Here is a 72,089-nt window from a genome sequence, read left to right as displayed (position 1 = left end):
TGGGTTTGTAAACACCAGTGGATGTCTGCATTTTGTCAAGCCAGTCCTCCTTCTGGTTTCCATCACCCTCCATTAGCCCAGCTACGGCCATAGGGTATCGGATTCCATTACGCAGACAGCAGACCAAAGAGGCAGAGTCCCAATCATCCCTGTCCATTCCCATTGGATGGGATTGTTATTTTCTGCGTCATTTACCTTTGGTTCAATTCAAGTTTATTTTAACACAGATTAAGCAGCCTTTAAATGGAGACCCTGGGGTTCCTCCAAGCCTAGGCTGCCTCTAAGCGTGGGAGCGGGTCAGTTTGGAACAAAAGCAGCTGAGGGTGAGAACAGGAGATTGGGATAAGCCTCTGACACATGACAGTTGAGGAAGAAAGGAGATAAGCACAAAGCACTTTGTATTAGTCCATTTTCACTGCTGCTGATAAAGACATACCTGAGACCAGGTAATTTATAAAGAAAAAGAGGTTTAATGGACTCAGAGTTTCACATGGCTGGGGAGGCCTCACAATCATGGTGGAAGGCGAAAGGCACATCTTACATGGTGGCAAGCAAGAGAGAATGAGAGTCAAGTGAAAAGGGAAGCTTCTTATAAAACCATCAGATCACGTGAGACTTATTCACGACCATGGATGGGAACACTATGGGGGAAACCATCCCCATGATTTACCTCCCACTGGGTCCCTCCCACAACACATGGGAATTATGGGAGCTACAATTCAAGATGAGACTGGGGTGGGGACACAGCCAAACCATATCACACTCTCATATACAATATTTTACTTAATCCTCACAATAGCTATCTGTATATCCACTGCACAGATGAGGAGACTGAAGCCCAAAAAGGCCAAGTGATCTGCTCAGGTTACCTAGCTAGTAAGTGGCACAGCTGAACAGGTCCAAGGTTCCTGAATAGAGGATTTCTCCTTCAGGCAGGTGGTTTCCGCTGCCCTCTGATTACTCTGTGGTGAGTGGTGGCCTAGTCCAAATAATGAGCTTTCTTCCTAGGGCTGGGGATCTGAGCAGAAATCTTTGCAGCTGAGTGCTGCCTTCTCACTGGCTGGCTGGGAGCTGCAGGAGCAACACATCTGAGTATGGGCTGCAAAACCAGAGCGGCCTCCGTGCCTGAGGCACTTGATAAGGAATTACTCAGGGAATCCCAGGGAAGGGACGCGCTCCTGGCAGCATCTGGTGAAAATTCTTTTTCCATTCAAAAGCTGAAGAGTCAAATAGAGACTGTTTCTGGAAATGAGAGTTACGCAGGGAGCGCTTGAAAGCATTCTGCAGAAATGTGAACTGTTGCAAACAGAAACGGGAGTAGTGAGACCTCCAAAAATCAATTTATTAATTCATCCCATTGTATTTTCTGCTGTCAAGGTTATTTAGTTTTATTTTTATTGTCATCATTTCCTTTCTTAAGACTGATTTTTTTTGTTTTTCGAGATGGAGTTTCACTCTCATAGCCCAGGCTAGAGTGCAGTGGCATGATCTCAGCTCATTGCAACCTCTGCCTCCTGGGTTCAAGTCATTCTCCTGCCTCAGCCTCTGGAATAGCTGGGATTACAGGTGGCTGCCACCATGCCCAGCTAATTTTTGTATTTTTAGTAGAGTCAGAGTTTCACCATGTTGGTCAGGCTTGTCTTGGAACCCTGACCTCAGATGACCCACCTGCCTCAGCCTCCCAAAGTGCTGGGATTACAGGCATGAGCCACCTCGCCCGGCCAAGACTCAATTTTTTAAAATGAATATTGAGATGAATAGGTAGGCCCTTTGTTTTCTGAATTATTACTTTTGTTAGCAGTTTTGTAGAGGTGTAATTCACGGGTCCAATTCATTCATTTCAAGGGAATAATTCAATCGTTTTTGCTCTTTTCACAGAGTTGTGCATTCCTTATCCCTATCGCTTTTAGAATATTTTCATCATCCTCAGAGGATGCAGCCTGGGGTGTGTGCACAGTCACCCTGGGATGACTGGCTTCAGCAGGGCTCTCTTGGACTATCTCTTTTCCTGATCTCTCCTTAGGGTGCCTGCTTCATTTGAGAATATACCCATCCCATTAGATCCCACTAATTACTTGATGATTGCTCTATCTCTATTGTGGTTTTTTTTTGTTTTTGTTTTTGTTTTTGTTTTTTTTTTGAGACAGAGTCTTGCTCTGTTGCCCAGGCTGGAGTGCAGTGGCATGATTTCGGATCACCGCAGCCTCCGCCTCCTCAGTTCAAGCAATTCTCCCTGCCTCAGCTTCCTGAGTAGCTGGGACTACAGGTGCATGCCACCACGCCTGGCTAATTTTTGTATTTTTAGTAGAGACAGGGTTTCACCGTGTTGCCCAGGCTGGTCTTGAACTCCTGGCCTCAAGTAATCTGCCTGCCTTGGCCTCCCAAAGTGCTGGGATTACAGGCGTGAGCCACTGTGCCCAGCCACTCTATTGTTTTTGAAAATGTCCCAGGGTATAAATTGCTCCAGAGTCTGATTCAAGTAAATCCAGGCAGAAGTAGATTTTGAGGCCAGTCTTTGAGGTTTGTTAGGACCTCAGGAGGGCTCTTCTTGGCTGTCTGTGTCCCTTGTTCTTTCTGGTGAATTAGCTGGTCTTTGGTTTAGCTTGCTCTTAATTAAGAGGAGATGTTGTTTTCAAGAGTGCCCTCAGGCTTGAACTTTACCACAGCCTGTTTCAAATAAAGTCAGTTCCTTTGGGGAAAGCTTCAGAGCTCCCTTTTTTCTTACGGATTAACTTTTCCTCTGGGTAAACTCCCTGAGCTATAACTCTGGGCACTGAGTGGATGGTGGCCTCTGATAATATAATCAAGTATCCAAAAAGATAACTTCTTTAAATTACAAAAAGCAGAAATTGTGCGAGATCTTCTCAGCTTGCTTCTACCCCATAACCTCTGTCCATGAGCAAACTGGAGTGAGGGTGGTTGGGATCTCAGTGTTCTTGGACTGCCATGTCTTTGTTCTATGGGTAGTGTCTGAGAAAAAGGTAGCTCCAGTTTCCCAGCTACACTCACCTGGAACTTAGCCTTTGCAACTTGGAGTTGGAGGGGATGAGAGATGATGGTGGCCTGGCTCTCCTAGTGAGATATGCTGAGCTTTAATTGGGAGATGAGGGCCAGGCATGGTGGCCCCCACCTGTAATCCCAGTACTTTGGGAGGCCAAGGTGGGTGGATCACTTGAGGTCAGGAGTTTGAGACCAGCCTGGCGATCATGAGGAAACCCCATCTTTACTAAAAATACGAAAATCAGCCAGGCATAGTGGCACACGTCTGTAATCCCAGCTACTCGGAAGGCTGAGGCATGAGAATTGCTTGAACCTGGGAGGGGGAGGTTGCAGTGAGCTGAGATTGCGCCATTGCACTCCAGCCTGGGCAACAAAGTGAGGCTCTGTCTCAAAATAAAACAAAAATTGGGAGATGAGGGGAGAGGGAACCCTGATTTCTTGGCCACACCCACCTGGAATGACGCTTCTATCAAACAGAAGTGGAGAGAGTGGGTTACAGCTGAGATACGGCAGATTCTCACTGTTCTTACCAAGTTTTAGTAGCTGTTCTTGAATAAGTGCTTCTTTATTCATTGTATGCCCTTAGTTTCCAGTCTCCAGAGATTTTTAAATGGTTGGTTGTTTTTTTAAAGGTAGTTTTTAAAGGTAGTTTCTGCCAGCCTTGTTTGTTTCACTGGAAAGTGGTTCGTGGAGGTACTCAGGCTGTCATCCTGGAAGTGAAAACTGTTTTGTTTTATTTTAACAATGAAGGCATCTTAATATTACAAATTTACCTCCTAATACAGCTTTGGTAGTATGCAGTAAGCTTTGACAAGTCATATTTTAATTTTCTGTTGTATTTTTTATTCATTTTCTGAAGCCAATGTAAAGAATATTTTAGTTTCCAAATGAATTGTCTATTTTTGGTTCTTCAGACTTTCAGCATTCTAGCCTAGCTTTGTTGCATTTTGTGGTTTGGAGAATGGCTTGCACAGTTTCTGCTTTTTGTAATTTAAAGAAGTTATTTTTTGTATAAGTATTTGGTAAGTGTTTTGCAAATTTCCACTGATAATTTGAGAAAAAGGTGTATTCTCTGCTTGGGGGCACAAAATTCAGAATCTACCAGTTATTTTAACTTGATTATATTGTTATGATTCTCTAGGTCTGTGGTAAACAGTACTCCAATAGATAGAAACAGGTAGAAGGAGCAAAGCAATTTGCAAGGCAAATTTGCAAAGCAATTTCAGCGAGCTCGTGGTGATTTCATGGGAAACACTACCTAGTACATTTTTCTCAGAGGCTTATCTAGGTAGCAGGGCGTACAGATTAATACAACTTTTGGCCTTGGAGGGACCTTGGAGGTTTTCCTGTGCCACTTCCTTGTTTTACAAATGAGAAAACGACTTGTCCAAGTTGGCACAGCTGTCAAGCTCTGAGTCCAGAAGCTGAATCCAGGTCTCCTGGAGTCTGATGAGGGCATGAAGTCTGTGTTTTTGCCCTGCTTTTGGTGTGTTGTATTTTGTTTTAGTGTTCAACATTGTCTCTGAGACAGCTGGTGCCTTAGGACTGGGTAGAGATATGTTTCCTCTGAAAACAATGGCCTTATATATTTAGTTGTAGTTACTTTATAATTTGCAAAGCACCTTACAGTTTGCAAAACACTCATATGTCTCACCTGATCTGATCATCGCAGCCAAGTGCTATTAAAGGCAGTGCTGTGGAGGAGGAAACCAAGGCTGAGAGATGGGTAGTGCTGGGTCTTCTGTCCCCAGAGGCCATGTGCCCCAGTCCCACCTTGGTCTGGAGCCAATGTTCGGACTCTTTTACTTCCTGAGTGATTCTTTTGGGGTAAAATTATAATATCCTGCAGAACTTTTCCTTCCTCCATTGGAACAATGCCCTAGACAGCTGGCTGGGTTTTGCAAACACAGTGAGAGGTCTGGGGAATTCTTATTTTTAAATGCTATTCTACCTTGCACCTGCTAGAGTGGAGTATAATCGGCTGGGTGTGCACTCACAGCACGCCTCTACTTGTCTTCTGGGACTGTCTTGGCCCATTCCCTGCCTTTGCTTTCCTTCCTGGGCAGTTCAGTGGCCCCGGCTCAGCTGCGCTCTCCATCTGTGCTGCTGTTCAGCCAGCCTTCTCATGGGGGTTTGATGCCCTGAAATTGGCCGTGGAGTGATCAGACGCTCCTCACTCCCTGTCCTCACACAATCACTGTTATGTAGGGCTGCACTAGTTATCTGTTACTGGTAGCAGATTACCCCATATTTAGTGCCTTAAAACAAGAATATACACTTACTAACACACACAGGTCCTGCAGTCAGGAATTTGGGAGTGGTAAGTGGTCTAGCTTGCGGTCTCTCATGAGGCTGTAGTCTGATATTGATGGGGCTGCCATCGTTGAAGGTTGGTCTGGGGTTAGAGACTCTCCTCCCCAGGTGGCTCCGCATGTGGCTGGCATGTATGTGCAGCTGTGGGCAGGAGGCCTCAGTTCCTTGCCATGTGCACCTCTCCAGAGGGCTTCTTGAGTGTCTTCACGACATGGTCATTGGTTTCCTGCAGACACCAAGGATGATGATAGCAATGATCCCACAGCACTTGCCTTAGGGGGCGCTATTTACAATTTATATACCTTAGCCAATATTGAGGAACACGAAAGAGCAGATCTCATACTAATAAAATACCTACTCTTTTGGGACCTGAGCGGGTCACTGTTGTGAAATTGGCAAGCAAAAATAACAGTAGTGCTGACGGGCTAACAGCACAGGGTGCTGGGTTCCCAAGTCCTCTGAGCTGTCCCTGTGTCCTTGTCTCCAGGAGTTCTAGGAAGGTTTGCTCAGCTGTCATAGAGGGCGGGCTGGCTTCTGACCAGATACCAGCCATCCTGGCTGGGCTTGCATTTCCAAGGTTGAAGACAGGGAGGAGGATTTTTCAGGTGGTTTCATCTCTGTCCTGCTGGAATTGCTGGTGCCTACTCTTCCCCACAAGCAAGGTCTACACCACTGTAGCTCTCGAGGCCTCTCCAGCAGGTCAGTGATGTGTCTGCTGTATCCACCACAAGGTGAGCCAAGTTTAGATTCATAAACATGTCCCTTCAAGACTTTTCAGATCCTTTCCTTTTTTTTTTTCTCTTTAAAACGGAAGAAAACCATGGTAAGCCTGCTGTAAAGAACAAAACAAGACACAACAAACCACCAGCCACCACTGTGAAGGGTGTAGGAAGTTGTATGAAAGAATTTCAGGGCTTAAGAAGTTCTCAGGAACTTGGAGTTCCTAAGATCACCTCAGTTAATATCTGACGACAATGTCAACGACAGGTGGAAACCACCTGTCCCTGCCTGGGAGGTTAATCGGGATAGGGATGGATGGCAGGAAATGGCTGAGGCTGACTGTGGCTGGACAACCCCTGGCCAGTGTTCCGCCCAAAACCTCAGGGAACTCGCCACCCCATCTCTGCACCTATGCCCCCAGGTCACACACTGCTGCATAAGTTCTGCCAAGCCCCAGGATACCCTGAGCCAGCTGTCCACTCTGATCGGGGTGGGGGTCATGGCTGTCATTTCCACCAAACCCTCACTTAAAATCAGTGGGGGAAAATCAACTACCAATGAAGCATATTAGAGTCACAGTGCACCAAAAACGTGGGCGAGAGGGACGTGGACACTTCAGGATGCTCCTGGCGGAGTTTCTGAGCCAGGGCTTTTCAGGTGACATGGTGTTTTATCAGGTGCCAAAACCTGGGTGTTTTGATATCTCAGCCCTTGGTGAGGCTTGCGGGGGTGGCAGCCAACACCCCCAGGCTGGGAGTGTCCAGCATAAGCAGCCTCAGTGTACCTGAGTGTGCTGCAGAAATAGCCATTTTCTATGTAAGGTGTTGCATTATTTTACCAGGGCTGTGGCAACAAATCACCATAAAGTTGGTGGCTAAAAACAATAGGAATCCATTCTCTCACAGTTCCGGAGGCCGGAAGTTCAAACTCCAGGTGTCGGTGGGGTCACGCCCCGCTGGAGGCTGCAGGGAGAACCCCTTCTAGCCTCTTCACCTTGGGGTGGCTGCGGGCAGTCACCCTTCCCTGCTTGTGGCCACCTCACTCCTGTCTCTGCCTCTGTCTTCCCCTGGCCCTCCCCTCTGTGTATCTTCTGTGTCTCACAAGGACGTGTGTCACTGGATTTAGGGTCCATCCTAAAGCAGGATGATCTCATCTTGAGGTCCTTAAACTACATTTGCAAAGAAAAAAAAAATTCCCAATAAGGTCACAATCACAGGTTCTGCTATCACATGGACGTGTCTTTTTGGAGATCACCCTTCAACCCACTCCAGTGGTGTTGTGAAAGGCTGAGGGATGTCCAGGTCGCCTGGTGACCCTGGCCAGCATCTAGTGTCAGGGGCCCACTTGGCCATGGAGGGATTCCTGGCTCTACTGTGTGCATGACCTTGAACAAGCTGCTCAGCCTCCGTCCACCTCACTCTCCCTATCTGTGAGATGGCAAGTCCTGGGCGTGTTGTGGGATGACCTGAGGCTGTGTGTCAAAGGGCATGGCACACACAGGGAGAGGACTTGCCCAGTGTCCCTGGGGAGCAGGCATTTGATGTGGATGTGAGGACCCAGTCCCTAGTCCAGCACGCATGCCAGGAAGCTGTGCTGCACCTGAGCTGAAGGCCTGGCGTGTCTATAGAGGAATCCAGTCTGTGGTCCCACCGCCCATCCATCCGTCCATCTGTCGGTTTGCCCGCTCACTCCTCTCTCTCTCACCCACTCACTGCCTGCGCAGGGCATGGAGAGCTGTCCTTCCTTACTGGAAGGAACCCACACTTGGAGTGACAGACACATCCAGCAAGAAAGCTGTCTCCTTTCTACCCCTCTGGGCCCTGCCCTGGGGACTCTTACTGACCATGGTGACGGGGCATGCTGGCTTGGGTGGGAGGCTGGGTGTGCGCTGGTATGATCTTTGAAATCATTGTCACCTCCTCTGGGGCAGATGTAAGGACTGGGCCCAAGCTCGAGCTGGCCAGCCTGTGGACTCCAGGTGGAGCACACCAGGCAGCCTCCTGGAGCCAGAAGGGAAGTGTGCAAGATGGTGGCCTGTAGGGTGGCGGCTGCTGTGTAAGTCACTTATTCTTTGACTAAACAATGACTGAGGTCCTGCTGACTGACTGACTGACAGGCTCTGTGCTTGGCCTGGATGACCAAGACCCTGTCCCTACCCTTCAGGAGATCAAGGCCTCATGGTGGGAGCAGGCTTGTCTTGTAAACTGAAATGACAGAACAGCGTGAGAACTGATCATGGGATAAGTACAAGTACAAAGTACTTTGAAAGGCTTCATGGAGGAGGGGGCATTTCACCTGGGTCTTGACCAATGAGTAGGAGTTTGCTGAGTGTGTTAGGTGTCTATAGCCGCATACCAAATTACCGCAAAACTTAGGTGCACATTTATTTGCACACATTTATTTCACTATTCTGTGGGTCAGGAATCTAGGGGCAGCTTACCGAAGAAGTTCAGGTTTAGGGTTTCTTATGATGATTTAGTCAAGGGGTTGCTGGGGCTTCAGCCTTCTCAAGGTTTGGTTGGGGAGGTCATTCACATACACATCCCCATAGGGCTGGCTCATGACATGGCAGATGGCTTCCCCCAATGTGGGCCATCCAAGAGAGGGCAAGACGGAAGCTGCAGTCTTTTTATAACCTAATCCCAAAGTGATGTTCTGGTACTTCTGCTGGGTCCTACACATGAGAAGTAAGTCACTAAGACAAGTCCACTTTCAAGGACATAAATGCCAGGGGGTGGGGATCACGGGGGGGCACTTCAGAAGCTGCTGGCCCCTGCAGTGGAGGAGTGCATGGTGGAGAGCTGGCACAGTGACCACAGTGACCTGTCTCCTGTTGTCTCCCACTGCAAGGGCCAGCATGAGGGTGAGTGAGAAGAGGAATGAGAAGTTTCCAGTTTGGGAACTAAGGAGATAATAAGGTAATCATCATAATGGAAGTATCTAGGTTTTTTTTTTTTTTTTATGTGTTTTTGAGATGGAATCTCATTCTGTCACCCAGGCTGAAGTGCAGTGGCACAATCTCAGCTAACTGCAACCTCCGCCTCCCGGGCTCAAGTGATTATCCTGCCTCAGCCTCCAGAGTAGCTGGAATTACAGGTGCACACCACCACATCCAGCTAATATTTTGTATTTTTAGTAGAGATGGGGTTTCACTGTCTTGGCCAGGCTGGTCTCAAACTCCTGACCTTAAGTGATCTGCCTGCCTCAACCTCCCAAAGTGTTGGGATTACAGGTGTGGGCCACCTTGCCCGGTCTTGGTTTTTTTTTTTTTTTTTTTTTTTTTTTTTAAGTGTGTACTATGCCAGACACTGTTCTAATCATTAACATAAAAAGCTCTCATTCAATCAATCCTCCCATGGTTCTCTATGAGGAAGGTCCTATTCAGAGCCCCATTTTACAGATGAGGAAACTGAGGCATGAAGGTGTTAGGCAGGTGATGGAGTGGGCTCTCAGCCTCCAAGATCCGGTCCCTCAACCTCGGGCTGCACTTGGCACTGGCCTCAGAGCCGGGGCTCCCTGAGGTCCGGCGGGAGGGTCGGAGGACTTGGGGACAGCCCCACTCAGTGCATCTGCAGGCACAGCATGGCTGAATGCAGACCTCTCCAAGATCACTCCAGGTTGGACAGAAGGTGGATTTATCTGCTGTTTTTCTGTTGTGACGAGTCAGTGACATTCCCAGCAGTGAGGGGCACACATCCTGCATCAGCAAACACAGGAAGCCATCCTGTTTGGCCTGAGGACGTGCTCTTCGGCCTGGAAACATCCTCTGGTCCTAGTTCTGCAGCTGAGGTGCCTTCCTGGGCAGTGACCATCAGGCGCACATCCCCTGGCTTGGCTGAGGGGAGGAAGTTTGTCTGGGAAGGCTCTTGGCGCTGCCATTGGTACAGCCTGGAGCTCAGCCTGTGCTTCCTGCAGAAGCCCCTGCAACCCCCAGCATCCTCCTGCAGTCCCTGCATCTGTCCATCCTCTGGCTCTGAGAGCAGCCAATGGCAGAGGGAGGAGGCCCCACACTGTTGGCTGTGTCCTTTTTTTTTTTGAGACAGAGTTTCACTCTTGTTGCCCAGGCTGGAGTGCAATGGAGCAATCTCGGCTCACCACAACCTCTGCCTCCCGGATTCAAGTGATTCTCCTGCCTTAGCCTCCAGAGTAGCTGGGATTACAGGCTTACACCACCACGCCCAGCTAATTTTGTATTTTTAGTAGAGATGGTATTTCTCCATGTTGGTCAGGCTGGTCTCGAACTCCTGACCTCAGGTGATCTGCCCCCCTCAGCCTCCCCAAGTGCTGAGATTACAGGCGTGAGCCACCGCGCCCAGCCCGGCTGTGTCTTTTCCACTTTAGGGAGGCAATCGGCAGGGAGCCTCCCTGGTCACCCGGCCTGTGCAGCACTGTCCTTCCCTGGGCCCACCATCTACCTGCTCTCCCCAGCTCCCAAGTAGATCAGAGAAGGTCCTGATGAGGAAGAGAAGACCGCTGGCTGGGCAGGGCAGCTTCCTGTTTGTATTCTGGGGTCACCTTCCTGTTTGTATTCTGGGGTCACCTTCCTCAAAGGTGCAGTGCACTTGGAGCCTGAAGACCAGGTTTCTGGCTCCAGCTAGCAACATTCTGCTGGATGACCTTGGCAGGTTCCCTTCTCCGAGACCCTACTAGCTCAGGGACCGCATGTCCTGATGGGAAGCCCTCCTTCCCATCCAGCAACAGAGCTTCTCCAATTCGAGCCTGCCTGGGAGTCGCCAGGCTCTTCTTGAAGTGCAGATTCTGATTCCGCTCGTCTGGGTGGGGCTGAGATTCCATGTCTCTGCTAAGCTCTGAGGTGGGGCCTCTGGACTCACCTTTGGAGTGTTAAGGGATAACAGGATGAGCGCTGGCACGGTGGGACATGGGGACATCCAAGCCTGACCCCTGCCTGTTCCTTCATTCACCATTTCCAAAGCACTTCCTGTGTGCCTGTTGCTCTACCAAGCTCCAGGGGTCCAGGCAGGGGGCTCCCCACTGCTGGTGGGGGTCTCTGGTCAACTGTCCAGGACAGCCTGGGTGGTGAGTGCCGAGATGCAGGGGCCTGCGGGAGCTCCATGGGGTCACCTAGCTACAGCGGGGAAAGGGGACAGGAGATGGGTGGGGGCTGGCGGGCAGTGAGGCCAAGCATCACAGGGTGGGCACGCGCCCTGGCGTGTTAGCAGAAAAGCAAGCCCTTGCCCAGGGCAGATGTGTGGGTGTGAGCCGGGCATAGAGGTGGCGGGGCCACATCCTGGGGGTCTTTGTAAACCACACTAGATGCTTAGACTCTGCCCTGCAGAAGGCCGGAGCTCCAGGAGTGCTGGAGACCAGCAAGGACATTCACCTTGCCTTCTAGACAAGCAGTGGGGCTGCCCGGCCCACCCTCCCCGGGCAGAGCCGGACCTGAATCCAGATCCCCTTCCACCGAGTTCCCAGCAAGCGCTGCTCAGTCACGGTCAAATGGACGATGGCTGCATAATGAGAAATAACTCAGCCCATCCCGGGAGGGGACCCCACGATGCCAGAGGCGTGTGAAGATGGTGGAGGACATGGAGGAGACTGTCACTTGGCAGGGCCTGGGAGTAAAGAAGATCGGCTGGGGCTTTGGGCTGTGTCCTGGGTCAACTGGGTGGTAGAGGTGGGTACGATTCCAGGCCGGGTGGTGAGGTGTGAACGGAGCAGAAGAGCTGAAGCTCCTCCCCAGCCTGTCTGTGGAGCAGCTGCCCTACTCTGAGCCCCACTGTTTCAGCCCCGCCAGTCACAGTCACAACCTTCCTGCGCTCCGCTGTTCCGAGGATGCGCCTCTGTCTCTCTTTGGTCTGAGGGGTCCTCTCGGGCCAGGGCTTGCCTGACTTATCACCGGGGTACAGTGAGAGGCCCAGCCCACACTAGCGCTCCTGTAGTTAATCATAATGATAACGCCAGTGCCCTGCGTCAGCTTCCTATCATGCGAGGAACAAATTACCACAAATGTAATGGCTTAAAACAACATGATTTTGTTATCTTGCAGTCCTGGAGGCCAGAAGCCCCAAATTGGTCCATTAGGCTACAGTCAAGGTGTCAGCAGAGCTGGTTCTTTCTAGGGGCTGCAGGGAAGAATCCGATTCCTGGTGTTCCCAGCTGTTAGAGGTGGCCCTCCTTGGCTCGTGAGCCTGCCTTGCTTGGACCTCTGCTTGTCCTCACTTCTCCTTATCTGACGCTTCTGCCTCCCTCTTGTAAGGACCCATGGGATTACATTGCACTGGGCCCACTGGCTAGTCCAGGATAACTGCCCCCTCCCCCCACCCCGGTCTCTAGATCATTGATTTAATCACATCTCTAAAGTCCCTTTTGCCATGTAAGGGAACATCTTCACAGGACCTGGAATTAGGACGTGGATGTCTTTCAGGTCCAGCATTCTGTCCACCCATGTGCTGTGTCAGGCGTGGTCCTAACTAACTCAGTCCTTCTAACAATGCTGTGAGGTCGGTACTCTTAGGATGTTCTTTTTACAGATGAAGAAACTGAGGCACAGTGGGATCAGGAGATTTGGCCAGGTATGCACAGAGCCCCACGACTGGTCACATGTCTCCAGAGCCTTAACGTCTACCCTTTGAGTGTTTCCCTGACCTTAGATGAAGGGAGGCCGTGAGGATCGGTCCTGAGAGAACTGAGAGAGCCCCGCCTCACTGCTCTTCTGGGTCAGTGGGGGGGTGGTGTCTGAGTGCTTTCACTGTCCGGGCTTGAGTTCCAGCCTACCTGCAAGTGGTTGTGGAAAGGCCACCTACCCTCTGTGAACCTCAAGTTCTTCATCTGTGAAATGGGCCCGCCTGTTTCTCCCTCCTCAGAATTATTATGAAGGTTCAGCACGATGATGCAGGTCAAGTGCTTTAGAACAGAGTGAGGTCGGTAGTAAGTATCAGTAAGTAAAGGCAAGGGGTCACTACTATGAATGCGCTCTCACCAATATGAGGCCTTTGGACTTTCACCATGCAGGCAAGGAAGCCACTGCTGACCCTGAGTGAGGATGAGGGTCCTGGGCTCTTGGCTCAGCTATGAAAGGAGCCCCTCCGGGTCTCAGCCCCGGCTTGCTGGGTGGCCTTGGGCAAGTCCCTTCCCCCTCTGTTTCCCCTGTGGCAAAACGGCATCTTTGATCTGCACGAGGGCTTGCATCCTTCTCAGCCCTGCTCTCTATGGGGCTATAAAGCAGGGAGGCCCCAAGGCACCCCTTGCCCCCGCCCCCTATGGCTTGGCTGCTAAATGATCAGAGAGGGAAGGAAAGTGGTTGCCGTCAGGCACTGGGGGACTTGTTGGCTGATACTTGGCAACAGATTGGCTGGCACCTGGAGGGCACAAATAGGGTATTGAAGAATGACCTCCAGCTGCACTGGGGCAACATGGCCCCGGGCCCTCTACCTTTCAGGAGGGCTCCTGAACCACTATGGATAAGATGCATCTCCAGCAAAAGAAACTACCATCAGAGTGAACAGGCAACCTACAGAATGGGAGAAAATTTTTACAATCTACCCATGTGACAAAGGACTAATATCCAGAATCTACAAAGAACTTACACAAATTTACAAGAAAAAATCAAACAATCCCATCAAAAAGTGGGTGAAGGATATGAACAGACACTTCTCAAAAGAAGACATTTATGCAGCCAACAGACACATGAAAAAATGCTCATCATCACTGGCCATCAGAGAAATGCAAATCAAAACCACAGTGAGATACCATCTCACACCAGTTAGAATGGCGATCATTAAAAAGTCAGGAAATAACAGGTGCTGGAGAGGATGTGGAGAAATAGGAATGCTTTTACACTGTTGGTGGGACTGTAAACTAGTTCAACCATTGTGGAAGACAGTGTGGCAATTCCTCAAGGATCTGGAACTAGAAATACCATTTGACCCAGCCATCCCATTACTGGGTATATACCCAAAGGATTATAAATCATGCTGCTATAAAGACACATGCACACATATGTTTATTGTGGAACTATTCACAAGAGCAAAGACTTGGAACCAACCCAAATGTCCATCAATGATAGACTGGATTAAGAAAATGTGGCACATGTACGCCATGGAATACTATGCAGCCATAAAAAAGGATGAGCTCATGTTCTTTGCAGGGACATGGATGAAGCTGGAAACCATCATTCTGAGCAAACTATCGCAAGGACAGAAAACCAAACACTGCATGTTCTCACTCATAGGTGGGAATTGAACAATGAGAACACTCGGACGCAGGGTGGGGAGCACGTTGTGCACATGTACCCTAGAACTTAAAAAGTATATATAAAAAAAAAGTTCAGTTTGAGCAACAACGCAGAATAGTGACCAAAAAAAAAAATGTGCCTCCCAAGCCCATTCCAGGTTCTAACCAGCTGCCCAATGGGCCTCTGAGGGTCAGGCCAGGCCTCTTTCCTCCTCATCTTCTCCATGTCTCTCTCTCTGTAAGGTAATTTTGGGACAGACGCTGTCCTTAAGTAAACCTTCTATTATTCTTTTAAAAATGCAGTTGTTTCCCGACAGGAACATTGCCCCCAGCTTCTCCTACTGAGGCACACAAAAGAGATGCACCACAGGGCGCCTCTCTCCATCCCTCCCTGAAACGGATCAGGAATGAAACATCCTTTAGAGGAAGAGCATCCGGGCCAGCAGCTGGCCCGGCCTGGATCAGCTCTTCCCCACTGTGGCCAGAGAAGGCCTGGGGCCTGCAGACCCCTGGCCCCCGCCTGAGTCCCCCATCTGCCGTTCAGCCCGCGGGCAGCCCCGGGGCAGCTGCTGTCCTCACTCGTCCATTCTGCTGGGACTGCACATTTTCCTTCCAAGTTCAGCCTCCGTGGTAAACGGGAGACGCCAGATTTCTTTCCGTCCTCCGTCCCCACCCGTGTCAACTCACCAGGCAGATGTTTCCCACTGGTCTTTCCTCCCACCAGGCCAGCAAGGTTTTGAATCAGAGGATGGAAAATGTAATTGCAGAGAGAAGTCAAACATCTTTAACCTTTAAAGGGGACATGTCCTTCATTTATTCAGTGAGCACTTGCTGAGTGAGGCACTGGGATTTGATGAAGCCTGAGGGCCCTGCCCTCAAGGCACTCACAGTCTGCTGGAAAGGATAAGAACATGGATGGCGGGTGCTGTTGAGTGGCCTCCTGGGGGTGCCAAAATTGGGGGGTGGGCACTGAGGTAAAGGGGGGCAGGAGCTAAGGAGAAGAGCTCCCAGGCAGGGTCTGGGAGGGGAATCACACGTTCCCCAGCAGCAGCAGGAGATTGGGGATGGGAAGGGTTTCCAGGTGGGGGACACGTGCCCCAAGCCGCAGAAGAGCAAGGAAGTGGGTCATGCGGGGAAAAGGGAGGAGCTGGACTCGGCGCACAGGGCAAAGGAGGCCAGGTGGAGCTGGAGCCGGATGCAGGCCTTGAGTGCAGGCTACCGTGGCCCCTGAGGACTTTTTTTTTTTTTTGATACACAGTCTCACTCTGTCACCCAGGCTGGAATGCAGTGGTGTGATCTCGGCTCACTGCAGCCTCCACCTCCCAGGTTCAAGTGATTCCCCTGCCTCAGCTACAGGCGGACACCACCACACCTGGCAAATTTTTGTATTTTTAGTAGAGATGGAGTTTCACCATGTTGGCCAGGCTGGTCTTGAACTCCTGACCTCAAGTGATCCGCCCGCCTCGGCCTCCGAAAGTGCTGGGATTATAGGCATGAGCCATTGCTTCCGGCCCCCTGAAGGATGTTGAGCAGGGGTGTGATGTGGTCAGACTCAGGACTCAGAAAGAAGGTAGCTGGCGGCAGGAGACCGGCAGCAGGGGTAGTAGCGGGAGGTGATAACGATAGTGGAGGTGAGAGATGAGTAGGCCCGGATGGAAGCAGGTCAGGAAGACACAGGGTCGGGAAGGGGACAAGATCAGAGCCACGTGTCCCAGTGAGGACACTGTGTATTCTGGTGGGCGGCGATGTGGGAGCAGGGACTCCACTGGGAGCTCAGGCCAGGGCTCCGGGCTGCAGTCAGCTGGCTGGGACAAGCCGCATCTTGGCCCTGAGAGTGGGGTCCTGTGCAGGTACCGGGGCAAGGACCTGGGAAGTAAAAATACACACATGTGCTCACGTACACACACACACACCCACACACGCACACACGAGTGCGCAGATGCAAGTGCACACACACTCTTCTTTTTCCCTTTCCTCTTTCCTTCCTCTCTCCCTCCCTCCCTCCCTCTCTCCCTCCCTTCCCCCTCTCTCTCCCTCCCTTCCCCCTTGCTCCTTCCTTCCTCCCTCCCTCCCTCCCTCCCTCCCTTCCTTCCTTCTCTTCTTTTTTCCTTTCCTTCCTTTCTCCCTCCCCTCCCCTCCCTCTCTCCTTTCTTCCCTCCCTCCCTCCCTCCTTCTCTCCCTCCCTCCCTCTGTTTATTTCACTCTAATGAGCACCAATGAGTGTTCATCCTGCAAGAGGGCTGGAGCACTGACAGTGCCTGAGCACGCGGTCTTGCCTCACCCAAGGGAACAGACTCCTGTTGATGGTTTCCTTGCCATCCATTTGATCACATCTCAATGCAGTCCTGAAAAAGACTGTTACTTTTCATCATTTTTAACTTTGAAAAAGGGCATTATGCTATAAAGTTTTTAAAAATAAGTTTTTAAAAGAACAATATTAGGTTTACAGAAAAATTGAGAAGATAGTACAGAGTTTGTATAATCTTTTTGGATTTTTTGTCTCAAAATTTTATTGCTATTTTGGAAAACAGTTTGGCATGGCTTGCAAATTTGTGCCTTCACAAGCCCTGCTGGGAGGAAACCCGGCAATTCCTGTCCTAGGTGTGTATGAGGCTGTTCCTAGCAGTGTTGTTCCTAGAATCAAAACATTGAAAATAGCTCAAATCTCATCAACAGAAAGAAATAGATGAATACATTGTGATATGTTTATACATTGGGATGTTATAGAGCAGTAAAACTGAATAACAGCAGACAATAAAGATAGAGATGAATCTTACCAATTTAATTTTGAATGAAAATGAAGGAATGTCTGAGATCTTTTCCCTCTTCAGTGTATAGGGAACTTGAAAAAGCTGTCCTGGAATTTGGAGCTGATTCAGCTAAATGCCATCACATTTTGGGAACAGAATGACGAAGGTCAACACAACAGAGCGAGTCTCTGCAGGAGGACTACCTGAAGGGATGACTCGGAGCTGGAGGAAGGGCCAAGCCTGACTAATGAGTCAAGGTGGCCAGAGCTGACTACCTGTAGAAAGGCAAGGTGTGTCCCAGCTGAGGCCAGAAGGGCCTTGGCCGGAGAAGCTGGCTCCCCTGGGATAGGCCGGCGAGAGAAAGACGCCGATGTTGGCTGCACAAGGACTGCAGTCACCAGAGAGTAGGTCCAAAGCAGGGCAGGGAAGGTTCTCCAAATGCTGCCCCAGCTGTACAAACTGTCCCTCAACCCATCCAATTTCCATGCTCACCTAGCAACACTCATATTTTTCTAAAATAATTTTTATTACAAAACAGTACATGCTTATAAAATAAAAAATAAAAAATGCATAAAGTAGAAAAAAGGAATAAAAATCATCCATGCCTTCACCACTCATGATTACATTTGGGAGTATTTTATTTCAGCCTTTTTCATATACTAATAATCAGATGGTACCCATTACTTTAACTGATGTCTTTTATCCAAGCACATTTTCCCTTTATAAACCCTTTGCAATCACCATATTTTTGGAATGTATAACAGTCATTGAGTAAAATCCACCCATCCATCCATCCGTCCATTCATCCATCCATCCATCCACCCATCCATCCATCCACCCATCTGTCCATCCATCCATCCATCTATGTCACTTCCCCTTCATAGACTATATTCTACACAGAAAATAAAAATATGTCAATGGCTGTCCTCCAAGGGTTGGCTATTTTGGCTGTTTCTAGGCTTTCACTATTATAAATAATCTTGCCAGAAATAACTTGGTACATAAAGCTTTTTCAATATTCAAATTATTTCCTTAGAAGACAGTCTTAGACGTGACATTATTAGATCAAAGGGTTTGCATATATTTAAGTCTCACGATAAGGCCAGGATGCTTTCCAAATGTATGGCAATGATGTACCCTACAGCAGGCGGCCTGTGATCAAGCCCATTTCTATGCATCCTTACAAGCATTGAGTAGTCTAATTTTAAAATAGCTCTGCTAATTTTCAATGATCAGTTGAAGGCAATCAGTGGTATCTTAAATAGGAAAGGATCCATCCTGGGGTATTAGGTCCTGGGACAGCTCTATCCTTCAGTTTGAGTGGTTATGCTGCTATCTGGTTGATTACTAGCCTGTTATCATTTTACTGTGTGTTAGCCAGGCCCCTGGGCAAGAGGATGATATGCAGTTCCAGGGTCAGCTGTGCTGAGGCCCAGACCCAGACATTTAAAGGCCAAATAATCCAGCCAGGCATCACTTTGATTTCTCTTAATTGCAATCCTTTCTGGAGAAACAGATTTGATAGAAGGAAGGAAGAATATGAAGGTGCCAGCCACTGGGGAGGGCCATTGTCAACCACACAACATCTATTCTACTCCTGTCTTCTTCCCACTAGCAGAGCTGCAGTTTGTTTAGGCAATTGCATGGATTCACTGATCTCAGGGAAGGAAAGCCCCAACCCCAGTCCTAGGGGACGAATCACGATTGGACTAAAGCAAGCATAATAATATAATCCCCGCTGGCCATTCATTGGTGACTGCGGTCTTGGCCAAAGCAGTGTCAGAAAAAATTGGCTGTGTGGGACAGACTCAGCTGGCCTCCTGCCTGGGATGCAAATGGAATGCCAGGGGTATAGCAGCCACCTTGTGACTATGTGTTGATGAACGTTAGGACAAAAGCCAACACACTAAGAACGGCTGAACAGAAAAACAGATAGAGCCTGTGTCCCTGAACAGCTGATTCACTCCTCAACTGCCTCTTCTCAGACTTCTTGTTACGTAGAAAAATAAACCTTATATTTGTTTGTACCACTTTGGTTGCCTTTTTGTTTACTTGCATTTTAATGGATTCCTGGTATTTGTCAGGACAGGTGATGCTAGCTTCTATAACAAACGCTTTCCAATCTCAATTGCTAAACACAGTAAAGTTTTAAGTCTCACACGCATCACAGTCTGAGGAGGGTCCAGGCAATGACTCAGGGATCTAGGCGCCTTACATCTTATGACTTTATCTTTTTCAACACAGGGTCTCTGGGGTTGCCATGGACAACCATGCACATGATTTTATGGCCAATCCTGTAAATAGTATGCATCACTTCTGTTGACATCTCTTTGGCCAAGACCCAGGCATATGGCCTCCAGCTCACTGCAAGGGAGGCTGGAAGAGGTAGTCTTCTTGTGTGCTCAGGAAGAAGAAATGGGATTAGTGAGCTGGTAGCCAGTCTCTACTACACACTCATTGAAAGGGAAAAATCCCAAAGATGAACATGTTTACAGGAAAATTTGCCAAAGACCCATCTGGGAATGGTGTTCCTGATCTGGTGAGCCAGTCTGGCTTAATGTATAGTGGCTGAGCTGGGCCTGATGATCGTCAGTCTGTCGTCTGCATCTGAGGTTCACCTTGCCAATTTTTAATCCTGTGAAAAGTGATACTGACATTTCCCAAGAGTGTGTTTTAAAGAATAGTAAGACTTTTTTTTAAAGTTTGTACATCTTTAAGAGATGCATTCCCTGTAGCTTGGTTTGAAATGCATAGGCCTGGTCGAAATTGCCTTGGTCAGGTTGTCTTCTCTTAGATTTTTTTTCATAAACCCACTCATTAACAGCCATGAGCACAGGTTTTGTTCATAACTCTGGGCTGCGCTTGGGACCCAGGTACAGGTGTGTTGTGTTGCTGCCCTCCAGGAACTTGCCAACTGGCCAGCATGTGTGTCTACACATAAGGGAGAAAGGGCAGGAGGGGGCCAGGTAGGTTGCTGTGGCAGAGAACCCAAGGTGTGTTGAACCACACACGTTCACATGGGAAAGCTTGCTGTGCAGGGCAGTGCTGACCTAAGGGGTGGCCTCTCAGAAATTCTGATGCCATCATCTGTTCATTTCATCGGTTGTGTGGGCAAAATGCTGAGAATGGTGTCTGGCATATGGCACTTTATTTTTATTGGTCCATTTGTTCATTCAGCAAACAGGAAAGGGGCACCTGTTATGTGCGAGGCCCTGGCTAGCTCTGAGGACAGGGAGAGAGCCCTCTGTACGGCTGTAAATCTGGCAATCATGTCCAGCCGCAAAGCTGACCAGATTGACAATTTCAGCACAGGGGTGAGGATAGTGTTATTGATTATGGAAGCATGCAGGAAGGGCATTTAATGCTTCATTGGGGTTAGGGTGGCCTTCCTGGAGGAGGTGGCATCTAAGTAGAGCCTTGAAGGATGAATAGGAGTTGGCCAGGCAGAAACGGTAGATAATTTGCAGAGCTCAGTGCAAAGCAGGAAAAAAGTGCCTCTGAAGATACTAAAATATAAAGCTTTTCCTTTCTTCCGGTCTCTTTCTAGACTTATCGTGGTATTTTAAATTTGCTATTTAATGATGTTCTAAATAAAGAAAATTAAAAATTTAAATTGTTAGCATGAATTTTACCATTCATTCTTTACATTGCATAATGTCAGTTTTGAATAGAAATGTAAGAGCATTTAACTCATACACAGAGTCCCTGAAATGGCACAACTTGCATTCTGTATTTCTTGCATTCACGTGTATTTCATTCTTACCAGGATAGTGGAGACCCTCAACTGTTTTTATTTTGCTGTTTGATATAATCACATTCTGCCAACACTCACTGCCTTCGCCTCACTGACGAGTGAGGAAGAATTGAAGGGAAGAAACTAGGGCTGCCCTGCCTTTCCCTTCCCTCTGAGTTGTCATTTTCAGCCTGAGTGGTTGGCTAACGTGGGGAAGCGACAGTATGAAAGGATAAGATAAAGTCTCCTCGGTTATTCGCGTTTCTAAGAACGCCACTGTTTTTCTTCTAAGATGGAAGCGCTTTCTGGTTTGAAGGGAAAGTGTGGCCTCTTGGGTCCGTCAATGTCCTGCTCACGCAGCGTGTCCTTGTGTTCAGGGCAAGTCTCACTGAACTCCCGTCCTGGGCTCACCAGAATTTGATGCTTACCGAGTGACAAGGAACAGAGGACACAAGTTCAAAGACGAAATTAAGAATTTCAAGATGGTGACAGCAGAATAGTAAACCAAGCCTGGGCCCCTCCTGAGCCCAGGGCCCCACGTGCAAGGTGCATGTGTTGTGGAAGCCCCGTGGTGAGCCTGAGACAGCAGAAACTGAGGCCGACACGCATCTCAAACGTGCCTCCTCTGCTCCCACATGTGCTTGACCCATCTGGACTTCACTTACAAAATGCAAGTTTGAATATAAAATTATTAAGAATTGCAAGATGACAACAGGGGAGTATGAAACCAAGAACACAGCCCTTCTGAGTGAGGTCCCGTGTGACTGCACAGGTCACCCACGGCCGGGTAACAAGATACACCGTGGAGAAACTGCAAGAAGTCCCAACACCTGCCCGTGTGCTGCCTCTGTCATTTATAGGGTATGGGTCTCCCTGTACACTACTCTTTCCTATCCCTCTCCTCTTGCCCCCACCCACTCTGTCACTGTGCTTCCATAGCTCCAGGTCCCCCAGAGCTAAGTGCTTGGCTTTGGGGGTGCTGGGCCCCCCGCAAATGGGCCTGGCAGTGGGCCTGCCTCAGGAGCGCTGCAGTAGGCAGGGCCACCTGCCTTGTGGCTGCCACCCACCCAGGGCTGCGGAAAGGCCTGGTGGACAGAGGGCTGGGGGAGCGTGCCTGGAGCGGGGGGCCTCTCCTGTGACTGACACCTAGGCTGTCCAGAGTGGCCGTGGGAGCCCAGCATGGCCCTGCCACACCCCATGCAGCCTCCGGCTTGGCCCCTGCCTCTCACCTTCCACCCCAAACCCCTCCCCTCTGCAGCCAGGGAAGTCTTTCAGAAGCACACGTTGCGTGGTTTGGGCCATCAGCTTTGGCTGGTGTGACAGGGTCTCAGTGGCCAGCCCCTGTTCACCTCTCCAGCCTCATCGCTGGAGTCTCTTTCCAACTGTCTGACCTGGGCCGGTCCCTCCGGAGGGAGCGTCGTGGTGTGTGCTACCAGGATCGGCAGGTCCCGTGGTGGGATGCTGTAAACAGGGGCTTCAAGGGAGCACAGAACGGCTCAGGTATTGGGCAGCCAGACTCTGACTCTCAGTACTGCTGAAGCCACGGGAAGCCTGGGGCGCTGAGGTGGACCTGGTGCAAAGACACAGAGTGCCAGCATGTCTGGAGGGGAAGCAGGGATGGGAGAGATATCGGGGACAGAAACTCATTTCTGGCCAAGCGCCTGGCTCATCTCATCCTCTGCCTTTTGTCTGAGCTGACCATAATTAGTCGTCTTAGTTCCCTGTGGGTGAGCCAGGCTGTGCAGGGGTTCAGAAGGCTTGAAGCACGTCTTGTCACCCTGGTCCAAGCCGGTCTATTTCTGGCAGTTTAATTGTGGATGCTGTGTTCCTGGCGTGGGAAGGAAGGCAGGAAGGACCTGGAGGAAGTCGGAGCAGGAGAGAAGCTCTGGTCGTGTGACTTTTCCAACCATGGCCCCTTAGGAACAGGCTGCTCCTGGCAACTCAGCTATTCTGCTCCCACCTATTTCTAGCTCGGGGCAGGAAGCTGGTTTAGCAGGGAGGGGAAGCTTCTTGTTAGACTCAAGAGACCAAAGTGCATTTGGAGAAGAGCCATCGAGGTCTGTGTAACTGTCAAGTTCTGGGTAGACATTGAGTTCTGTGTAAAGATGGGGATAGGCTTGGGGTCCAACAGACCCAGACCAACAGCACCTCTGTCCCTCCCAGGGTGGTGTGACAATCCTTGGAAATAACTACACGGCCAGGGCCAAGTCGGTGCTGGGCACACAACACGCGATCCATCAATGGTGGTGGGCATCCCGTCTCTTCCTTCCTTAATAAAGACATCTCAGGGTGAAAAGGGGATGGCGCTGGGCAATACTAGGGTGGAGTGGAGGGTCTTTAGGGCCTCCAGCCAGTGTGAAAATCCACAGACCTGAGGGTGGGCCAGCAGGAAGGAATTTGGGTGGGGATGGTCTTTAAAAACCCAACAGAAGAGAGTGGTTACTGACGACTCTCTTGATACTTAAGAAGGGAAAAAAGAACAGCTTCGAAATCTGAGACAATGGATTGTAGTATCTTTGATGGAATTCAAACTCGGCCTGAATTCTGGGACACATTATGAAACAATTAGTGAAGAAAGCTGAGATCATGAAGACGTTGTGTGTTTGTTATTACTTTGTTTGTTTGTTTATTTACAGGGCTGAGCAGAGGGTTGGCATCTAATCCATGCTCCTGAAAGTGAACTGACTGTAGTTCAAAGTGATACCATTTTTCTTCTGATGGTAGGGTTACTACAGGCATCCTAGGAATATGTCCTGTGCGTAGGTAATTTTAGCATTTGGCAGGGCATCTGAGAGTTCTTGAAATCTTCGTGAAACACACAGTGAAAATACAAACTGAATGTTGGCCAGTTAAGGTAGGATTGGGTTTGATTGTCTGACCAGCAGTGAATCTGGTAAGCCCATGCAATTGCCAATATTTGGTTTAATCTACAAAAATGGCTATTTCATATGATCCACCTACTATTTATTGGACTAGGGAACTGTCTACTTCCCTTCCAACACAAGGGTTCTGTATTGCTGTGAAAGTCTACTTGTTCAGAGGAATGTGAACTTCAGCTGCCACAACGCCTAGTGAAACAAGCTCTGATTCTGTGGTCAGAAGGCCCTAGGTTCAAATCCTGACCCTCCCACTCCCAAGATTCAGGAAAGAGCATGCAAAGTGTGGCGCCTGCCCACTGGGGGTTCCTGCCCTCCTCTCTGCTGAGGGTCTTTGGTCTGTAACCAGGTCTGCATTGTACCTGGTGTGAAGAATTGAGTGGGGATGAGGCTGGAATGTGTAGGGTCAGAGCTGGAGGAGCAGAAAGGGGCAGAGCACTGGGTCTAGGATCCAGGGAGGAGCTGGGGTAGGGTTGGGACAGTGGATAAGGTCACACCGTGGAGAGATGCCAGGCAGGTGCTGTGAGCTGAGCAGTGCTGGAGGTGAAATGGAGATATTAGCTGAGGGTGGACACATAACCCAGGGCACCCACCTATCTCTTCAATATGCTGCAAACCCAGACATCCCCCACCTGAGTGGCCTCCAGCTGCAAGTCTTCATCCTCCAGATGGAGGGTCTGCAGGCCAACCACAGTGCTGGGCTGGACAACTGTTTCGGCAGCATGCTGGGCTTGTTCTGGGTCTGGGATGAAGGGTCAGTGGCCAACTGGGCATGCTTCCCTCAAGGTGGGGGGGTCAGAGCTTCCCAAGGTGTGAGTGAAATCAGGCCTTGCCAGTTAAGGCCTAAGCTCAGAACTGGCACCCTATCACTTCTGCCAAAACCTCACCGACCAGAGTAAGTCACATGGCCAAGCCCAATATAAATGGGGCAGGAAAGTGCATGGGCCTGAGCGGGGGTGGAGGAACGGGAGTGAATGATCACTGCAGGATAATCCAGGCCACTACCATATTCAAGACCTGTGCAGAGTCAGTGGGCATACCTCGTCAAATACCATGTGGAATATTGTGCAAAATACCGTGTGGAATATGGTGCGGAATACCGTGTAAAATATTGTGTTAAATACTGTGTGGAATGCTGGGTGCAATACCATGTGGAATATTGTGTGGAATACCACGTGGAATACCGTGTGGAATACCATGTGGAATAACGTGTGGAATATTGTGTGGAATGCCATGTGGAATACTGTGTGGAATACCATGTGGAATACCGTGTGGAACACCATGTGGAATATTGTGTAGAATACCGTGTGGAATACTGTATGGAATTCCATGTGGAATACAGCATAGAATACCGTGTGGGAAACCGTGTGAAATACTGTGTGGAATATTGTGTGGAATGCCATGTGGAATATTGTGTAGAATACCATGAGGAATACCATGTGGAATTCCATGTGGAACTCCATGTGGAATATTGTGTGGAATACACTGTGGAATACTGTGTGGAATATTGTGTGGAATAGCATGTGGAATATTGTGTGGAATACCATGTGGAATATTGTGTGGAATTCCTTGTGAAATACTGTGCGGAATACCACATGGAATACCATGTGGAATACCATGTGAAATATTGTCTGGAATACCATGTGAAATATTGTGTGGAATACCACGTGAAATACCGTGTTGAATATCCTGTGGAATATTGTGCGGAATACCGTGTGGAATACCATGTGAAATGTTGTGTGGAATACCATGTGGAATACCGTGTTGAATATCATGTGGATTATTGTGTGGAATACCATATGGAACACGGTGTGGATTTCCCTCTGGAATTCCATGTGGAATATCATGTGGAATACCGTGTGGAATGTTGTGTGGAATACCACTTAGAATATTGTGTGAAATAACTTGTGGAATACCATGTGGAATACCGTTTGGAATATTGTGTGGAATATTGTTTTGAATACCATGTGGAATACCATGTGGAATGTTGTGTGAAATACCGTGTGGAATACCATGTGGAATATTGCGTGGAATACTGTGTGGAATATTGTGTGCAATACTGTGTGAAATACCATGCGCAATACCGTGTGGAATACCGTGTGGAATACCATGTGGAATATTTTGTGGAATACCATGTGGAATGTTCTGTGAAATACCATGTGGAATACCGTGTGAAATATTGTGTGGAATACCATATGGAATATTCTGTGGAATACCGTGTGGAATGTTCTGTGAAATACCATGTGGAATACCATGTGAAATATTGTGTGGAATACCATGTGGAATATTCTGTGGAATACCGTGTGGAACACCATGTGGAATATCGTGTGGAATACTGTGTGGAATTCCGTGTGGAATACAGCGTAGAATACTGTGTGGGAAACTGTGTGAAATACTGTGTGGAATAACGTGTGGAATATTGTGTGGAATACCATGTGGAATGCCAAGTGGAATATTGTGTGGAATACCATGAGGAATACCACGTGGAATTCTGTGTGGAATACACTGTGGAATACTGTGTGGAATATTGTGTGGAATACCATGTGGAATATTGTGTGAAATACCATGTGGAATATTATGTGGAGTATTGTGTTCAATTCCATGTGAAATACTGTGTGGAATACCACATGGAATACTGTGTGGAATACCATGTGAAATATTGTGTGAAATAACATGTGGAATACCATGTTGAAAATCGTGTGGAATACCGTGTAGAATATTGTATGCAATATCGTGTGGAATATTGTGTGGAATACCGCGTGGAACACCGTGTGGAATATCGTGTGGAATACCGTGTGGAATACTGTGTGGAATTCCATGTGGAATACAGCATAGAATACCATGTGGGAAACCATGTGAAATACTGTGTGGAATACCGTGTGGAATATTGTGTGGAATAACGTGTGGGATACCATGTGAAATACCTTGTGGAATATCGTGTGGAATATTGTGTGGAATACCATGTGGAATTCCGTGTGCAATACCATGAGGAATACTGTGTGGAATTTTGTGTGGAATACCGTGTGGAATATTGTGTGAAATACCTTGTGGAATACCGTGTGGAATACCATGTGGAATATTTTGTAGAATACTGTTTGGAATATTGTGGTGAATACCGTGTGGAATACTGTGTGGAATATTATGGGGGATATTGTGAAATACCATGTGGAATATTGTTTGGAATACCATGTGGAATACCGTGTGGATTATTCCACATAATATTACCACATTCCAGATAATAATACCACACGGTATTCCCCATGGTATTCCACACAGTACTCCACACAATATTCCACACAGTATTCCACACAATATTCCACACAACATTTTACATGGTATTTCACACGGTATTCCACACAATATTCCAAGCTGTATGCCACACAATATTCCACACAATATTTCCTATGGTATTCCATATGGTATTCCACACAATATTTCATGCTGTATGCCACACAATATTCCACACAATATTTCACATGGTATTCCACATGGAATTTCACACTATATCCCACATGGTATTCCACACAATATTCCATGCTGTATGCCACACAATATTTCATATGGTATTGCATATGGTATTCCACACAATATTCCACACTGTGTGCCACACAATATTCCACACAATATTTCACATGGTATTCCACACGGAATTTCACACTATATCCCACACGGTATTCCACAGAATATTCCACACAGTATTCTACATGGTATTCCACACAATACTTTACACAGTATTCCACATGGTATTCCTCATGGTATTCCACACAATATTCCAAATGGTATTCTACACAATATTCCACACAATATTTCACATGGTATTCCACATAATATTCCACACAGTATTCCAGCTGGTATTCCACACAGTATTCCATATAGTATTCCACACAATGTTCCACATGGTATTCCACACAATATTCCATACAATATTCCATATGGTATTTCACACAGTATCCCACACAATATTCCACACGGTATTCCACACAATATTCTACACTGTATTCTGACAGAATTCCACATGGTATTCCATCCAGTATTCCACATAATATTCCATACAATATTCCACATGGTATTCCACATAATATTCCACACAGTATTCCAGCTGGTATTCCACAGAATATTCCACACAATATTCCATACAATATTCCTCATGGTATTTCACACAGTATCCCACACAGTATTCCACACAATATTTTACACGTTATTCCACATGTTATCTTACACAATATTTCACTAGGTTTCCACATGGTATTCCACACAATATTCCACATGGTGTTCCACATGGTATTACACAAAATATTCCACAAAATATTCCACATGGTATTCCACAGAATATTCCACATGGCATTCCACGTGGTATTCCACAGAATATTCCACGCAGTATTCCACACGGTATTCCACACAATATTCCACACAGTACTCCATGGTATTCCAAATGGTATTTTACACAATATTCCACACAGTATTCCACACAATATTCCACACAGTTTTCCAGGCGGTATTCCACACAATATTGTACAATGTATCCCACACAATATTCCATACGATATTCCTCACAGTATTTCACACAGTATCCCACATGGTATTCCACACAATATTTTACACGTTATTCCACACGTTATCTTACACAATATTTCACTAGGTTGCCACATGGTATTCCACAAAATATTCCACACAGTATTCCACATGGTATTCCACCCAATATTCCACACAGTATTCCACACAGTATCCCATATGGTATTCCACATGGTATTCCACAAGGTATTCCACACAATATTTCACACCGTATTCCAAATGGTATTCCACACAATATTCCACACGATATTCCACATGGTGTTCCACACAATATTCCACACGTTATTCCACACAGTATCCCACACAATATTCCACACGGTATTCCACACAATATTCCATGCAGAATTCCACACAATATTGCACACAGTATTCCACACTGTATTCCACACAATATTCCATACAATATTCAATAATATATTATTCACAGTATTCCACATGGTATTCCACTCACTATTCCACAAGGTATTCCACACAATATTCCACATGATATTCCACACGATATTCCACATGGTATTCCACATAGTATTCCACACGGTATTCCACACAATATTCCACATGGTATTCCACCCAATATTCCACATGGTATTCCACACAGTATCCCATATGGTATTCCACATGGTATTCCCCCCGGTATTCCATTCAATATTCCACATGATATTCCACACAATATTCCACACGGTATTTGACATGGTATTCCAGATGGTATTCCACACAATATTCCATAATGTATTCCACACAATATTCCATGTGGTATTCCACACAATATTCCACAGGGTATTCCATACGATATTTCATATGGTATCCCACATGGTATTCCACACGGCATTCCACCTGGTATTCCACACGGTATTCCACCCAATATTCCACATGGTATTCCACACGGTATTCCATACAGTATTCCACATGTTATTCCACACAGTATTCCACACGATATTTCACATGGTATTCCACACAGTATTCCACACGGTACTGCACATGGTATTCCATACGGTATTCCACATGGTATTCCACTCAGTATTCCACACGGTATTCCACACGATATTCTGCACAGTATTTCACACAATATTCCACTGGGTATTCCACATGGTATTCCAGACAGTGTTCCAAAGAATATTCCACATGGTATTTCACACAATATTCCACACGGTATTCCACAAAGTATTCCACACTGTATTCCACACAGTATTCCACACAATGTTCCACGTGGTATTCCACACTGTGTTCCACGCCATATTCTACACGTTATTCCACATGGTATCCCACACAATATTCCCCACGTTATTCCACACAGTGTTCCGCATGGTATTCCACACAATATTCCACATAGTATTCCACACTATATTCCTCACAGTATTCCACACAATGTTCCACACTGTATTCCACACGGTATTCCACGCAATATCCCACATGGTATTCCACACTGTGTTGCACACCGTATTCCACACGTTATTCCACATGGTATCCACACAGTATTCCACACATTATTCCACACATTATTCCACATGTTATTCCGTACAATATTCCACACGGTATCCCACAAAATATTCCACATGGTATTTCACACGGTATTCCACACAATATTCCACATGGCATTCCACACGGTATTGTACACAATATTCCACACGGTATTCCGAGGCAGAGCAAGGACTGCAAAGCAGTCCACCGCGTGCCCTGAGCTCTGTGTGCTCTGCCTTGCACCCATCTTGAAGGCCTGTGATCCTAGCTGCAGGAGACCCTTGGCCCCAGCTACCAACAGGCAGCAAAGAGACATTTGGGGTCAGACAGAGCTCCTTGTGTTCTTCCAAATATAAAATACAGTCCTGCACCTACTTGGCTGCCTTGAGGGACTGGCCAGCAGTGGCAATCACTGTTCACAAAACTGGATGAAAATCATGGTTAGTCTGCTAAAACGGCTGGCTCCGGGGTCACATGGGAATTTGGGGTTCTTCACAGTGAAATGTATCATTCTGAGGACATCACACTGGCCCACTGAGAGGCAGGAGGTGATGAAGCCATCACTGTTTGTCTGGGCTTCTTTCTGCCATGAACACAGCTCTGTTGCTGGCAGCCTTGGCCCTGGAAATATTCTTAATTCCACAGCTTACTACCATGAACACTGCCAGGATCCTGAAATAATATGGACCTCACCGCCACCTCTGCTGGGACCACTTGCCATTCGCAGCTGTTGATCTTGCTGGGATCGGTGGCCCCAGGCACAGTGCTTCTGCATGCACGTCCCATAGACTCCCAAATCTGAGCTTTGGGTGGTCTACCATGCCAGCCATCCCTTGAAATGACCTTGGAGAATGCTGTCTCAGGGCCTCTGAGCAGGACATTTGTATGCCTGAGGAAACTGATGATCTCATTCCTTTGGGGCTATAAAAAGGCCTTCGTGCAAGGCCAGTAAAACTCAGGAATCAATATTCTATGAGGGCCTGAGTGTTAGAAAGTGAGGCGCTGTTTGTTTCAGGTTTGCCTCCAAAATTAGATAAATTAACGTAATGAATTCTCTCAACTCATTTACATACACTGCTGATTTGATTTTAGGGAGAAACGCTGGAAAAGGCAGCCCTGTGAATGTACAAAACAGGATTTGACCTATTTTTCAAGTTGTTTGTGTCTGCAAAGTTTGCGATCTCTTTAACTGAAGCTGCTGGTGCCACGCTTTTTAGAACAAACCAAATAGCTTCAGCCTGCACATAAATGAGCCGGTGCCCTGAGAAAGGATATGGGTGTCTTGTGAATTTTGGGGACATTCTGTGGTTCTGGCAGCATCTGACTCAGCAAGTGATCCCAGGAAGGTGGCTCAACCCTTAGAAATTCTATCCTGGTTCACTTCCAAATAGGCATCGTACGTGGGAGGCTGGAGCCCAGGGGCTGGCCCGTAGCCCGCAGGGCGCAGAGGAGGCTGGTGCCCAGACTGGGAATGGCACTGGAGATATGCTTCCCGGGCCTCCCAGCTCACTCACTCAGCTTCTGCCTTCTGTGGAGCAGACTCCAGGGTCTGGGGGATGCAGGCAGAGAGAGGTGATCCCATTCCCCACCCATCTTCATGCTGCGTTAAACCCATAGCCTGATCACGGCCACCTGATGCTGGTGCATGAAGCACTTCGCTACTTCGACAGCATCCCAGACACAGGCTGGGGCTGAGGTGGCCACCGCAGCGTGGAAAGAGCCAGGGCTGTGGCGTGGGCCCTGGACCCACTCCACCCCAGCCCTGTTGGTATTCAGCTCCACTCACTTTCACTGACCAGCCCTGGGGGTCCCGGCTCCATGCTGAACTCGAAGCCAAATCTCAGTCTTGGAGGAGCTGGTTAAGTTCCCCTCACATTGACCAAGGGCCAGGCTGCATCCTTGGGAAACAAGGTTTACCCATGAAAATCACTCTTTTCACTTGATATATGGAGATGGGGCTCTAGAAGCTGTGTGTTTGTGTGTGCATGTGTATGTTGGTGGGGAATTTAAAGTAAGGGTTGGAAAACAGCAGCAAATGAGGAGGTGGAAGAGATGGGAAACACTCAGAATTCCTCTACTGCCAGAAAGGAGGGGGTGAGACTGAAAACCTCCAGCGTCAGGGCCTTTGACCGCAGCCCCTTCCATCTCCTGGTGGGTCCTTGAGCATCCCTGCCCACTTTAGTTAAACAGACTTCTCAGTGCTTCATGGCCTGGCTTACATGTTCCCATCTCCAGGCCCTGGCTCTCGGAAGTGCACAGGAAGGCCTGGGCATGCCCTTGTCATCACCAGTGTTTGGGTTCCTCCCGCTGACCCAGGAGCCTACCTCTGCACAACCTGCTGGGAATGCGTATGACCCTGCCTGCCGATGCTTCTGTGTACAGGGGGGCTGCCTCTTACCTGCTCTTGTCCCATTCCAGGCAGGAGATTTAGCCAAACCCCTTGTACTTCTCAAGAGTGTTCTCGGCTGGCATTGAACAGTGGGAATGTGCAGAAATGTGTCATCAGTTTTCCTCACTTCAAAACCTCCCAGGTCAGGTGTCAAATGTCACTGATGCAGGAAAGTCAGCCAGGCAGTTCTGCCCCAAATCTGGGCATCTATAAAGAGGCCTGGGTAAGGGGGTGCAGGGTTATGCTGTGCCCTGTCATCACTGCCCTTGCGTGGTACCTCCCCTTACTGTCCAGGCTCTTCAGCTGTGCAAGGATGCCCAAGTGGCCGGGAGAGTGTCCGGACTGCCTGTCACACCACCTGGGTTGGACTCCTGGCCCAGCCTTGACTGCTTTGTGACTCCAGGCAGGAAACCTAATTGCTTTTGGCTTCCGTTCCCTCCACTGTAAAATGGGGATAAAGTGGTTCTCACCTCATAGGATTGAGGGATAAATGTGCTAATGCAGTTACAAGGTTTCGCACGAAACCTGGCACATAATGAGCTTTAATGCATGTTAGGTGCCAGGGATGTTGCTGGCAGCCAGCTGCATCGTCGTCAATCTCCCCCAATCCTCTCTTGCCTCAGGGTTTGCTCTTCATCCGAGGCTGGGATGGGATGGACTAGCTCTGGCCAGGACAGCGAGCTGCCTGAAAGTCACTCTCAGGAGCTCCCTGAACCCCCTGCAAGGCCTGCCTGGGTTATTGATACAGGCTCAGGTAATGGGCTCCCTGGGCTTGAATCCCAGCTCTGTGACTTATGAGCTTGGAACAGTGCTTTGCATAAATTAAGCACTCAGTATGTTTAGGAGTTGCTATGATGAAGCTCTGAAAATGGGCAAATCCTGGCTGCCTGGGGCTTGGGGGGCGGCGCCCTGAACACACTCCCTGTTACAGCTCATGCCTCACAAGATGCTGAGGTCTCCTGACTACGGAGCTCAAGGTGGAAGCCTCCAAGCGCCTCCAGCAGTGGGAGGGAGGGCAATACTTACCCTTTTCAAATGGCGTCCTCGGTAATTCCCACCAACACGCCTTGGGCCCACTGCCCCCACTCCCAGACAAGCTAAACTGCCCAGAGCTCTTGATGTTTTCTGTCCTGCTGTTTCCTTGCCTGGACGCCTGGTGAACTCAGCTGCGTCCATTCATGCAAATACCCTGACCCCATGAGGCTTCCCTTTGGGCCCTACACAGGGTGAATCTGTGAATCCCCCCCTTCCCTGGGCCACCTGGCCCTACGCTCAGGCCTCCCCACTGGACTGTGAGCAGCCTGAGGGCTGCTGGAACTGGGCCAACTCCTCCTCAAGGCTTGGTTGTGGTGCCCAGTGTGCAGGGACCCCGACAGACAAGGCGTGAGAGGCTGCATGAAATATACAAGAGACCGCGGTGCATCGCAGATGCTGATCTGTGTGTCTGTCCTGGGCTGTGAGCCCCTGAGGGGCAGAGACCCACTTCTCTGTATCTTGGAGTCCCTGCATCTTCTGACAGAAAGCAGGGGCTAAGAGATGCTGGTGAAAATGGACTTGAGTGGATGACTGGGGCTGTGAGGGTTGCTGGACACCGGGCATGCCTCGGCGGAGAGGTGGAGGGGACAGCGAGCGGCAGTCCCCCTGCCTGCGCGGTCGGATGTATGTTCACTCCTACAGAAACCACATCACCAAGGGGGCTCTGGGGTTGAAATTCCTGAAGGAAACCAGAGATTGTTTTACAAAAATACCCTTTCAAAAATAGCAGCTGTTTTTACTTTGCTTCTGAAAGGCGGCGGAGGGCAGCTTCCTGATTTGGAAAGACAAATGTTTGTGCAGCCTGGGGAGTGAGGGGCTGGGCGACGGGGGGCTCTGGCCAGGGGCCCAGGGGCCCCTTGTGTTTTGGGAGGAGTCCTAGGGGACCATGTAGGTGTGGACATCCGACTCAACGTGCAGCCCTGGCAGTGTGCGGTAACCAGTGACACGTAGAATACTTTTTAAAAAAGTCCTTTCTGACCACATCCTCTGACCCTCGCACCTGGAAACTGGAAGAGAAACAGGCCCCTTTTTAACTGTTAGGTTTCCCTGGTCAGAAATGACTCATCTCGTTCTTTCTGGAGACTTGGAAGTTAGAATGTATGGAAGGATGAATGAAGCGCTGCTGACTTTGGGGGCTCCTCGAGAGGGAATGCCATGGTCCCCAGAGAGTGACTTGGTTGGTGATAGGGCCATGTGGTTCCTCTCTCCTCAGTGAGGGAAGCCTCCTCCTCTCCCTCCCACTGGGTAGCCACATGGTTAAGAGAGCTCCAGGCTCTCACAAGCTGAGGTGTGAGTCCCAGTCCTATTACTTCCTAGCCGTGAGGTCTTGGTCAGGGATAACTTATGCCCCCGGCCTCATTTCCTTTATCTGTAAAGTGGAAATGACAAGCATCCTGGCCTGATAGGGTGCTTGCCAGGAGGACACAAACACAGGCCTGGAAATCGCTCATTTCACCTCCCAGCAGCCCTGTGGGATGGTTACTCTGATTTTCCCCATGGGGAGAATGAAGCTCAGAAGGTTATGCTGGAGAACCACTGTGGGGGGCTCCATTCGTCTCCGCAGCCCCAGGTCTTCACCGCCCTCCTGAAGCCAGCATGTGGCCCCTACGTCACAGGTGGGAATGGCAGCTCTGAGCAGCCCAGGACACACTTAGGGCTGTGTGTCCTGGCAAGGAGCTGGAAGGGAGCCCTCTCCTTGGCTGGGCTCTCCCACAGGCACGATTATGACCGCAGGTTCCGGGGCCTGCCCTTCCTTCCAGATGCGCAGGTGCCAGGCTCCACGTGGTCAGCGGCGCTCCTCCATGAGCAGGGGGCTGGAGTGGATACTTTTCCTTCTCTTTTCTGCCTCTTCCAAAGCTTCTGCCTCAGACTACACTATATTGTGGTTAGAAAAACAAAAACAATAAATGTCATTTAGAAAAAATAGCACTTGCTAAGCACTTTTGCTTTCTGTTTGTGTTTGGGACTCACAGAAGTCAGTTTGGCATGAGGCTGCTGGGACTTTGGTGGGGGCTTCAGGCCACCACGTGGTAGGTGGGAGCCCCTGGGCTGCAGAAGCTGGGTGCAGGGCTGGCAGAGGGCGGAAGGGGGCCTTCCCCATCATGGATACGATCTGCAGAGATCTGCAGGGATCGAGCCTGCAGGGACCGAGAGGCACCCATGCCTCAGCAGGGAGTCAGGCGGGAAGCTCAGCATTTGTGTCTGTAATCCAGCTCCTTCTCTCCACTGTTTTTCTGGAATTATTCCCACCTCCTCCACTTTGTCTTTAGGGACACTGCTTCATCTCATCCCCTACTTCTGTTGGGGCTACTAAGTATAAAACCTTAACTCCTTGGTCAGAGATTGGGACATTTGACCTAACTCTTTTGCTTCTGTGGATATTTTGACCCCAAAGTCATTTTGAATGTCAGCATTTTAACCAGAATTACCCAACAGTGATGAGTTTTCATCTAGAAAGTATCAGAATTCCAGCGGGGACCCCATTAAGCTGATGTAATCCCTCTATCAATTTTCTATACAGCGCAGTTAAGCCATTCCTGATGTTTCCATTTCCATTTTGCTGAAATTATTTTCATAGGGATCAATTTTTTTTTTTTTTGCATTTAGAATCTTACAGCAGAGATTTGCTTCTTAAATCACTTTTCGTCCATATCAAACTACTAATCGCAGCTTCTACCATCACGAGCGGCCACGGGTTCCATCCAGTACTGTTTTCCTGGGTGAAGTCATAATTGGTGTTGTTTGAGTTGATGCATAAGGAAATAGCAATTTCTGTAAGGCAGGGAGATGGCGGGGGAGAAAGAGTGGAGGAGGGGCAGAGAGAAGGAGCAGGCGTCCCAGAGGGGGACAGGGAGGAGGACAGAAGGGTCCCTGGGCAGAAATTGGGTGGCCACTGACTGGAAGGATGCAGGAGGAGGGAGCAAAGGTCAAAGTGCCCACTTGGCCACAGGATCATCGCATGGCACCATCCTGGTCAAAGACTGCCCTCCTCCCCCTGTTCTGGTTCAGGGCATACTAGCCGGCACCAATGGGGCGGTGTGTTGTGACTAGGTACGTGGGATGGAAGATGAGACTAAGGGCCCACAGGCCAGCAAGTTCCTGGTACAGGAACAGAGCCTGTCCCCGTAGGAGGGTCAAGGAGCAGAGAATGAGGCATCAACAGACAGAAGGGTGGCTCCGGGCATCAGTCACTTCAGACCCTGGATCCAGCAGTGCCTGGGATGCACTCCCTAGGCCGCCCTTTATAGTAGCTTATGAAGGGCCCCCCTTTTTGGCCGAGGTAACTGATTTGGGTTTTTTTCATTTGCAACCAAACACCTCCTCCTGAATATCCCCCAGCTCTATGCTCTCAGGGCTGTGGCACCTGCCTGGCTCACATGTTGTTCTGATGTCCCTGCATGTCTGGGAAGACCCCCTTCTCCTCTTCTTGCAGCTGCTTCTGCTCGGGGTAGACACACCAGGGGTCCACTTGACATTCCTTCCTCAGATGTCTATTGCATGCTCCCCATGTTCAAGACGGCGTGCTGGGGCTGGTGCGGGGGGCATTCGGGACAGACTTCTGAAATCTCACTAAGCTTCAGTTGGCATTTCTGAAAACAGGTGCAATCACAACTGGTGATTGTGACTGTTGTGAGGACAGCAGAGCTCACGCTGGCATAGCGCATTGCCCCCGATCGCAGTGGACACTGCTAGCTCCTTACCGTTCGATTCTGAACGTTGGTCCTGGGAAAGGAGGCTCAACGTGGCTTGGATGGTCTCATTGCTCTCAGAGGTCAGTCAAGGAGGTAGAGATGTGAGATTGGCCCCCAGAGGAAGAATCCTTGAGTCAAGGAAGCTGAGAGGGGTCAGAATGCGGGGAGAAGCAGGCTGACCATGCAGTCTGCAAGCCCGCTGCAGTGGTGGGTGGCAGGTAGGCAGCCCTGTGGGGTGGGCGCTTCCTGGCTCCCTGTGGGCCTGGCGTGGTGCTCAGACACCACTCCACATGCTGTGTCTGTGTCTCGGATGCATATTGGAAGCCAAATCCTCGGAAATGGGCTGGCACCCATTTCTTTTGGCGCCTTCAGCCAGCGCATGTCAGACTGTTTTTTACGAGTTCAGAAAGGCGCCTTCTGTGGCATGCTGGGCGCTGGTTCTGGCTGAGACATGTATTAGAAACAGTGTGGGCTCCTCAGCAAGGCTGAGCCTGCCCCTGGCCCTCCGGCATTCCATGCAGCATTGCACAGGTCTGTGGGGGCCGCATCACATTCTGGGCCACCTGCTCATGGCAGCGAGTTAGCCTCTGGGTGGCGATGTGCAGCTCAAATGTGTGTTGGGACCTGGGAGTCAGGGAGCTGGGACAGGTGTTCCATGAACCAGTCAGTTAACACTGAAACATGATCTTATATTTGGAAATCCAAGAAAATTCTATTGTAATAAAACAAAAAGAGTAAAGCTTGAAAAATTGCCCTGGCTGCAGACAGGCATAAATGATGGTGCTTTCTCATGGATAGAGGAGGGTGGCAGAAACACAGCTGGGGTAGGACATGCCACTGTTGAAGGCTGTCACTCCTCACGGCTCCAGTCTGCTTCCCCTGGATCAGCCCTGACCTGATGCAGGTCAGCTGTCTCATTCCATATCCTCAGGCAGCAGAGTTGGAACCTTGTGTCAGAAGTGTTCCTCTACCACAAAGGGCACCTGTTATGTTATAGAGAACAGGCTGTGGGGATGGCAGAGGTTGCATAACCCACATCTGTTTCCCAAGTTGCCAAAACATACCAGGGAGGGGAGGAGGCTAGGGCTTCTAGAGTAGGAACTCAGAGCTTTCCCCTCTCAGGGGCCAATCTCACATCATTACCTCCTTGACTGTCCTCTGAGAGTGATGAGACCATTGAAGCCACCTTGAGCCACCTTCACTAAGACCAACCTAGGAGCTCTAGAAGGGACCAGTGTGGGGCAGAGAACTCCACTGTGAGGTTCCTGGAAAACCTGTCATCTTTCCTTGAGCTTTGGGCTGAGTCCTTAGGACCTGGGTGGTTCTCTCAGAGGCAGCCAGAAGCCCTGGGCCCTGGTGCTCAGCTCTGTCCAAGTGAGTGTGAACAGGGTACCCAAGTCAGAAGACGTGGTCTGAGTCGCAGTTGTGTTGTTAGCTGTGTGACCTTGGGCAACTCAACCTCTCTGAGTCCCAGCTTCCATCTTTACAAAGTGGGCATGGCGATTTCTCCCTTCTTCCTCTTGTTAGCATTGAGAGTGTTCCTGTTTCCTTCCCCTGATAAGATTGTAAGCAGTGCCTATATCTCAAAGATCCTCCACTAAAACCAACACAAATACTAACCATCTGTTGGGAACGTTTGTGTGCATATCAGCGTTCAAATGCATTTACATGTGTCCTCTCCATGGGTCCTCCCAACCTGCAGGGACAGGTACTGTTTGGATTCTCATTTCACAGAAGGGGCAACTGAGGCAGAGAGGCAGCACCATGGGCCGAGGCATCTCAGCTACGAGAGGAAGTGCTAAGTGTCTGAACGTGGGCAGCATGGCTGCGAGTCTGTGCTGATGAGCGCGGCACCACTTGCTCCCCAATGAGAGGTCCACAGTCAGTGGTGACAGAGGGCAGTGCCTGACTGGTTCCTGGACTGCTCGCTCTTCAACTGTGAGATTGGAAAGGGACCCTGGCTGACACTCTGAATCCAGCAACTTGCTGCGGGTGGGGAGTTGGCTGTGTTTTCCTGGCTGCACTTCCCCTTTGGCTTCCCTCGGACCCTTCCCTGCTGGCTTTTCGATCTATTTGTTTTCTGTTTCATGGAAAGAAGTTTCTTGTTGAGGAAAGTGAGGCAGGAGGCGACTCGTCTGAGGTCACGTGGCTCATGGCCGCCAAGAGGAACTTGGATCAGATGGTGGCCAGTGCCCTCCCAGCTCCAGGTCGCATAAATGGGTGGCCCTGCAGAAGTAGCTTTTTAAAGATGCAATGGGATAGCATATTAAAGATGCAATGGAAGGGGGAGGGAAGAGGAGAGAAAGAACAAGAGAGAGGGAAGGGGACTCTGGTTTTTCTGTTTTGGAGTGAAATAAAACCTCTGTAGACTTTGCATCAATGTGTTGTCTGTTCTTGTTGTGGTCCCAACTTTGGAGAAGTCAGTCTGGCAAACAGGCTTGCTCAGGATGAATAAGGGAAGGGCAAACAAAATGAGAAGGCCGCCTGTCAGCCTCAGGAAAAGAGCCCAGCAAGGGACCAAAGATGGTCCAGCAGCCTCTGCACCCTTCCTGCCTCTGTGCCTCGCTGGCAGGAGTGTAGGGGGACAGATAGAACCCTGGGCATCCTGGGGAGGGGTGGCGGGGCAGGTGGTTTCATCTGGGACATTCAAAGGGAGCCGTGCACCATAAGCTATTGAGATCTGCTCCTGCCCACACTGGCAGTGGTTAGCATGGGGGCCTCGGGGCCAGGCAGCCTGGGTTTGAAACTCGGCTTATTCACTGGCTGTGAGATCTTGGGAAAGTTACTTACCCACTCTGTGCCTCAGTTTCCCCTGGTGAGAAGCAATGACCTCATAGGGTTGTTGTCAGGTTAAATGAGATAGGTTAGCTATTATTAAGATTAATATTATCAATAGCTTTAATTATAGCTGTCAGTTATATACATGGATTGTTCGAGCCTTGTTTCTGAGTTAATGCATTCGAGATATGTGACAATCAAAAACACTTGCAAATTGTATGCATGTGATTCCTTGCTGGGGCACTGGATGATGGCAGGGAGGACCGAGTGACAAGAAGTGCACAGTCACAGTGAATCCTAGTCCTACCGCTCGCTCCCAGGTGGCCTTCAGCAGTCACCCCACCGATTTGACTTGCCGCATCTAGAGAGTGGGAATGTATTGGTTAGAAATGCTTTTCACATGGGCTTGGTGGCTCACGCCTGTAATCCCAGCACTTTGGGAGGCCGAGGCAAGTGGATCACTTGAGGCCGGGAGTTTGAGATCAGCTTGGCCAACATGGCGAAACCCCATCTCTACTAAAAATACAAAAATTAGCCGAGTGTGGTGGCGTGTGCCTCAGTCCCGGCTGCTTGGGAGGCTGAGGTCGAAGAATCACTTGAGCGCGGAAGGTGGAGATTGCCGTAAGCTGGGATCATGTCACTGCACTCCACTGGGTGACAGAGAGAGACTCCATCTCAAAAAAAAAAAAAGAAAAAAAACCCAAAAAAACAAAAACAAAAACTGCTTTTCACTAGGGGTAACAGAACACTCAGCTGGCATAGGTGTGAAGTTTATTTTAAAACATTCACCTAGCGAGAAATCCAGAGCAGCAGGTCTGGGGTTCTTGCAATGGCCCATCAGGTCTTCCCCACAGGGCTCAGACTCCTTCTGTCTTTTCCCCGTCCACCATTTTTAGCATGTTGGGTCTGTCCTCATGCTGCCTCATGGCCTCAAAATGACTGCTCTACTTCCAGCATCTCATCTATGTTCCAGTTAGAAAGAAGAATAAGCAACTCTGCTCAGGAAGGAGGGGGGACTTCCCTAGGGCCTTTGGCTTACATCTTCTTGGCCAGAATCATGATGGATGATCACCCCAATTTCAACAACATCTGGACAATGGACCCCTTAGAGTCTTTAGCAGAGGAAGGCCAGGGAAGGCGGTTGTGGATGCCTTCCAGGCAGCAAATCCACAGGGCTCGCCATGAGGCTTTGGGGAAGAAATATGTAAAATGCTTACCCTAGGGTCTGACATAGATTAAGTACCCAAGGAAGTGAACACTTTATCTTTATTAGGGAAGTCAGGTAAGGAATGAATTTAAAAAGGGAAGGATTAATGTCTTACAGTGCGAACTGGTCCTTAATAAATGAATTTCCTTCTTGTTCTTCTCTTGGCCTCCATTAGCCCGGTTGGGTTGGCCTCATGTCCCCCCATCTCAGACAAAGCTCCCACTGAAGTCACCAGCGCGGGGGCCACTCTGAGAACCCCTACGCCACCCATGGTCTCTCTCTGCAGACTGGGGGCTTTGTGCTGTCTGGGGAAACTTGGCTATGCCCACCAGTTACAAAACAACTGGAGAGTGTGTTCAGCCAGTGCAGTGCTGTAGCACCCTCAATCTCAGCAGTCCTGGTTAACCCTCCTCTTCCTGCTCTGCCTGGACTCAATTGAGGATTTCGCTGCTGAGGCCCTGAGATGTACAGCTTAGCCTCCGGACTTCTCCAGAAAGATACAGTTCTGTTCTGTGTCGCTTTATTGTTCAGTGTATTTTTAAAAATGTGTTCCTCTGAATAAAATGCAGAATTCATGATACTTTATTAACTAGAACACCCTGGGTGTTTATTGCAATAACGTGTCCTTTGGGCCTTTGATTGTTTACTGGCCGGGGGTAGACTATGCAGGCTCAGGAGGTTAAGGAAGAAAAATTCATTAATTTCACAGCCAACCACAGGTCTCATCTCACAGCCAGCAGCTCACCACCAGCTGGTCTCAGCAACTAATGAGCGTGAACCTCAAACTGGGGTCATTCCTCCCAGACTTTAATGGAGACAGATCTCAAGGTGTTTGGGAACCAGGAGGGGATGGATTGTTAACGAGGAACAGCTTCGAGGACTAATTAAACTTGCCTGCTGCTTCCTGGGTGTGGAGTACCATGGGACAGAGGTGAGGGCGGGTGCAGAGTGCCGGCCGCTGATCTATGGAAGCCAATGATGGCAGCTTTTGATTTACTCTTGGATGGAAGGGAGGAGGGTGAGTTGAATAACAACCCCTTGGAAAGTGGGAATTAAACAGATCTTTCTGCCCAGCCTCCCCTGCTTTATGGACCCTCCAGGGCCCTTGCCAACAAATCACATGATCTTGCTGCCGGCTATCAGCCCAGGTTGAAATAGACAGGATGGGCTGGATTTTGATGGCTGCCTTGGGTGACACTTTGATCAAGGGTACCATCAATCTTGAAATTTTCAGAAAATTGTATGAATTTTATGGGGGGAAGAGACTAGCTGTATTTGTGGGTTAGAAAGCCTTATAAATTAAAATCATGGTTCCTGGTAGTATTTTTGAAGTTCTCTGTGGCGTGTTACATCAATCTTAAGGAATGTCTAACATTTATTTGAGCACTTCCTTGCCTCAGGCACCATGTGGAGGCCTTTTCATAGATGAGTCCCATGTATTAATCCTCCCTACAATTCTATGAAAGAGGAACTGTTACTATTCTCACATTGATGATGCAAAAACTAAGGCTCCAAGAAGTTGTCACCCACCTGGGGCTGCATCGTAAGTACTGGACCAGAGACCAGAACTCCTGCCATTGTGCATCCACTCTGGAATGAATAGCCAGGCAGGTGAGACCAACTGGTGCTGGCCAGGAGCTAAGGACATCTGGGGCCCGGTGTCCCCCTCTCCAAAGCTCACCCTCTTGCCCTGTGAAATGAGGGCTGGCCTTCCAGATCACTGAGACTTTTAGAGGTCAAATGTTCTGTGCCTTGAGGACTGTGATGGTTTATTTATTTATTTATTTTATTAAAAATTTTTTTTTTTTGAGACAGAGTCTCACTCTGTCACCCAGGCTGGAGTGCAGTGGTGGGATCTCAGCTCACTGCAAGCTTTGTCTCCCAGGTTCAAATGATTCTCCTGCCTCAGTCTCCTGAGTAGCTGGAATTACAGGCATGTGCCACCAGACCCACCTAGTTTTTGTATTTTTAGTAGAGATGGAGTTTCACCATGTCGGCCAGGCTGGTCTTGAACTCCTGGCTTCATGTGATCCTCCTGCCTTGGCCTCCCAAAGTCCTGGGATTACAGGCGTGAGCCACGGTGCCTGGCCTGGGATGGTTAAGTTTATGTGTTAATGTGGCCGGGTCACAGACTGCCCCGGTATTTGGCTAAGCATTATTTCTGGGTGTGTCTGTTGTGGGTGTTTCAGGCTGAGCTCAGCACTGGAATCAGTGGCCTCAGTGAAGTTGACTGCCCTCTCCAGTGCGAGTGGGTGTCAGCTGATCCGTTGAAGAACTGAGTAGAAGAGAAAGGCAGAGGAAGGGCCGGGCACGATGGTTCATACCTGTAATCCCAGCACTTTCAGAGGCTGGTGGATCACCTGAGGTCAGGAGTTCAAGACCAGCTTGGTCAACATGGCGAAACCCTGTCTCTACTAAAAGTACAAAAATTAGCCAGGCGCGATGGTGGGCGCCTGTATTCCCAGCTACTTGGGAGGCTGAGGCAGGAGAATTGCTTGAGCCCGGGAGGCAGAGGTTGCAGTGAGCCAAGATAGCACCACTGCACTCCAGCCTGGGCGACAGAGAGAGACTATCTCAAAAAAAAAAAAAAAAAAAAAAAAAAAAAAAAAAGAAAGAAAGGCAGAGGAAGGAAGGATTATAAACTGCGTGTTTGCATACCCCCCACATTCATATGTTGAAGGCCTGATCCCAGGGTGATGGTATTAGGGGGTGGGGACTTTGGGGTGATTAGGTCATGAGGGTGGAACCCTTGTCCCGGGATTAGTGACCTCACAAAAAGAGATGGGAGAGCCCTCTTGCTCTCTCTCTAGCATGTGAGGACACAGAAAGGTGTCATTTGTGAACCGGGAAATGGGCCCTTGCCGGGAACCAAATTGGCTGGTACCATGACGTTGGACTCCCTAGCCTCTAGAATGGTGAGAAATAAATATTTATCATCTTAGCCACCCAGTCTGCGGTATTTTGTTCTGGCAGCTGGAGCTGACTAATGCAGGCAGAACATCCCAAGTGTCTGAGGTTAGCAACTGTTGACATGTAGAGGTAGACGTGAATGCCACAGACATGGAGGGTGGAGGGCAGGGTCCATTATGGTTAGTTTCATGTGTCAGCTTCACCAGGGAACGGCACCAGGTTATTAAACACTAATCTAGGCGTTTCTGCGAAGGTATTTGGTAGATGTAGTTAACACATACAATCAGTTGGCTTTAAGTAAAGGAAATTATACTTGATAATGTGGGTGGATCTCATCCAATCAGCAGAGGGCCTTAAGAGCAAAACCTGAGGTTACCTGAAGAAGAAATTTGGCCACAAGATTGAAGCATTAACTCCTGCCTGACCTTGCAGTCTGTTGGCCTGCCCTGCAGGTTTCAGACTCCATACTTCCAATGCATTTGGAAGTTCGCACCATCAGTACACCTGCCCAAGATTCCAGCCTGCTGGCCTATCCTATAAATTTTGTACTTGCCAACCCCCACAAGCATATGGGCCAATTCCTTAAAATAAATCTCTGTGCCATGGTGAGCAGGTCTATGCAAACCTATCCCCAAAGGCCAAGGGAGCTGAGAGGCTGAAGAAAGAGGCTGACAAATCCAATTTCTCAGAAAGAAACATTTAATAGGGCCTTATGAACAGAAGTGATGTCTCAGATGGCTGAGAGACAGTGGATTCCTGCACCCACCCTCCAGAAAATATCCCTCCTATAGCAAGCTTTTAGGGTAAAACATGTGCAGCTGGTCATGCCTCAGACTTTCTTGCAAAACTCTTGTCCACTGGGGAGGTTAGACGGTATCTTTATGAGCGGCTATCTATGCTATGGGCATTGTTTAAAGGCCTTGCTGTGGAACACCTTGGTCTGCAGGAGTCAAACATTATCATCATGGTGGTTTTGCTACAATCTCTCTCTCTCTGTCAATGTATAGATGTTTATATCTCTAATTAGTTCTATTTCTTTGGGGACACCAAAAGCATCTGCTACAGTCCACCCCTTGCACTGCTCAGATCCTCTTGGGCCTCATGTTAGGTTTGTTTTATCTGTCACTGATTCTTCAAGGTGGTGGCTGGTCCTAGTTCTTTTAAAACAAACAGAAACTTAAAAAAGGAGGCTTTCCAAAGGCTCCATCCTGCTTCCTCATCTACCATGGGTACTTCCAGCACCATGGAATGTGCCAGATCACTGGCCCACATAGCAGAGCCACTTAATCCACAGCCTAAACCTGCTGTAGACTCCTCTCTTACTCTGGGACCCACTCAAACTGGCAGCCATTTGCCCCACCCAGTAAATGTGCTAGAACACTATTCCCAGATGTGGGATGTCTCCAGATTCTAGGAAGGCCTGTCAAGTATTGTGCCTCTATCTTTTTTTTTTTTTTTTTTTTTTTTTTTCAAGGCACAACAGGTAGTTCTTGAACTGGCAGCTTCACTGATGTGCCAGGCCCCTGACTCTTTGTGGGGTTTATTTCCCACCCCTCCTGCACTTGATAATTCTGTGGTACTCCAGGCATGTGGAGTAGACAATAATAAAGCAGATTCTGGTGAGCAGAGGAAGCCCTGGAGGAATGAAAGGCCTTGGAAGTTGGCCAGTGTACACCACAGGGGTATGGGTGAGGGGATATGGTTGGAGCATTGACATCACCTGCCACAGACATCTGGCCTCTCCTACAATCAATGGGCTCTGGTTTAGGTCTACAGAGCAGGTGAGAGACCACAAGTCTCCATTGCAGTGGCTGACAGCAGGCTTCTGCACACCTGCTCTTGGTCTTTTTGGTTTTAGAATTTGAGCAGTACCCTCATCGGCTGCCCATCTGGCCTGTCCTCAGGAGTGCAGTGGTCTATTAGCCCTCCCCACAGGTCTCTGTGGGTCAAAGCCCCCTGTTTGCCATTCCATCCTTGCTGCCTGCTGTTAATACATCATCTCCTACTTCTGATGGTTAAGTGCTGCCAGCTGGCCCCTGTGATTCCAGAATCCAAGCATTTCCACAGATGCTGGAGAACCTGGTTCCATCACAGCACCCCTACCATCCACCCTGGCCTATGGTGGGCCACCACTACTGAACCTCTCAGGAACGAAGCACTCCTCTCATTATCGCTTTAGTTAAGGCTGGTTCTTTCATCTTACATAATTAATCTAGTCTAGTGGGCTCCCCTCTGGGAGCCTTGTAACCCATTCCTAGACTCTCCACCAAGCCAGTTCCCACATCTCCTCCCCAGTTTTTCCTAAGCCTCAAGCAGCAGTCCCAGTGGGTTATTAAGACCATCTCTGAGTGTCCGTACCATGATGTTAGATCCCAAGTCATGGGACGGTGCTCCACATTGATAAACTCTCCTTTATCCAGCATTACGCTTACCCCCTCCTGGCCCAATGCCTTCATTATATGCTCCTAGACATGTCCTCCTTGTTCATGTTGGTTCATTCTGCCAGGTCCTACACCACCACAGTGAGATAGCCCTCTCCTCCCAGAGCAGGTCGGTGCTTCCCAGTTGAACCCCTGAGCCTTGGGCTTCACTATCAGTCTAGAAGCCGTGAGGGGAGGGGGCAACTACTGATAAGGGCAAGCATCATTGCACAAGGCACCTGAGTCAAATGAGGCTCTGCGTGGTCTCCCTGGAGAAGGGGGCAAAGAGGAGGGCACTACCTCTGCTGGCCCCAAAAGCTCAGGAGCATATGCAGGATTAAGTTCCTCCCTCCCACGTGCCCCAACTCTAGGTTTCTAGGACCCACTTCTTCCTTATCATGGCCTTGGCTTCAGCATAGGAAGCTTGCTGGGGCCATGAATCCAGCCTCTGTAACTCTGCTCCTCCACCATCAGATTCTTAGCCTGATTTTCAACACAGTCTGCCCCTGGCTGTGCAGGGTAAGGATAGCTCTAATGCTGTTCTGGAGGACACCTAACTTTTGCACCTTGTCCTGAGTAGCTAGATGGCTGGCCTGAGCCTGTCATCTTTTTCCTTCAGAATTTTGATAGCAGCTAGTGACAGTTAGCAATCCTTATATTGTCATTGCCATATGGCCCTCTGGAGCTAGAGCTATTGTGCTACAGCTATTTCACTAGCCAGTGCATCTTGCCCCACCCATACCCTATCCCAACTCAGCAGGGTGAGTGTTTCTGCAATTGTGATGCCCAGCATACCAGGGGTCACCTGACTACCCACAGTGGCACTCTTTTGCCATCACACTGGCAAAAGATCCAATTTCAGGACAACTTCTTTTTTTTTTTTTTTTGAGTCAGAGTCTCACTCTGTCACCCAGGCTGGAGTGCAGTGGCACAATCTCGGCTCACTGCAAGCTCCGCCTCCCGGGTTCATGCCATTCTCCTGCCTCAGCCTCCTGAGTAGCTGGGACTACAGGCGCCTGCCACAACGCCCAGCTAATTTTTTGTATTTTTTTAGTAGAGATGGGGTTTCACCATGTTAGCCAGGATGGTCTCGATCTCCTGACATTGTGATCTGCCCATCTCGGCCTCCCAAAGTGCTGGGATTACAGGCGTGAGCCACCATGCCTGGCCAGGACCACTTCTTACACAAACTGTCTTGAATTGGGATCCCCTGAGAGAAGACCCTTGTAAGTAGCTTTTTTTTTTTTATTTTTATTTTTTAAGGAGGTGCTCTTAGGTAACTTCAGTAGGGAGGTGAGCGAGGAAAGATAAATAAGTCAGCAAAAGGTGTATTATCAAGCCATATTCTAGCTGTGGGCAACTGGAGCTCACACTGAAGAGCTCTGAGCATCAATATGGAACCCAGCTCAGAGTTACCACACCTGAAAGGCGTGGAATCTGGGGTATTGATCCTCCATGTCTCATCATTTGTGGCTTGAGGGCTGCCTCTGGAGACTTATTCTTTAGCCCTTCTGGCACATACAGTCCATGAGCTAAGCGAGCTCTTATAGCAGCAAGAAGTCCTCAGGCAGAGAGTCGTAGGTTTGCAGTAAGCAGCATTTGGCATCCAGAGAAGAATGCTGAAGGGACCCAAGGGGGTGGCTGAGTGCACCTGTTGCAGGGCCCACTGCTGGGGAGTAGTCCATTCTGACCTTGGACAGTCCAGGTTGCAGGAAAGCACTTTCTCAAGATCCCAAACTGGTGTCTGTGGTAGGCTGTATATGGCCCCTCAAAGATATCAGGTCCTCGTCCCGGGAACCTATAAATGTTACCTTATTTGGGAAAAGAGTCTTTGCAGATGTGATTAGGTTAATCATCTCATTTAGCTGGGGGAGGTTATCCTAGATTATTTGAGTGTGTCCTTGTGAGAGACAGAGGGAGGTTTGAAGACAGAAGAGGAGAAGGCACTGTGGCCACAGAGGCAGAGGCTGGAGCCATGCAGCCACAGGCCCTGGATGGCTGCAGCACTAGAAGCTGGAAGAGGCTAGGAATTTTTCTCCCCTAGAGCCTCTGGAGGGCGTACAGCCCTGATGACACTGCGATTTTGGCTCAGTGACCTCCAGATTTCAGCCTTCTGACCTCCAGAACTGTGAGAAAATACATTGGTGTTGTTTTAAGCCACCAAGTGTGTGGTATTTGTTACAGCAGCCACAAGAAACTCATACAGTGTTTCGGGATTTCATTCCATGGCTCCCGGCTCCCCTCCTCCCCCAGGACAGATCTCCCCATGTTTGTAGAAATGCCCAGTGCTTCCTGTGTCTTTTTTCTTGCAGGCAAAGCTAAACATAAGTTTGTCTCTACTTGCAGTCCCGGACCTCAGGAAAGACCCTAATATCAGTGGGGCCTGATCAACACCTCACCAGAGCTTTGTCCTCCCAGAATAACTTGAGAAGAGCCCACAGAGTGTGGCTGTCACGCCTGTGCTTGTCCCGCCAACCTCTGTTCATGCTGCTCAAATTTCCATAGACCCTTGGGGAAGCTTTGTTGCCAACCTGAGCTGCATTTGTCTGCTAACACACAGTAGGTTCTGGGAGGTGAGTAGGTCCATCTTGCTCACTAGGGTGTCCCATGCTTAGTCTTGGCACCATCTTCTAGGGCATCTGTAATCCCCAACATATCTCAGTCTTGCTCATAGAGATGGGGCCACACGGGAAGGATTCTGGCCTTTCTACCCAGCCAGATTCCTTCTTTCCCACAAAGGGAGAAGGTTCTGAATTGGTTGGAAGAGTCTGGCCTTCTCTGGGTCATGTTTTACTAGCAGACACAGTCATTTTCTCAAAAGGTGATACATGTTTACAGACATGCTCAGCTTCACCTGCAGCCAGGATTGTTGGCGACCCAGCCATCCTTGTTCATGGGCCTGGGTGGATGCGTGGACTCAGCATCTGTTCCACTGAACCACTCTCCACAGGAGGGAGTGCATTGCAGGAATCCTCTTCCAGGCCTCAAGCCCACGCGTTAGCTCAGCTTTCCCAAGAAGCTTTGCACCAGGGACTGCTGGGTGCTTGCCTAGCTGTGGAGAAGATGCATACTGTATTTCACATTTGGCAATGAGAATCCTTGCCAGTGATTCCTCATATGTGTTGTTTTTGGCAGGAACCAGAGGAGGTGAGTGGGAGATTTTAGACCCAATACCCTACCCTCAAAATTTAAGAGGCCACTAGGAGAGCTGGGAGGTAACTCACAGCAAATGCTCAGTGCATGGTAGCAACTACAGCCACCTCCGTTATTATGATTTCTTCCACTGTTCAGTAAATAGTTGTGGAACTGGAGGAATGAATGACAACTGCAGATTTAAGCATGCTTCCTGTTTGAAAGTTTGTTGGGCCTGTTCTCCAGTAAATTTTTGGGGGCAAGATGAGGAAGAAGGAACATCAGTCTTGGACCAACAAAGACCAGAGAAGAGGAGATTACACCTTGGAGAGGAGTTTGTATTTTTTTTTGAGACAGAATCTCACTCTGTCGCCCAGGCTGGAGTGCAGTGGCACAATCTCAGCTCACTGCAACCTCCACCTCCCAGGTTCAAGTGATTGTCATGCCTCAGCCTCCTGAGTAGCTGGGATTACAGGCATGTGCCACCATGCCCGGCTAATTTTTTTGTATTTTTAGTAGAGATGGGGTTTTGCCATGTTGGTCAGGCTGGTCTCAAACTCTTGACCTCAGTGATCCACCTGCCTTGGCCTCCAAAGCGCTGGGATTACAGGCCTGAGTCACTGCACCCGGCCGGGAGTTTGTATTTTCAGTCTTAACTGGGCTTCCTGTTGGTTGTAGCTGGTGTCAGTTTGGCTTCATGGGCTTCTGACCTTGGAATACGAGCTAACGTGCTCTCCTCCTCATTGCTTTGGTGCCCTGTGGGTCTTCACGTGGCTGAGCATAGGGATTTGAAGTAACAATGAGTGAGAAATGAAGGTGTTCCAACAAACAACAGCCAGACCTGCACTGGGCCTCCTCCCAGAGTGTGGAAGCTCAATCCGAATCAATGCCAGCCCAAACCAAGCCTGAGCTTGCCATGACCCTTTATATGTGGAAGACTGTCTCTCTGTGCCCTCCTCTGTGGCTGGGCCTGCTGCCAGCATTCTCTTTACCACTGGTCAGTCCTCACCTGAGGTCCCAGAATGCCTGGTAGCTGAGTCCAGAGGTATCAGGACCAGTGCTTGTCACTAACTTCCAAAGAGTAATCACAGATTACTAGTTCTCCAAGGGTGTAAAGCCTGGCTGAATCTGGCAAAAGTTTCTACCTGGGTCACCCAGGACCCTGATGACCAGAACCTTAATACAAACCATCTGGGCATCTTGTTAAAATGCAGATTCTGATACTGTAGGTCCGAGGTGGGGCCTGATGGTATTTCTAACAAGCTCCCAAGTGGTGCTGATGTAGCTGAGCTGTAGACCACACTTTGAGTAGGGCAAATCTGGAGACACCGAATTCACTGGTTGAATATTTGTTGTGCTTCAACTTCAGGCCACTTTCTGCAAAGCTTAAACAAATCTCAAGATTCTACATTTCCATTATGTGGAATGCTGTTTTCATGATTTTGTTGCTGCTAAGATTTTTGCATTTGAAACTTCATTGGGAAATATCTCCATTTTGCTTAGAACAGAAAATCAACTGGAGTCATTTTCCCGGAGACCACACCTGCTCTTGACTCTCATCTTTTAGGCTGAAGATTTTGAGTGGATTTGACAATGTCCCCTTCTGCAGGTTCTCTAGGACTTCTCTTCAAGAATTAACAACAAAGTCATCCTGATTGCACATTCAAATGGAAGGCACCAGAGAACTGGATAAAACAATGCCATTTCCTTCTGTTTGGCTGTGTGCCAGTGCAGGGGATTTAGCAAAGAGCTCAATGCCTTTGCGCCCAACCCCACACCCTCTGTACCTTGCTTTGATGGAGAACAGCACTGGCCTCCCAGGCTCCTGCTGCTAGAACCTGACCTTTTCCCTGGCCTCTGAGCATTTTAGGGATGGGGATCACGTATACCCATCTCTGCAACTCTGGTGCCTCACTCACCAGTTGCCTAATAAATGTGTGGATTAAATATATACCTCTCAAATAGCTGTTTTTTAATCTCCCTGCCTGAGGGGATAAGAGACTTGCACATGGCCCCATGGCCAGTGATAGAGAAGGGCAATTCTTCACGACTTTCCTGAACCGAGTCTATAACCTCATGTAGGAGGGGCCTGGAGGCCATCTTGTCCAACCCCTCAATGAGTTGCTAAACTGAGGCTAGGCAGGGACAATGACTTGGCCCAGGCTCTATATCAAGTCAGAACAGCTGGACCTGAAGTCTGGTTGCCATGATGTAGGTCTCTTCCTCTTCCACCTTTTGGATTCTGTTTGTTTTACCACCGCCCCCCAAAAAATATCAAAAGGAAAGATAATTTTCAGGATGCTCTAAGCTATCTAAAGAGAGAAAGAGGGCTGGCCCTGTGAATTTTGTTGCCTGCAAGGCTTGGGATGCCCAGCCTTTGTCCCTTGACCTCCCGTGGGCGCACTATCTGAGATTCACAGAGCATGTATACCATTTATCTTGGAGCAATGATGAGACCTGGTGACTTTTTAGTTTTATTTTTCATTTGAGGATGCAATGTGATGCATAAGAAATGACCCAAACTTTAAAAAACATGTATCTTGGGACCTAGCAATTCCATTTTTAGGAATCTCTTTTGCAGAAATTCTTATACACACGCACAAAGATTTATGTATAAGGATATTTGTTGCAGTTTGTTGGAAACAAATGTCCATCGGTAGGGAGGGTGTTTAAAGAAATGATAGCAAATCCATCCTCCTGAAGGTTCTGCAGTCATTGAAAAGAATGAGGAAGAGCTTTTTATGTACCAACTTGGAGAGATGTTCAGGATACATCATTAAGTAAAAAAAGTGAATCACAGAAAAATATGCATAGGAGAACCCTGTTTATGTTTTAATAAAATTATGTATGTGTATCTAGATATATAGGAAAGATCAGAGAAGATACACAAAACTGTAAAGAGTGCTTCCTCTGGGGGAGAAGTAGATGGTTGAGGGCAAGGTAAAGATGGGCTTCTAATTTTAATTACTTATGTTAGAATTCTGAACAAAAAAATCAATACGGATGGTTGTTATATATTCATATAATATTATTGCTGTGATTTAAGAAAATGTATAGAGGGAAGCAAACAAGGGCTTTGGTATCATTCCAACTACGTTTGATCCTTATTTTAGTTATCTTTTGCTATAAAAACAAATTATCCCAAAACCTAGGTGCATAAAATCACACACATTTATTACCTCACAGTTGCTATGGGTCAAGAACCAGGGTTCTCTGACTCAGGGCCTCTCAGAAGGTTGGAACCAAGATGTTGGCTGGGGCTGTGGTCTCATCTGAAGACTCTGCCAGGGAGGATCCTATTCCAAGGCCACTCATGTGGTTGTCAGCAGGATTTGGTTTCACACAGGCTGTTGTAGTAAAAACCTCAGTTTCTCAGTGGCTGTTAGCCAGAGACCACCCTCAGTTCTTGCCACACAGTGCTCTCCATGGGGCAGCTCACAACATGATTTCCTTCAGAGGGATTGAGCATGTGGACAGAGGAAAAGGGAGCAAGATGGACAGCAGTCTTCTGGGACTCAATCTCAGAAATGATGGCCCATTACTCTCGCCACATTCTATTCATCAGAAAGTGTCACCAAGTCTTGGCCACACTCATGGGGAAGGGATTCTACTTGGAGGTGGGGATCGCTGATAGCCAACACTGCCTGCCACAACTCCAGTCTCTTGTAATCACTGTTTACAAGCTGTGTGTCTTGGGGTGGTCACTTAAAATCTCCAGGTCCCAGTTACTTCATCTGTAAAATGAGCTGATAACAGCTGTCTCACGGGGTCATAGCAAGGACCATATACACCAGTGTGTGTGAAAAATCCAGGCGCAGAGCTAGCACATGGTGGGTAGGCCATGCTGTCCATCCCTCCCCGTAGCCATGAAAGATCTGTGGCTTACACATTTTTCATGATTGTTTCTACAAGTTAGAAATCTATCCATGCAGACCCTGCCTCTCCAGAAACTCACTTTTGGGGAATTCTCCAGATAAAACTATGTTTATGTCAAGGAGCCTGGAATAAAGTGCTCTCTATTTAAAGGCTGCCGACATAGGAGCAGGCAGGATCGGGTGCAGTGTTAATAACTGTGATATGAGCATGAAGGTACCATAGATTATGGAACACTTGGAGAAAATGGGGCCTTTTACAGTGGGTCTCAGTCATTAGCAAAATTCCGCATTCAAAATTAGTCAGAAAAGGTAATTAGTGTCAAGGAGTGATTGCAGCCGCATCATTAACGTGACGGATGTTGGTGCAGGCTCATGCTAATGACTTATGGAATTTTCATTCGGGAGACAATCGGAGCAATTTGGTGGTCAGCAGACAGTCTGAGAATCAATCACCATGATAGTCAATAATTTATCATTTCTATTTAAAGTCTGCAATCTGCATCAGCTTAAACAGAATTGAGTCCTGATGGAGGAAGGTTGGCACCCAGCAAAATCCTGAGGCCTGGCACAGTCTATTTAAGTGGTATTCGTTGTCTCCCGGCTGCAGAGCAAACGGGAAAGTTGTTTGAAGAATTTGCTTCCAATTCCGTTGTGGGGTGGAAGCAGCCACATGCTACTCCTGCTGGGAAATCAGGAGTTACACGTTAAACTAGATTTAGCTTTACAAGTTCATCTTTGGGAGCTAGACTAAAGGGCCCTCTCTTTCAGTGATCTCTGAATGTTATCCTTGGTAACTGCAAGGTGGGGTGGGGTTACCTTCCATTCATTGGGAGGATACTGACTCAGAGGGCCCAAGTATTTCTAAAGGACACCCAGCTAGGAAGTGACAGTGGGAGTTCTGACATTGGTCTTGGGTAGTGTCCATTCAGCATGAATAATATTAATGATAACAATAATAACAATAGCAATAGTTTTTTTTTTTTTTTGAGACAGGGCCTCTCATATGGTTTGGCTGTGTCCCCACCCAAATCTCATCTTGAATTTCCATGTGTTGTGGGAGGGACCCAGTGGGAGATAATTGAATGATGGAGGGTGGATCTTTTCCATGCTGTTCTCATGATAGTGAAAAAGTCTCATGAGATCTGATGGTTTTAAAAATGGAACTTTCCCGGCACGAGGTCTCTACTCTTGTCTGCTGCCATGTGAGATGTGCCTTTCACCTTCTGCCGTGATTGTGAGGCCTCCCCAGCCATGTGGAACTGTAAATCCAATAAACCCCTTTCTTTTGTAAATTGCCCAGTCTTGGGTATGTCTTTATCAGCAGCATGAAAATGGACTAATACAGCCTCACTCTGTCACCCAGGCTGGAATGCAGTGATGCGATCTCAGCTCGCTGTAGCCTCAGTGTTTTGGAGTTAAGCAATCCTCCCACCTCAGCCTCCCGAGTAGCTGAGACTACAGGTGTGCACCACCATACCAGGCTAAGCAATAGTTCTTGAGTGGTTATTGTATACTTGGCACTTGCTGAGCATTTCACATGTTATTTCAATTTGATCTTTACAGATGGAGGCTTAGAGGGGTGGAGCAAATTGCCCAGGATCACACAGCAAGGAATTACAGGGGTGATCTTCAATCTCAGATCCTGGTCTGCTAAGTACCATGTTATTGAGCTGCTGGGTGCAGGAGATTGATGCTAAATTCTTCTTACCTCAGCTAACTCATCTATAAAACACGAATAATAATGTGCTCCCTATACAATTTTGGGAATTAGTTGCTTGGTAAGCTGTTATGCAGGGTGCCTAAAGCCTGAAGGAAGGCAGCTATGATCCTGGTAACTGCAGCACACGGCCGGCCCCTGAGGGTGCCCACCTCCACCTGCATCCTTCTCAATCCCGCTGAGGCACCGAGTCCTGCCTGGCTGCTCTTAACAGAGTCTCATGTGCGCAGCACTCCATTTCCAACTTATATTACATTTGGTCTCTGGATGCTGCCAGATTATCTTTCTGCTACATTATGCCCTTGAGTCCTCTCTCCAAAACTTCCAGGGGCTTCCAAAACCCAGGCTTCTCAGAGTAGCATTCAAGACCTCCTGACCCCACTCCCTTGCATAATCTAGCTCCAAACTGTCTCCAGAAAATTCCCTTCTGCAGGTGCCCACTGCCGGCTCTGATTCCTCCTTCTTCCCTACCTCCTTCTCTTTCCTCCCCATCATTGTCACCGTAGTTATTATCTTTTTCATGACAATGACAATAGGCCCTCATGGCAGCATCTCAAACCTTCCAAGTTCCCAGGAAAGTGTCCCTGTTCCTGCCCTGTCCCTGTCCCCAGGTAGGGACTCTCAATACTTTTCCCGAACATTCTCAAGATTGAGGCTGCTCAAATATGCACCGGCATCACTTCCGTGCCCAGGAAGCCTCAGAGCTATGGGTGAGGTTGGAGACAGCCTTCACTGGAGAGAGGGTGAGCTCCCTGCATGGCTCTATCCTTCATGCAGTGGCCATGTGGTCCAGATTATAAGCATTTTCTTTGTCCTTTTCTCTGTGTCTCATATCATAAGGCAGGCTACGAGTCATCATTTTTGGCTCAAAAATGATGGTCACCAAACCTCCATCCTGGGGCTGTCAGACTTTCAGGGAAAAGGGAAATCCCTGAAATCTCCTGCACAGATTTTAAAGAGAGGGCTCCTAGCTTTCCTAAGATCCTCAGGAGTCCATGACTGAGAAAGGCAGCCCTGGCCGACTCAGGCTGCTGGAGGGGCGACCTGAGAGATCCTCCACAGCTACCCCTCCCCAGAGTCCTGAGATTGGAAACCAGTGGCTGGAGGGAAAAGAAATCTGCAGCCAGTTTGCTGCCTGGACATTGGTTTTGTAGGAAGCTGTGGGCCTCAGGAAGTAAGAGCTAACATAGAGTTCTAGAATGTTCCAGGTAGTGTTGAAAGCATTTTATGCAGATAAACTCATTTATTTCTCCTCACAACCCTAGGACTAGGCACTGGTATTAGCTTTTCATTATGGGTTGGAAAATATGTCCAGGGAGCTTAAATAATTTTCCCCAGGTCATGTGGCTAAAAAGTGGGGAAGCCAGATTCCAATGCAGATAACCAGGCACCAGGACCCATGCACTCAACTAGACAACTTCCATGGCCTCCAGCCTAGAAAGTGAACCCCACTGCCCACTGACCCAGGGGTGACCCAGACCCTCTCTGATGCCACCTGGAGACAGGAGCCCCAGGGATCTCCACCCAGGTATGGTTTATCTTTCTACTTTGCTTGGGGTGGTTTTGCCATGCAAAAGGGTTTTCTTTGAGTGCACTCAAATGTAATAGTCTTTCCCCTTATTGCTTCTGGTAAGAAAGTTTTCCCCACACTCAGGTTGTATAAACCTTTCTCATGGTTTTCTCTCGCACCTAGAGGGTTTCCGTTTTTATATGTAAATGTCTGACCCATTTTAGATTTTACCCCAGCGTATGATGTGAGTTCCAGGGCTGACTTTTTTCATATGGCTGTCCAATTATCTCAAGCCCACTTATTAAAAAGAAATCATCTCCTAACACAGATTTGTGAAGCTGGCTTTCTGATATAATAACTTTCCAGATGCAGTTGGATCTATTTCTGGACTCTCTTTCGGTCTCATTGGTCTGTCTGTTTATTCATGTGCCAATACCAAACTCCTAATTACAGGCTTTGCAGTATGTGTTAATGTCTGGTAGTGCTGGCCCCATATGGCTCTTCTTTTTCTAGGTTCTCCTGGCTAGCTTTGTGTTTTTGTTCATTCAAATAAACTTCATAATCAACTTACTGAGGTCCAGAAAAAAATCCTGGTGGTATTTTAAAAATCGCAATTGTATTCAATCTGTAAATTAAGTTAGGTGGAATCTTTAGGATTATGTTCCTTTAGTCAAGAACATGGTGTGTCTCTTCATCCAAAATACAATTTTGAGGGGAAAAATAAGTTTCAAGAAGATATTAATACATACAGAATGATTACCATTTAAGTGAATTTTTAAAAACACACAAGAGTCCATATAGCTATGGAGCCATATATGGGTTGTAAACAGACTAAAATCAGGATGTGAATGACCCGCACCATTTCAGGGCAGGGGTTACTTCTGGGGAAGAGGGAAATCATGAAAAATGGGTGGTTTTAGCTGGTTTTAAGCCATTTAGGAGAGAGAGAGAGAGAGATTGATTTTAAGCAACTATGGCAAATGCTTGACCTTGGTGGAGGATAGTCTTATATTATTTTTCTATACTTTTCTCTGTTTGAAGTATTTCATAATTAAAAACAAAAGAAAAAAGCAAAGATCTGTTTCCACCGCTTAAGGGTGCTCCCCAGAAAATAACACATTTTAATTTCCTTTTATGTGGTTCTGGAGAAGTCGCCTGCTGGCTGGGCCTCTGTCAGGGGAAGCCTGAAGTTCCTTCCATGGAAAGAAATTCTATTAAGACTTTGCAGCCATCTCGGCAGCTGGAGCGGGAAGATTTCCTTTCTTTAAACGGGCATCCTTAGCACCAGGCTCCTTTAACTGCTAAGGATGAGAGTCTTGGGTGTGAGTTTTGGAGTTTAATGAAATCTCACAGTCTCCTGAATTTGTGATCAGAAGGGTTTTACAGTATTAAAAACCTGTTTCTCAATATGTTGTAAACATCTCATTTCTTACTTTACATCCACCCTCACGCAAGATTTAAAATCACCAGGGGAAAAAAACCCCAACAACTTCCAAATGGAAGAGGGAATCATTTCTCCTCCTGACTATACAATCGTCTTACAAGAGCCTTATTCGGAACAGCTGGCAGGAAATCATATTTTCACAAACCGATTTATTGCACAGCCCTAATACTGCCTGTTTCAATAGGACTTCCGCGAGCAGATTTAGACTTGGGTTATGCGGTGGGTCCATTCAGAACCATTTTCCTCTGTGACGAAACGTTTTCATGACAAAAGTGGCCCAAATCAACGCACCGTGCTCCTTAGAATTCTTGGCCTGGCAGCAAACACGCTTCAGGAGGCCTGCGCGGCTGTCGCCTGCATGGGCCTTCCCAGCGAGCTGTGTTTGTTTTCTGAAGCGTGCTTAATGTGGGCCCAGCCACGGGACACAATTGCTTCATTTCTATTCTCGGCAGTGGCCATGCCTACATTACAACCGCCTGCCTGGGCCCACACAAGATTTCCAGAGAAATGAGCATGGCATTAGACACTCCGTTTTACATGAGGAGAAGCAGCAAAAGGCAGTTGGGCCTGGCAGCCTCACTCCCTCCCCAGAGATGTCTGAGTGGACGGGAAGGCCTCGTGGGTGTCACTGTTGCCTCAAGGAATAATTCCCCTCCAGGAAAGTCCCCGCCAGCGTCCTTTATAAAAAGACTTCCATTGCCAGTGAGGGAGTTAATTCTGAGACAGCACAGCCAACATATGTAACCCTTTGGGAAAAGTGCTAAGTCAAGCTGGGATTCCCCACCGAGGGCTCCAGAGCCTCTGCAGTCTCTCAGGAAAAGAAAATCTTGGTATAAGCATATTAAAGTTGCTTTTCTTGAACCGGAAAAGGGGAATGGGAGGAGGGTTCTCCAAATTTTACCAGAAAAAAAAATGTCCTGAGGAAACATTTGACCTTGGAATTTTTAACTGGAATCATGAACAGAAAGAAATGGGGAGTGGGGGAGGAAAGAAAGTTGGCTTCCCATTCTATTCTCGGTCTTTCTGCGGGGTTGAACTTTGAAACGCTGAGTTTTGTCCTGGGTGGGTGAGTCCAGGGAAGATGAAGGCCCCACGCTGGGGAGTGACCTGGAAGGGTCCCTGAAGGAAGCTGTGGGCTTCAACTCAGATGTTCAAATCGAGATTCTTCATCTTTCCCCAGAGCCCTCTCATCCTGTGGTTTCCTTGGCTGTTCATTGACCCACCATTCTACCAGGCACGGGTGGTGACATCTCCAGCTCCTCCCATTTCCTGGCCACCCAGGGCCATCAATGGCCAAATCACGTGATTCTTCCTCAAAACTCCCCTTCTATCTGTCCCTCACAGACTCCCAGCCATGGATGGCAATGACTTCTCAGTGAGGCTTCCTGCCTTCAGTCTGGTTTTCTTTGCTTCTTTCATTTTATAAAATGCCTAGATTGAGCTTCCCAAAGTACAACTGTGATTGTGTTACTCTCCTGCTCAAGAACATTCAAATGCTCCCCATTGTTTATGGCATAATGTCCAACTGACATCTCAGCTTCCCTTCCATGCTCCGACTCCTCTCCGCCTGTATCTCATGCTCCCTTGGTTGCTACCCCAGCCATCCTGACCTCTCTCTTGCTCCTTGAGCCCTGTAAGAGCTTTCCAAATTCAGAGCATTTGCACCTGGAACCCTAATACTCTTCTCATGGCCAGTTCTTCATCTTTTAGAACTTGGATTAAATATCACCTTCTCAGAGAAAACGTACATTATCACCAGTCATTCTGTTACTCCACCACATTAATACAACACCCTTCTCAGCAATGATCACAATTTATACTTATTTATTTGTTGCTTTGTTTATTTGTTTATTGTATGTTTCCTCATATAATTCTTTGAATATTATAATTCATTTTATTTTATCTTAATAGGTTTCCTCATATAATTCTTTGAATATTATAATTCATTTTATTTTATCTTAATAGGTTTTTGGGGAACAGGTGGTGTTTGGTTACATGAACAAGTCCTTTAGCGGTGATTTCTGAGATTTGATGCACCCATCACCTGAGCGGTGCACACTGTACCCAGTGTGTAGTCTTTTATCCCCACCTCCTACCCTTTCCCCAAATCCCCAACGTCCATTGTATCCTTCTTATGCCTTTGCATCCTCATAGCTTAGCTCCCACTTACGAGTGAGAATATATGATGTTTGGTTTTCCATTCCTGAGTTACTTCACTTAGAATCATGGTCTCTAATTCCATCCAGCCTGCTGCAAATGCCATTATTTCATTCCTTTTCATGGCTGAGTAGTATTCCATGGTGTATATATATACACCACATTTTCTTCATCCACTCGTTGATTGATGGCCATTTGGGCTGGTTACATATTTTTGCAATTGCAAATTGTGCTGCTATAAACATGAGTCTGTAAGTACCTTTTTCATATAATGACTTATTTTCCTCTGGGTAGATACCCAGGAGTTGGATTGTTGGATCTAATGGTAGTTCACAGGGGCAGGAAATATGTTTTCTTAATTCCTCCATGAATATTTAGTAACTAGCCCAGCAAATGGCATACAGCAGGCAATCAATTATTTATTGAATAAATAAATGAGCATTTTAGGATAAATTATTAGAAGAAACCTACTGAGTCAAAGGTACTGTGAACATTTTTGAGGTTTTGGATGCACATTTCCAAACTGCTTTCCAGAAAACTGTGCAACTGTGCACTCTGTTAGCAGTGCGTGCAGTCGGCTGTGCAATTGGCCATTTCACTACATATTTGCCAGCACTGAGTATTATTTTAAAAATGCTTGCCAGTTTGAAGTTGAAAATAGTTAATTTGATTTCTAATGGATTTGAATGGTTTTTCATATATTGTAGTCTTTTGTATATCTGTTTTTCATACATTTTATTTATTTCCTTATTCATCTTCCTCTTGGACTTTTTAAAGCTATTCATGCATGTGTGTGTGAGAATCACTCACTTTTCTATTGGCGGTGCTGGAATACCACAACTTTTGGTTACTTGCAAGACACGGACACTTTTTACAGAAACTTGCAGAGGTTCCTTTTCTCTTTTTTAAAATATGGTTTGTGTTTGCAGCTCTTTGGACATCATTCCTTATCCAGGTCTCTGTGACCTCTAAGTGAGTTTGCAAAAACAAAAACCTTCAGACCACTTATTTGACTTGATGAGTATGGTTTGCATGTTTTATCTGGGGCTTGGGATATTGTATAGACACAGACACTGGCCCCCATGGGGAAAGTTAAAGAGCTTTAAAAACAGATTCCTTTTCTGTGCTTGTTTCATTTTCCTCATAAGAATACCTGGCATCTTTTTACATGGCAGACAAGATGGAGCAGTTCCCTACCAGTCAGGCACTGTGTGTGCCAAAGCAGGGATGAGGAGGACACTGCATGTTTGCACACTGCTCTCAGCAAAGGGCTTCCAGATGCCTTCAAAATGGTCTCAGCTTAGGCCATAGGCATGCAAATGTTTGAAGTGTGGTTTCCTAAGCAGGAGCACCTGTGCAAACTTATTATTGACCATAATACAGAGTCAAAGGGTCTCTCTTTGGCTCGTTCATTCATTCATGCAGCAGATATTCAGAAGCTGGGAATCCAAAACAGGGCCAGGCAGACAAGGTCCCTGCCCTTGTGGACTCTGCGTTTCATGGGGAGAGACAGGAAGAATGATGTGTTGGAGAATAATACTGGGATGTGCTTCAGAGGAAGTGTTTGGAAAGAGAACATTGGCCCTCTTAGGCAACTGCCAAGAGGAACAGAGACCCATTAGGTGTGTCTGTTGGATGACATGCCTAATTGTGAGGCCTCCATCAGGTTCTGGGAAAGAAACTGCAAATTACCCACCAAGCCCATCTTTTCTTTCTTCATACTGGAACCCCCAAGTTTACCTGGGTATAAGCCTGTCATGAAAACAAAAACAAGCAAACAAACAAACAACAAACAAAAAACTGACAATTGGATTACATTTAGGCCAATGGGATATGAACCGAAGGGGTGTGTGCAACATGTGTTGTCTTTAATAGAAGACATGCTTTATGTCCTCCTTCTTCCTTCTGCTCAAAAGATGTAATGGCTGCAGCTCCAGCACCCATCTTGGACTAGGAGGAAAAAGTTGTATGCTGGACAAACCAGCAATCCTGAGAGAAATTACAGACTCTCTGAAGGAAGCAGACTGCTCCTGCAGGACCCAGGAGACACCCCAAATACTGTGAGTGCCCCAACCCTCCTCTCCCAAACACACTCCCCCACTGGAGAAACTGAAGGTCTGTTTGCAGGAAAAGTTTCCAACCTTACCTGAAGCTGAGCCAATTTAGAGAGCTGAGCGAAATACAGGGGTAGAGGAAGCAGCAGAAAGGCCCTGGGAGCTCACTGGGTCCCCTAGCAGGTCATTTCTGCTGGCACCACAGGGATCCATCGGGAGGGTGACCAGAGGAGCAGGGGGCAAAACTCCACAGAAAGAAGGAATTCTCAAGCTGAACTTTGTAAGGCCTCGTGGCCAGAACTTGGAGGAGGGTGCAAATCCAGAGTGCAGACTTCACAGGCGGGGGAAGAACCAAGCCCTTTTCTTTCACTGCTGGGAGTTGGGTAGCCTGGGGCAAGTTTTCAAGCCCCTGTCGCCCACCACCTGGAAACAGACTTGGGGCTATTGGTGGAGGCGCGGTGGGAGAGACTAGCCCTTCGGTTTGCATGGGAGCTGGGTGAGGCCTGTGACTGCCAGCTTTCCCCGACTTCCCTGACAACCTGCATGACTTAGCAGAGGCAGCCATAATCCTCCCAGGTACACAACTCCAGTGGCCTGGGAATCTCACCCCCATCCCCTACAGCAGCCACAGCAAGACCTGCCCAAGGAGAGTCTGAGCTCCGACATGCCTACCCCGCCCCCACCTGATGGTCCTTCCCTACTCACCCTGGTAGCAGAAGACAAAGGGCATATAATCTTGGGAGTTCTAGGGCCCCACCCCCTGCTGGTCCCTCTCTATACTACTACAGCTGATGCTTTCTGGAAAGCGCCACCTCCTGGCAGGAGGTCAACCAGCACAAAAATAGAACATTAAACCACCAAAGCTAAGGACCCTCACAGAGTCCATTGCACACCCCCACTACTTCCACCAGAACAGGCTCTGGTATCCATGGCTGAGAGACCCATGGATGGTTCACATCACAGGACTCTGTGCAGACAACTCACAGTACCAGCCCGGAGCTGGGCCCACTTACTGGGTGACTAGACCCAGAAGAGCAACAACAATCACTGCAGTTCAGCTCACAGTAAGCCACATCCACAGGAAAAGGGGGAGAGTACTACATCAAGGGAACACCCGTGGGACAAAAGAATCTGGACAACAGCCTTCAGCCCTAGACCTTCCCTCTGACAGAACCTATCCAAAAAGAGAAGGAACCAGAAAACCAACCCTGGTAATATGACAAAACAAGGTTCTTCAACACCCTCCAAAAATCACCCTAGCTCACCAGCAATGGATCCAAACCAAGAAGAGAAGAAATCCCTGATTTACCTGAAAAAGAATTCAGGAGGTTAGTTATTAAGCGAATTAGGGAGGGACCGGAGAAAAGAGAAGCCCAATGCAAGGAAATCCAAAAAATGATACAAGAAGTGAAGTGAGAAATATTCAAGGAAACAGATAGCTTAAAGAAAAAACAATAAAAAATTCAGGAAACTTTGGACACACTTTTGGAAATGTAAAATGCTCTGGAAAGTTTCAGCAATAGAATTCAATGAGTAGAAGAAAAAAATTCAGAGCTTGAAGACAAGGTCTTTGAATTAACCCAGTCCAACAAAGACAAAGAAAAAAGAATAAGAAAATATGAACAAAGTCTCCAAGGAGTCTGGGTTTATGTTAAACAACCAAACTTAAGAATAGTCGGTGTTCTTGAGGAAGAAGAGAATTCTAAAAGTTTGGAAAACATATTTGGGAGAATAATCAAGGAAAACTTCCCTGGCCTTGCTAGAGACCTAGACATCCAAATACAAGAAGCACAAAGAACACCTGGAAAATTCATTGCAAAAAGATCTTCACCTAGGCACATTGTCATCATGTTATCCAAAGTTAAGATGAAGGAGAGAATCTTAAGAGCTGTGAGAAGAAGTACCAGGTAACCTATAAAGGAAAACCTATCAGATGAACAGCAGATTTCTCAGCAGAAACCCAACAAGCTAGGAGGGATTGGGGCGTTATCTTCTACCTCCTCAAATGAAACAACCCTCAGCCAAGAATTTTGTATCCGGCGAAACTCAGCATCATATATAAAGGAAAGATACAGTCGTTTTCAGACAAACAAATGCTGAGAGAATTTGCCATTACCAAGCTGCCACTACAAGAACTGCTAAAAGGAGCTCTAAATCTTGAAACAAATTCTGGAAACGCATCAAAACAGAACCTCTTTAAAGCATAAATCACAATAAAACAAAAATACGTGTTAAAAAGCAAAAAACAAAAAAAAATCGAAGTACACAGGCAACGAAAAACACAATGAATGCAACAGTACCTCACATTTTAGTACTAACATTGAATGTAAATGGCCTAAATGCTCCGTTTAAAATATACAGAACTGCAGAATGGATAAGAACTCACCAGCCAACTATCTGTTGCTTCCAGGAGACTCACCTAATGCATAAGGACTCACATAAACTTAAAGTAAAGGGGTGGAAAAAGGCATTTCATGCAAATGAACACCAAAAGTGAGCAGGGGTAGCTATTCTTATACCAGACAAAACAAATTTCAAAGCAACAGCAATTAAAAGAGACAAAGAGGGATGTTACATAATGGTAAAATGTATTGTCCAACAGGAAAATATCACAATCCTAAACATATACGCACCTAACACTGGAGCTCCCAAATTTATAAACAATTATTAATAGACCTAAGAAATGAGATAGACAGCAACACAATAATAGCGGGGGACTTCAATACTCCACTGACAGCATTAGGCAGGTCATCAAGACAGAAAGCAAAGAAACAATGGATTTAAACTATACCTTGGAAGAAGTGTACCTAACAGATATATTCAGAACATTTCATCCAACAACCACAGTATACACATACTATTCAACAGCACATGGAACTTTCTCCAAGTTGGACCATATGATAGGTCATAAAATGAGCCTTAATAAATTTAAGAAAATTGAAATTATATCAAGCACTCTCTCAGACCACAGCAGAATAAAACTGGAAATCAATTCCAAAAGGAACCTTCAGAACCATGCAAATATACAGAAATTAAATAACTTGTTTCTGAGTGAGCATTGGGTCAAAAACGAAATCAACATGGAAATTAAAAAATTCTTTGAACTGAATGACAATAATGACACAACCTATCAAAACCTCTGGGATATAGCAAGGGCAGTGCTAAGAGGAAAGTTCATAGCCCTAAACGCCTACATCAAAAGACTGAGAGAGCACAAACTGACATTCTAAGGAACTAGAGAAAGAAGAACAAACCAAACCCAAACTCAGCAGAAGAAAGGAAATAACCAAGATCTGAGCAGAACTAAATGAAATTGAAACAAAAAAATTACAAAAGATAAATGAAACAAAAAACTGGTTCTTTGTAAAGATAAATAAAATTGATAGACCATTAGCAAGATTAACCAAGAAGAGAGAAAATCCAAATAACTTCACTAAGAAATGAAACAGGAGATATTACAACCGACACCATTTAAATACAAAAGATCACTCAAGGCTACTAAGAATACCTTTAGACACATAAACTAGAAAACCTAGAAGAGATGGATAAATTCCTGGAAAAATACAACCCTCCTAGTTTAAATCAGGAAGAATTAGATACCCTGAACAGACCAATAACAAGCAGTGAGACTGAAATGGTAAGTAAAAAATTACCAACAAAGAAAAGCCCAGGACCAGACAGATTCACAGCAGAATTCTACAAGACATTCAAAGAAGAATTGGTATCAGTCCTTTTGACACTATTCTACAAGATAGGGAAAGAAGGAACCCTCCCTAATTCATTTTATGAAGCCAGCATCACCCTAACACCAAAACCAGGAGAGGACAACCAAAGAAGAAAACTACAGACTGATATCCTTGATGAACATTGATGCTAAAGTCCTTAACAAAATGCTAGCTAACTGAATCCAACAACATATCAAAAAGATAATCCAACATGATCAAGTGGGTTTCATACCAGGGATACAGGGATGGTTTAACATACACACACAAGTCAATAAATGTGATACACCACATAAACAGAATTAAAAACAAAAATCACATGGTCATCTCAATAGCTGCACAAAAAGCATTCCACAAAATCCAGCATCCCTTTGTGATTAAAACTATCAGCAAAATCGGCATGCAAGGGACATATTTTAATATAATAAATGCCATCTATGACAAACTCACAGCCAACATAATACTGAATGGGGAGAAGTTGACAGCATTCCCCCTGAGAACTGGAACAAGACAAGGATGCCCACTCTCACTACTCCTCTTCAACATAGTACTGGAAGCCCTAGCCAGAGCAATCAGACAAGAGAAAGAAATAAAGGGTATCCAAATCAGTAAAGAGGAAGTCAGACTGTCACTGTTTGCTGACGATGTGATCGTTTACCTTGAAAACCCCAAGAACTCCTCCAGAAAGCTCCTGGAACTGATAATTCAGCAGTTTCCAGATATAAGGTTAATGCACACAAATCAGTAGCTCTTCTATACACCAACAGCGACCAAGCACAGCATCAAATCAAGAACTCAACCCCTTTTACAATAGCTGCAAAGAAAAATAAAATACTTAGGAATATACCTAACCAAGGAGTCAAAAGACCTCTGCATGGAAAACTACAAAACACCATTGAAAGAAATCACAGACAACACAAACAAATGAAACACATCCCATGCTTATGGATGGGTAAAATCAATATTGTGAAAATGACCATACTGCCAAAAGCAATCTACAAATTCAATGCAATCCCCATCAAAATACCACCATCATTCTTTACAGAATTAGAAAAAACAATTCTAAAATTCATACAGAACCAAAAAAGAGCTCGCATAGCCAAAGCAAGACTAAGCAAAAAGAACAAATCTGGAGGCATCACACTACCTGATTTCAAACTATATTATAAGGCCATAGTCACCAAAACAGCATGGTACTGTTATAAAAATAGGCACATAGACCAATGGAACAGAATAGAGAACCCAGAAATAAATTCAAATACTTATAGTCAACTGATCTTCGACAAAGCAAGCAAAAACATAAAGTGGGGAAAGGACACCCTTTTCAACAAATGGTGCTAGGATAATTGGCTAGCCACATGTAGGAGAATGAAACTGGATCCTCATCTCTCACCTTATATGAAAATCAACTCAAGATGGATTAAGGACTTAAACCTAAAACCTGAAACTATAAAAATTCTAGAAAATAACATTGGAAAAACCCTTCTAGACATTGGCTTAGGCAAGGATTTCATGACCAGGAACCCAAAAGCAAATGCAATAAAAACAAAGATAAATTGCTGGGACCTAACTAAACTAAAGAGCTTTTGCACAGCGAAAGGAACAGTCAGCAGAGTAAACAGACAACCCACAGAGTGGGAAAAAATCTTCACAATCTATACATCTGACAAAGGACTAATATCCAGAATCTACAACGAACTCAGATATATCAGTAAGAAAAAAGCAAACAATCCCATCAAAAAGTGGGCTAAGGACATGAATAGACAATTCTCAAAAGAAGATATACAAATGGCCAACAAACATGAGAAAATGCTCAACATCACTAATGATCAGGGAAATGCAAATCAAAACCACAATGCGGTACCACCTTGCTCCTTCAAAAATGGCCATAATCAAAAAAATAAAAAAACAGTAGATAGTTGGCATGGATGCAGTGAACAGGGAACACTTCTACACTGCCGGTGGGAATGTAAACTAGTACAGCCACTATGAGAAACAGTGTGGAGATTCCTTAAAGAACTAAAGAACTAAAAGTAGAACTACCATTTGATCCAGCAATCCCACTACTGAATATCTATCCAGAGGAAAAGAAGTCATTATTCGAAAAAGATGCTTGCACATGCATGTTTATAGTGGCACAATTCACAACAGCAAAATCATGGAACCAATCCAAATGCCCATCAATCCATGAGTAGATAAACTGTGGGAGATATATATATATATATCACATGTGATATACATATATATCACTCTCTATATATATAATATATATTTTATATATATATATATATAAAATATATATTTTATATATATATATATATATACACACTATGCAGCCATAAAAAGGAATGAGTTAACATTTGCAGTGACCTGGATGAGACTGGAGACTATTATTCTAAGTGAAGTAACTCAGGAACGGAAAACCAAACATCGTATGTTCTCACTGATATATGGGTGGCTAAGCTATGAGGATGCAAATGCATTAGAATGATACAATGGACTTTGGGGACTTGGGGGGATGAATGGGGGTGGAGTGAGGGAGAAAACGCTACAAACAGGGTGCAGGGTATACTGCTCGGGTGATGGGTGCACCAAAATCTCACAAATCACCACTAAATAACTTACTCATGTAACTAAATATCACCTGTACCCCAATAACTTATGGGAAAAAAAGTTTTATGTTGTCGATGGTACAGTAACAAGATAGAAGGAACCTGGGTCCATAAGCAGGAGCACCTGTGTGGCCTGGGGGAGTGTCATACGAGATATAGATTGCCCACCTCTGGACTTTGTTTACTTAAGAGACATACAAGCCTATCTTGTTTAAGCTGTTATGTGTTACCAGCAACAGTGGGGACCACACAGCTGAACGGACTCCTAACTGACACCAGCACTGTGGAGACAGCATCTGGAGGGCAGGGGTCATGCTTTGACTTACTGTATATCCACCCCAAATAAGAGCTTTGCACAGGGCTGGGCACTGAATGGACACTGCTGGAGGGCCCACTTCCGAGGAAGCTCACTCTCAGCACCGGCGAGTCAGGGCCAGCTGTGGGCTGGGGGCCTCAGCACCTCATCATGTGGCATCGCCATGCGGCCACTGGAGAGTCCTCATGATGCTGGCTTCTCTCAGAGTGACCCAAGAGGATGCAGGTGGAAGCTGGATGTCTTTCACGTTTTTTATGACCTAGTCTCAGAAGTCCTCCTCTGTCATTGTCACAGTATTTGCATCCAGTCTGCTGAGTTTGGAAGGGAGCTACCCAGGGTGTTACTACCAGGAGGCTAGAATCATTGAGGGCCATCTTGGATCCTGCCTCATCTGAACCTGGAGACCCTTTCCCATCTGAAGGGAGGGCATCTCATGGTTCTTTTTCTATTCCCCTTAAAAGAGAGTCTCATGTTCCCTTGGATGGGTGGGATGCAGCCATTATTGGACAAAGGACCACCTTGGAGATCATCAGATGGAAGAGGCTCTATGCCTTAAAGATGAATGGTTAGAACCCAAATTGCCATTCCTGCAGGGGACTGGACATAGAATTCAAGGACCCAAGCTCATTTGGAGAGGCAGCAAAAGATAGTATAGCATTGGAGCTGAGCAGTTAGGCTAATTAATGAGAAAATAAAGCATGTGCCAACAGTTAAGCTGGAAGAAGGGGCGTTTCCTTCCAGGCCAGGCCAATGCTCATCTGCAGCTGAGCCTACTGGGGTCCAGGAAATCAGCGCAATGGACATTTCCTAGGTGTGCAGACTAATACAAGTGACATACAGCCACCAACTTACCACAATGGAGACAGAGCTGTGCCAGAGCCAACCCATTACTGCCTCATAAGAACTGACTGTCAAATTCAGAAATATTGAGAGCTGGTTATTAAATATAGTCATAAAAGTTCAATTATATAAACTCATACTTAAAGAAATTATTTTAAAAACAAAAGTAATAACTACTCAAAACTTATCCTAATGATTTGACTATGGTCTGTGCTTTTGAGGTTATTTATGTCTATTGCATCTGCCTGATGAAGATTCTATGTAATGGGCCTCTCTTCCCAAGTCTGTTCCAGTGACCTCCCATTAATAGCTTAGAACTGGGCATGGAGGGAGTATTTACACCACAGAAATCTGCAAATGCAACAAATCAATGTGATACACATTGCCAGCACACCACTGTGTGGGACATGACTGGAAGGGCCATTGCCCAGGAAGAGGGTGCTTGGGTGGGGATGGTATCTCTCAGGCTCCGGTCCCTTATCCACACTGATGTGTGAGTGGCTGAGTGAGTGTTCTCTCCTCTCTGGACCTCAAGAGGAGCAGATGATCTCTGGGTTCCCTCTCGGCCCTAGGATCCACTCAAGAGCTATTTTCATTTTAAGAGAGTTTATGGCTCTCCCTTACTGCACCCCTAATGTCAGTCATCAGGTTTCCTGTCTGATGGAGGATTATTAATCTTGGGCCTGGATGGTACTGAGGGTGTGAAGTTGACCTCCTGATAGACATTGAGGGAGTCCAGGGAAGGAAAATGAGTTGGCTTTGAAGAAAAGCTGTCATTCCTGCATATTGATAGATAGAGTAGAAAATGGAAACTCCCAGAAGATTGAATGTAAAGCAGCTAGAGACTCTGGAGTCTTATTGTCTTGACCCCCTTCATTCCTTCTCACCAAGACCTGCACCCTCCCTCCCCAGTACATTTAACTAGAAGACTCTGGAAGAGACCAGAAAAGAAGGAGTTAATCCATTGCCGCCACAGGAGTGATTCTTCCTTCTGCCTTTGCTGCGGCAGACCATTAAAATGTAATATTACGAGTATCACGGTCCATTTCCTGGATGTGTGGAGTGGGGCGGCGGGTCCAGGCCTGCTGCATTTTTCCTGCTACACTCAGATTCCGCAGAGTCATAGAGCCTGCTGGGATGGGGAGGGGAGGGGCCTGGGCACGAGGGTCATCTCACTGGAAGTTGGAGCAATTAAGCCTTACCCTTGCAGCTCTGACTGCCCTTGAGCCCTGGCTAGTGACCCTGTCAGGGAACTGGGATGTGGAATCCAGGAGCCAGTTTGCTGTCCCTTAGGTGAGAGTTGTGGGGTCATTCATTCAGGATGGGACCTTGGAGATCCATTTTTCACCTAAGGCAGGTGAGGTTTAGAGAAGGCAGCGGGCTCACAGCAGAGACCCCCAGGGTAAATCGAGGCCTAGTTCCATGGACTCCTGATCCAGGAGGAGAGGCATCAGTATGGTGTCCAGGAAGTGGCTGAAAACCTGTTCATTACTGGGCCTCCTCTGCCTGCTCCCTTTCCAAAAGGACCCAGAGCACAAGGCATCTACGGCTGTTTGTGCATTGCAGCTCACAGTTGCAATCTACCATCCTTTCCATTAAAATCATCAGCTCCAACCTGGGGCCCCAGGAAGCAACACTGGAGTTGGGGAACTAGAGGGAAATCCCGTCAAGGCAGGCGGCTCCAGCCCCATCCACTAGAATGGACTGTGCCTGAGCAAGGCAGGGCTGAGCAGCCCCCATGGGAAGTGCTGGCTGAAGAGTGAAGGCCAAGCACTGTCTGTCCCCAGGCCCAGGCCTGGCTGTTCAGCAGCAATTTGCCTTGCTGTGTGTGGCAGCAGCCAGCAGCAAATTGTACTGTTTCCTTGTCACATGTTGCTGGGCTCTGACACTGCTCCCCTTCCCTGGGCCATTACCCTCATCCACAGAGCCCTGTCTTCTGCCTGGACTGTGGCAGAGGCTCACTGTCCCGCTCCTCTCCAGCTGACACTGTGGCTCCCACAATGTGCCTTCCACCTGGTACTCAGTGTCCTTTCTGAACACCACTGGATCTGACACCCATCCACCAGCAACCCTCATAGGCTCTCAGGGCTCATAGCAAATGCCCAGTGGCTTCCCAGGTTTACTTGACCCAGGATGAGTTGACCCAGCCACACTTCTTGACTTAGCTCTCATAGCTCTATTCTTAGAGCCACTCAGATGGAAATTCTCTCTATTCTTTGGGTATATCAGGCCCCCTCACTTCTGGGTCTTTTTCTCTGCTATTGCCTCTGCTTATTCTTTCTCTTTGTCTTTATTTGAAGAATACATTTACTAATTATGTTAGTCTGTTTTCGCATCACTATAAAGAAATACCTGAGGCTGGGTAATTTTTTTGTTTTTATTTTGTTTTTTGAGGCAAGTTCTCACTCTGTCACCCAGCCTGGAGTGAAGTGGCACAATCACAGCTCACTGCAGCCTCAACCTCCCAGGCGAGGATGGGAGGAAGGGAGTGAGGTACAGAGGAAGAGCAGGCGAGACCACGGGAGGCAGCCTGGGGGTGCAGGAGGAGGTTGCCATCAAAGGCGGAAGAGGCTGTGGCTGGTGGCTTTTCATACCTGGATGTACCCGTGGCTCCATTCACCACCATGCCTGGTGCTGTGGGGCTTTCCATGGCTGTGCATGCTGAAT

The 72,089-nt window shown here is 47.4% G+C and overlaps 5 annotated features.

The window, feature by feature from the left end:
* Window positions 7,788-8,288: an enhancer, noted in NCBI's record as "H3K4me1 hESC enhancer chr10:125936098-125936598 (GRCh37/hg19 assembly coordinates)". NCBI's record gives its function as "activates a minimal SCP1, AML or CMV promoter by ChIP-STARR-seq in primed H9 embryonic stem cells {active_cell/tissue: H9 hESC(primed)}" and the evidence as "EXISTENCE:reporter gene assay evidence [ECO:0000049][PMID:30033119]".
* Window positions 14,239-14,802: an enhancer, noted in NCBI's record as "NANOG-H3K4me1 hESC enhancer chr10:125929584-125930147 (GRCh37/hg19 assembly coordinates)". NCBI's record gives its function as "activates a minimal SCP1, AML or CMV promoter by ChIP-STARR-seq in naive H9 embryonic stem cells {active_cell/tissue: H9 hESC(naive)}" and the evidence as "EXISTENCE:reporter gene assay evidence [ECO:0000049][PMID:30033119]".
* Window positions 15,904-17,103: an enhancer, noted in NCBI's record as "CDK7 strongly-dependent group 2 enhancer chr10:125927283-125928482 (GRCh37/hg19 assembly coordinates)". NCBI's record gives its function as "activates an origin of replication core promoter dependent on BRD2, BRD4, P300/CBP, MED14 and CDK7 cofactors, with strong dependence on CDK7, by STARR-seq in HCT116 cells {active_cell/tissue: HCT116}" and the evidence as "EXISTENCE:reporter gene assay evidence [ECO:0000049][PMID:35650434]".
* Window positions 34,045-34,224: an enhancer, noted in NCBI's record as "active region_4165". NCBI's record gives its function as "activates an Ori minimal core promoter by ATAC-STARR-seq in GM12878 lymphoblastoid cells {active_cell/tissue: GM12878}" and the evidence as "EXISTENCE:reporter gene assay evidence [ECO:0000049][PMID:35858748]".
* Window positions 34,235-34,334: an enhancer, noted in NCBI's record as "active region_4164". NCBI's record gives its function as "activates an Ori minimal core promoter by ATAC-STARR-seq in GM12878 lymphoblastoid cells {active_cell/tissue: GM12878}" and the evidence as "EXISTENCE:reporter gene assay evidence [ECO:0000049][PMID:35858748]".

This window comes from Homo sapiens, chromosome 10 (genome assembly GCF_000001405.40).
Source record: "Homo sapiens chromosome 10, GRCh38.p14 Primary Assembly".
Lineage (NCBI taxonomy): Eukaryota > Metazoa > Chordata > Mammalia > Primates > Hominidae > Homo > Homo sapiens.
This window is presented reverse-complemented; position numbering and strand designations above follow the sequence as displayed.